We start from the raw sequence: 72,089 nt of genomic DNA on the forward strand, positions 1-72,089 counted from the left end.
CCCGTTCTTCGTGTTTTTTTGAAGCTTTGATTGTGTTTACAGTGTGCAATATAACGTGTTCATGTTTCGCGTGTAAAAAAACACAGTATTTTTCACACAATGTACTTATCTGTGTACCGCTGTTTCCACTGTCCTAAAAACGGCTGGTGAGTTCCTGTTCTATGAAGTCCCTCCTTCAGAAATACGTAACGAGTTCTGATTGTGCCAGCGGTTCCCGTGTTGTGATTCGACCGCAGTTTAGCGCACATGCCAGCGGTTCCTGTGTTGTGATTCGACAGCAGCTTAGCGCACGTTGGAAAGGTCACGCCTCTTAACGGAGAGATGTATGCGTTCAATAATCTCTACAGCGTCCCTGGGAAAGCCAAACAAAGGTGATTTGACTCCTGGATGAAAATAACAGCGTCTCGACGACATGGCGATAAACACACTCAACGCAACACTTCCTTTTCTCCACGCGACACTTCCTCTTCTCCACGTGGGACAGCAACAAGACCACGCCCCCTTTTTCGCGTTTCTTTGTGGGCGGAGGTTAGTCTGTTCTACTGTTCTACTGACGTCATTTATGAAGGAAGTACCAGGATGTAGTCCAAGCCAGCCGTTCGTTGTAGGCTTTGAAAGGGAACTTCTGTTAAATAAAATATCTCGCTTGGCATTGAACTTTGAGCTTTATAATTTTACAGGTATTATTTATGCTCTAACAGCAACGTTACACACTAACTAAAGTTTGAACAATGGGATCATGCGGAATGGGACCTTTAAAACACTCTAGTACGCCAAAAAAAAAATCAAGATTTCTTAAAAGGGCATAATAGGACTCCTTTAATTCGCCTTTGATCTTTTTCTGTATTTTTTCTTTTTCTTTTCTAGTTTTATGTTACCATAGTACTGTAAAAAGTAATGATTAAATCATATATTTAAGTGTTTTACATGCACAACTTATTCATTTTAGACTGTTTTGTGGATAAATTGTCCTGGTTTCATCGGTGGAAATGTCTTTGAGCAAAGGGATAAATTACCCTCAGATGATGCAGCAGGTGAGTGTCTCTCTTTTTCTTTAATATAAAATAAATAACACATGTACAATTAAATTTTTGTTATTTTACATGTTTCAGAACACAGGAGTGATGAGAGAGAGAGAGAATGATGGAGGTCTTCGGCTGCTGGTTATCGGTAAAACCGGATCTGGGAAAAGCGCCACAGGAAACACCATCTTCAATGAAACTGTGTTTGTGTCAGAAATGAGCTCTTCTTCAGTGACCAGAGTCTGTCAGACACACACTGGTGCTGTTAATAGCAGGAGCGTGACAGTGATCGATACTCCAGACTTCATCTTCTCCACTCACACTGACTTTGATTCAGACTCAGAGCTGAAGAACGCTCTTGAATTATGTTCAGCAGGAGCTCATGTGATCCTGCTTATTCTGTCTTTGAGCACTTTCACTGAGCAGGAGATGGACTTCATTCACTGGTTTGAGCTGAAGTTTGGAGCAGAAGCTCTCAGATTTACTCTAGTGCTCTTCACTCATGCAGGTCAGAGACACATGAGAACACTAGGAGAAATGATCAGCAGAAACTCTCAGTTATCTGATTTTATTAATCGATGTGGTCGGAGATATCATGAGTTTAACATTAAAGCTCCAGCAAACAGACAGCAGGTGAATGAACTCATGGAGAAGATCGACAGACTCGTGTCTGAGAACACAAACTCCTGCTACACACTAGACATGATGAAGGAGAACGAGAGGAGAAGAGAGGAGGAGATTAAAGCAGAGGAGCAGAGGAAAGAGAGAGAACATCAGAGGAGATTAGACAGAGTCAGAGAAGAGACTGAGGCACGTGTGAGGAGAGAATATGAACAGGAGATAATGGAGAAAGAGGAGAGAGAGGGGAGAATATGGAGCTGGGAAGAGAGAGAAACATCTGTTCTTTAAACTGATAAAGCTGAGATATCTCTGTGTGGTTGTGTTTTTTGCTGTAGTGACAGGAGGTGTGTTGATGTGGAGTAAAGACTCTTCTCATGGATGGATGTTCATGAGGGGTTTCTTTACAGGAGGATTAGCATCAGCTTTAGGAGTTTTAACTGGGATTCTCTGGAGATTGATGTGGAAGAGTCAGTTTGTCTGTTCATCTTCTCTTGAGCGTCCCAGCACTGGTAGACAGTTACTGCTGAAGACAGTGGGTGTTGTGTGTGGTTTATCAGCTGGAGCTGTGATTGGTCACTTTCTAGGAGGAGATGTGTTTCCTGTTACAGTGTTAGCAGGACTAGCTGGAGCTGCTGGAGCTTTTACTGCAATACAGTGAATCTGCTGAGGCTTTACAGCTTCTTGTCAAATAATAACAATTCATATTAAAGCTGCCGTATGTAACCTTTTTTGGTTAAAGGAACACGCCGACTTTTTGGGACTTTAGCTTATTCACTGTATCCCCCAGAGTTAGATAAGTCCATACATCCCATTCTCATCTCCGTGCCATAACTCTGTCTGACGCACCACCGCTAGCCTAGCTTAGCACAAAGACTGGAGGTAAATGGCTCCAGCTAGCCTACTGCTCAATAAGTGACAAAATAACGCCAACATTTTCCTATATACATGTTGTGATGTGTATAGTTACATTGTGTACTAAGCCTGACGTAAAATGAAAATTTGTGATTTTCCAGACTGATATGGCAGGAACTATAATCTCATATTTTGTCACTTATTGAGCAGTTGGTTAGCTGGAGCCGTGTACCTTCAGTCTTTGTGCTAAGCTCGGCTAGCTGGAGCCGTTTACCTCCAGTCTTTGTGCTAAGCTCGGCTAGCTGGAGCCGTTTACCTCCAGTCTTTGTGCTAAGCTCGACTAGCTGGAGCCATTTACCTCCAGTATTTGTGCTAAGCTAGGCTAGCGCTGGGAGCGTCACACAGAGTTCTGGCACGCACGGAGATGAGAATGGTATGCTTTTAATCAGTAAAGTTCTCAATGGCAATCGTCATTAACATCTGGAGGACCTGCTGTCAAAAATGAGAAACCTCAAACTGCAGAGAGTCTGCTGTCTTTATTTCATCAATCAGAACCATAGACTGTAAAAAAAATATGGGCGTAGTGTCCGTGACGTCACCCTGTCTCTAGTGGCCAGTCCATGAACTGCAGTTTAAGTCACTTCAGTATCGGCTTCAGGAGAAACTGCGGGAGGAGCCGCTTCGTCAGAAAGTCTCTATCTGCATGTTATTCAGCTGTAGCCATATCTGATGTCCGTTTAATACTTCTGTGAGTCTCACTTGTGGACTTTCTGAATGAGAGCGCCCTCTGGCTTCCTGTATGAATGTAATTACATGAGTGTTTAGCGCTCCATCCTGCCAACATTGCCTCATTTTGGGTAAAAATGGAAAAATAATACTAAAGTAATTTAGTGTGGTAACTTGAGGAGTTTTTCAGCAAACTACTTATTTACTTTTAATTTTTCTTTAGTACTCTTTCCACCACTGGCACTGCCCATGTAAAAAAAAAAAAAAATATATATATATATATATATATATATATATATATATATATATATATATATATATATATATATATATATATATATATATATATATATATATATTAATAACTCTGCAAGTAACTTTTTTTGCAAATTTACATTTTATATCAAACAGAGATGGTGATGTAGAGGCAACTCTGCAAAAAAGTTCAGCACTGCAGCTTTAATTACTAATTTGTTGTAATGTCAATTCATATTTCTGCTTATTCATTTATGGAGTTTAGTCTTTGATGTATTATGTAAGTCGCATGTTAACAAAATTGTTGTTTCAAGAGCAGTAAAGATACCATTGTCAAAGGCTCTTAGATAATTACAGAGTAGAACTATATAAACAATTAATCATACTTAAATATAAATACAATTTTTGTCAAAAAATAAACTGCATAAAATTCAATGATGCAAGTATTTTATAACAGATTTAACGTTGTTGTGGGAGCTTAGACTGTTTTATGTTTTCTTAGTAGAAGTGTCTTTGTTCAAAAAAAAAAACAACCCTGGAATTATTGCTATATGTAAAGTGTCTTGCGGTGTTGACAATATTTGGTGTTGCTTTGTGTTTTAGAGAATGACGATGATGATGATGATGATGATGATGAAGGTCTATATAATGCGTGTATGCCACAGATGCTGTATGAAAACACATACTTCTATATTACTGTGGATTGATGTGTTGACAGTATCTCAGTCATCTTAATAAAATGTATCTAATCTCTACACATGTCTCAGTGTTATATTTACAGTAAAGGTTTAGAGTCTAAAGAACAATCTTAAAGAAAACATTTGAACTCTTTTTTTATTACCCTCATTGGCACATGGCACACTGTTCACATAACAATTTCCTGGACAAACATCCTGACTGCACATAACTTCAAAAAGATCATCCTTAAAGGTGCAGTATGTAAGATTGACAGCTGGCAGTTGAAATGGGTACTGCAGTCAACATATCAGAGAGGGTTGTCCATTTTAAAGCATTTAAAGGTGGGGTAAGCGATATTTAAAAAAATGCTGTTTGAAATTTACTCGGACCGACACAACCAGACACAATAACAAACAGCCAATCAGCATTAGGGGGCGTATGACAGTGGAGGAGAAAGAACGAGCAAGAGGGAGATTTCAACTGTAGAAAGAGGGATGGCTGAGAGACATTACAAAAGAGAAAAGCTCATAAGAATATCACTGGGAGATGAAGGGTTATGATCAGGAAAGAGCTTTAGTATTTAGTATTAGAAAAGCTTTCCAGTCCTGGGGTCCGTTCTTCGTACCTCGCTTAATACATCTGAGATGATTTGACAGATCCCAGATCTTTTAATCCTGATAACTGATCTCTGGCTAATTTGGTTCTTCCAACGAATTTGCGGATTGGATTTAAATATCTGGATTAAATGATCTAAGATCACTGTGCGTTCTTGTGTTCCCTGAAGAGGGCAGATGCATCGATACTTGAAACCATGATCAGCAATGCAGCGATTGGCTGGCGTCAAGAGAGCAACGTAATGACATCATATAATTAAAAAGCCACCTGGCAAAAAACTTGGCAAATTACACACAAAAAAACCCACAAATATCTGGACCTTTATAAGGAAGCAGCTAAACGACCAAACCAACATAAAAGTTATAATAGATCAATGATAAATGTTTTTTTTTTTTTTTTTTTACATGATTACCAATCATTTATATTCACAATTTTATACAGGATTTGTACACCCTTTACATTTTTATTTCAATGTTGTAATTCAATTTTTAATTCAATTCGAAGCAGATTTGTAACGTGACAGTATTAAAGTTTCTTAAGGGTCAAGATCAAATTCTCTGCATCTCCTGCGCTGCATCAAGCCATCCCATAATATCCGTCATCACTTAAATTAATGCACGGCTCAGATTAACTGTACAACATGTGTGCAAACCTCCAATAAAATTATAAAGTAATTATTCCATCACAAATAAATCGCTCAATCAAGTGGCTGTGTCTATAGTATTATACACAACATTATAATATTATATACATTCTCATATACATATACAATTTAACATTTGTATATTATTATTATTTAAAATGATTATTATTGCCCCTGGTTCAGTAATGAACTCTTGTAATAAAGTAGCAGTGGCTGGGACAGATTTTAAGTATCACCTCAAGATGCAATCTAATCCTGTTTACATGAAATAAGCTGCTCATGAGCAGGTTTAAGCTCACGGACCTGTTGCTATGACAGCAAGTCCAGGATGTGCGTCGAAGAACCAAACAATCCAAGATCATGCCAAATCGTCAACAATCAAATCCAGCTAACTGAGTTAGCGAGGTACGAAGAACGGGCCCATGGAGAGAGCTAAGCGGGAAGACCTGAAAACAGACGTGGAGGTTGCTTTGATGGCCGAGTTCGACACAAAATTCTCAAAAATTGGGCTGTATGCAGACAGGGTATACTTTGGGCTTAACACTGGTTTTTGCGTGTGATTGCTTGTTTTGTCTGGAACTTCTTTGGGTTTCAAGACCGACTCGAGCAGGGCGGTTAGGATTGGATGGTGAGCTTTAGAAGCGGAGTAATGAAGAGAGGGGTGTGTTTGTTTGGGTTGATTTCAAATATCAACAGTTCCAGTGTTGCCAGATTGGGCGGGTTTATGGCCAATTGGTCGGTTTTGAATTTGATTGTGCGGGTAAAAACGGGCTTGGGCGGGTGGACAAAATTTGGGCTGGTTTGGGGTCAGTTTTAGCATGGCTAACACCAGACCTCGTCTCATTGAGACGTGGTCTGGGAACCACATGTTCATTTCCTTGTATTTGAGGCGTGGTTTATACGAATGCCTAGAGCCGTTTATTGGGCGCTATGAATGTCAAATGCGTCTGTTCATAGCTCAGCCAATCGTTTCAGTTATACCAGATGACATATGCAGAGCGACAGAAATTCCACGAGGAAGAAGAGATGAGTCAGAGATTGATGTGTACACGATGGCGTTCAGCGACTATTGCCTAAGGCTGCATCGAAAGGTAACTTCGTGTCTGCTGCCATGTTGGATCCATAGATATAAACAAACTGCTTCGGTGTGTCGCATAGACGTCGTCATCGTCTTGCTGCCCCCTCCCCATTTTGTGATTGGTCCCCTCGCTGAGGCGAAAATCTGGTCCATGGAATCCAGGCTGCCTAGCAGCATGAATAAATTTGCGCACAAGGCAGCATGAGGAAACCCAGGCTAGGTCAGTTTGGCGGTTTTCAAACATCTTAATTTCATAGTCTAATTGGTTAATAATAGGGGTGTAACGATTCATCTACTACATCGATGTATCGATTTATATTCCTATGATCTAACTAAATCGATCTGTGCTCGGCAAGTTGGCCTTCCGGACGACATTTATCGATCTAACATCGTTTTAAAAGGTAATCAATCGATTGTATCGATAATAGGAAATAATGCATTGGATTTAAGCACGTCAGACTTTATATGGATGTTTTTTCTTAGCACTTTTAATGATAAAGGCGTTAAACGTTACTCGATTCAGTCTGCCTATCTGTGACATCATCGCAACGCACGCACCAGCAGCAGCGCTAAGAAAACAAAACATAGCGGCGGATGGCAGAGGAGAATCCAATGAGCGAGAAATGATCAAGCCACCAGGAGAAAGAGCTACCTGTACTTTCAACCCTTGCTAAATGTTACCTGTGCATTCCTGACACCAGTGTGCCAGCAGAGCGAGTTTTTTGTACTGCTGGCGACATAGTGAACGCACAGAGAAGTGTTCTGCAGCCAGATCATGTTGATCAGTTGATATTTTTGAAAAAAAAAAAACAATATATAGAGTCATTGAAGAGTAGTTGGTTACATTTTATCTTTGGTTAAATATTGTTTGTTTATTAAACTGAGAGTAGTAGCAGGTTCAGCCAGTTTATTCAACCTGAAGAAATGTTGGTTGCACTTTATTTTTGATAATAATATTGTATTTGTATTATTTTAATGTTGAAAAACAACAGCAAAAGTAGCAGGTAAACCTACTATTAATTAAACCTGAAGAGAAGTTAGTTGCACTTTATTTTTGATATTAATATTGTAATATTTTTATGTTGGAAAACAAAAGCAGAAGTAGCAGGTTAACTTACTGTTGCACTTACTGTGCTTTTATTGAAAATGTATTGAATATTGAAATTGAGAGCAGAAAAGGTTAACTTCTTGTTAATTCAACCTAAACTGTTGGTTGCACTTAATTCAAATAAAATGTGAATGCATTTTCCATTAATTGTTGTTTACTTGTTTGTTTATATCCATAATTAATTGATATACCGGATTCCCTTACAAGAAACAACAGGAATCTTGGAAACTTCACCTGCACTGACCAGTATCCAGATATTTATTTCAGTCACACAATTTTTGGCTAAAAAGTTACTGAATCGATTTCAAGTCACTGAATCGTTTCGGATCGTATCGTTCTAAATGAACCAATATCGTCCTTGAATCGTATCGACAACCTCAAATCGTGATACGAATTGAATCGTTGTTAAAACGAATCGTTACACCCCTAGTTAATAACAAACTCAAGTGTGCATGTACTCCATAAAATCAGTCATCATGACACACACAGGCCCAGCGTAGAGTCAGCTGGCGTTGGTGTTGTTGACGTTGCCGACGAGCACGCACTTTCAGCCAATCAGCGATCGGCAAGGAGACGTGCTCGCTCTTTCATGACAGGTTTTCAGCGAAATTGTAGCTGGATAGCAAGTGATCGCTACGCCAAAGTGGCATAATATACAGTAAGTTATCTACAGTAATGAGTGGGAGAGTGAACCAACTCTCAAAATGTGTATTTCACCTGTGACTCGGAGACTCTTTATAAATTGAATGTTGAATGACTTGAATTGAAATTGAATGGGATTATGACTCGTGTCCATCATCATGTGCACACTGGCCTGATCAGGACATCTGCACCTTTTAACCCGTCCAGACTGCACTGTACTCCATTAATCCATTTTGACTGTGCTAAGGTCGGCATTATGTTCTACAAATGTACTTCACGAAAGACATAACGTTACTGTAGTTCTGTCTGAAGTTAAAGCACAACACAGAGATAAACACATTCTTGTTCATGTTTTGTTGTAGGATTATCGTACAGTAAGTATCAGTGAATGACACATTTTGGCTGTGGTCCCAGCAAACATTGGTCCGACGGCAACGTCGTGTCCCTGGCCAAAAATAGTCGCGGTAGGACGGCATAAATCGGTAAAAGTATGTAACACAGAACATTTCTTAAAAATGCACTCAGATACATTTGTACATGTCTACAGTTCTCTCCGGTTGCATGTATAATAGTTACTTTGACTTTTAGCTACGTGTAGTTCAATATATACCTGTTGTGAATCCGTCGTGAGAGGACGTCACTATGGTGACGTCTTTTACACGTGCATTTATAGTCCATCATGACCCTCTATGAAATCATTGTGAAATATGCAGAAGCTGCTTACTACTTGCATGGTTAATACTGCAATAATTAATTTAAGTGCCCCAAGTAGTTTTTAAGAGGTTGTGAATAGACGTCCACTGACGTCCTTTACACGTCTAGTCAAGGTTGTGTGAATAGACGTCCACTGACGTCCCGTACACGTCCAGTCAAGACCCATAAAAAAAACCTTTATGAAATACAAGATTTAGCCTATATTTAATTTACTTTTAATATAGGCTAAAATAGATTTAAAATCACAAAGTGCTCTGTGTGGTTAAGTGATTGTGAATGTGAACCCACTGCATTTGAGTCATTATTTCAACCCGTTTTATGTATTTGTTGTTATTATTTTTATGGAATGTATGCATATACATATGTAAAACAGTAATATATCCTATCACCATTAAGTCTGACTTGAACTGTGCTGCCAAGATGTAGTAACAAAAGATATTAATTAATCTAGCGATATTTCAAAATCTAGCGATATTTCAAAATCCCGCGATATTATAGATTATCTCGCGAGATAGCGTCCATGCGGTAGTTCTCCCGTTCCTTTCTACAACCACGAGGAGAAGAGGACTTGAGGAGAGAGTTTGATATATTATTAAAAATCTACTGTTGGGTAAGTACATTTTGTAGTATTTGATAAATTTACTTGAGTTTTACTTGTTTAACATGAAGGAACCGAAAGAAATGATGCCCACGTTGTCAACAGAGAATTACTTGAGTTTTGGCTAGAATTAGCTAGTAGGCTAAACGTTACTTTCAACTTAAATTATACAGTACAAGTTATTACTGTAACCTATTAATGTAGCCTTTTGAGAGTTTCTTTCAGAAAGTAATGCTTCCATCCCCCAATAACACCCATTTAGAGCAGAACATCTTTTATAGAGTAAAATAAAATGTAATGCATGTTGATTACATTTTTCTAATGTTTAACTCATTATTCATTCATCTTGTTCCATGTTTTTTTTTTATTATTGAGCTGTGAGATCATTTTTTTCAATACATTTTGAAAATAAGTGCATGTCATTTACCTCAAATTTTTCCTGTTATTTTAAAAATAAATATATTCTCTTCCCTCAGATGCTGTGAATAGGTGGACTCTGATTGAGATTGATGCAGCAATGGCAGAACACCTGAATCCCTCTCCAGGAAGAGCTGTTGGTGATGGAACAAAAAATTACAAACAATTTTTAAACTTTAATGTGTTTAAGGGATAGTTCTCCCAAAAATGAAAATTGTCGTCATTTACTCACCCTCGTGTTTCAAACCTGTATACCTTTCTATGTTCTGCTGAACATAAAGATGTTTAAAGGGTTAGTTCACCCTAGGCATGTGCCGGTATCCAATTTTCATGTTGCGGTTAATTGCTGAAGCTTTTATCGCGGTATACGGTATTATCACGATATTGAAATTCGTTGCAAAAAAAGTGTTGTCATACTATAACAGGTTTAAAAACGTTCTTATAACAAAAAGAACCAAACATTTAAATACAATAAAGCAATACACAAAAATGTATAAAGTAAACAAATATTTAAAACAGATTAAAGTGCTAAAGAATTATAAAGAACAATAGGTAACACTTTACAATAAGGTCTCACAAGTTAATGCATTAACATTAACAAAGAGCGGATAGCTACATTTTTACAGTTATTATTCTTTGATAATGTTAGTTAAAAAAAGCAACTGTTAGTGTTAGCTCAGGTCCATTAAATAATACAGTTACAACTTTTGATTTTAATAATGTATTATTATTTTGCTGAAATGTGCATTTAACTAAGATTAATAAATGATTTAGAAGTATTTTTCATTGTCAGTTTGTTAATGAATGAACCAATGTTAAATAATAGAGCCTTATTGTAAAGTGTGTGACTGAACAGCAATCAGAACATATTCAAACAATATCTAGGGCGCATTCCTTTTTGAGGTATTGTTCATTTTAAACGGTTGATGGGTAAAGTATTCTTAATATGCATTCTAAAAATCGGAATCATTTGTAAGAAATAATTATTCACGGTATTTTGAAGTGCCCACGATAACAATATTGTGCATGTTCATTATTGCGATATATCGTATTATCGTATACCGGCACATGTCTAGTTCACCCAAAAATGAAAATTCTGTCATTAATGACTTACCCTCATGTCGTTCGACACCCGTCAGACCTCCGTTCATCTTCAGAACACAAATGAAGATATTTTAGTTGAAATCTGATGGCTCTGAAAGGCCTCCATTGGCTCAATGCACTTTACACTCTCAAGACCCTTAAAAGGCACTAAAGACGTCGTTACAAAGTCCATCTCACTACAGTGGTTCTAAAATAACTTTATGGAGTGACGAGAATAGTTTTTGTGCGCAAAAAAACCCTAAATAACGACTTACATAGTGATGACGATTTCAAAACACGGCATCATGAAGCTTCGAAGCGTTATGAATCAGTGAGTCGATTCAGCAGTTTGAATCCCCAAATTTCAGCAGTTTGACACGCGATCCGAATCATGAATCGACTCACTGATTCATAACGCTTCAAAGCTTCATGAGGCCGTGTTTTGAAATCGTCATCACTATGTAAGTCGTTATTTAGGGTTTTTTTGCGCACAAAAACTATTCTCGCCGATTCATTAAGTTATTTTAGAACCACTGTAGTGAGATGGACTTTGTAACGACGTCTTTAGTACCTTTTAAGGGTCTTGAGAGTGTAAAGTGCCATTGTGCCAGTGGAGGCCTTTCAGAGCATCAGATTTCAACTAAAATATCTTCATTTGTGTCTGAAGATGAACGGAGGTCTGACGGGTGTCGAACGACATGAGGGTAAGTCATTAATGACAGAATTTTCATTTTTGGGTGAACTAACCCTTTAACCCTTGTTTAACCCTCTTCATTTGGGAATTACACTCAGGGTCTACACCCCAGGCAACAAAATGTAATTTTGTAACAAAATTGTAATTTTACTGTTTATTAATGTTTTTACTCAACATCTGTGCAGTTTTTGGAGAATTTATAATAATTGTTAAATTTATATAAATAAATTAAAACACAAAATCAGTTTATGTAAAATTCACTTTATAAAAGACCCAAATTTCTAACTTTCATTCGTGGGGATAACATGGATAATTTGACATTGTTTAGTGTAAGATTTTTGCCCATCCTTTGGAATATACTGTTTTATAATAATACAAAAAAAAAAGACTTTTACCAGTAAATGGCTGCAAAGCTCCACTATTTGCTTACTATTTGACTGACTGAAAGACATTTTTCACAAGTATTTTTCAGTTGGATTCATATCTAAATGTTATGAAATCACAATTATAACAATTAAAATTAATTAATTTTGTCAAAGTTTAGTATTTTTTTGTACTGAATTTTTTTTTTGCAATGTTACATTATGATTAGAATCAAACCAGAGTCTTTAGAATTTATCATTTTATTTCAAACATCTGATTTTCTTATAATTCTACAAATTGAATGTACACTTCAGTTACTAACTGTAACAGAACAAAAATTAACAGAAATTAAGTTATATTACATATTGAGTAAAAAATACACAACATGAACATCAAAATGCTATGAACTGAACAGCAATAACAAATTGAACAAATATTCCTGTATGTGTGTGTTTGAGCATGATCATTTTGCATTGTGGATGTTTTATGCATTGTTAGAAGTGTGCCACTTCATTTCTGTATGCATGTTCTGTGTTTTTGAGGATGAATTTTGTCCATTTTCTAAGCGGCCTGAGTGTGACTTTTTTTGTCACACGAACATAAAAACAGATATCAATCCAATTAATTGTTTTTATTTGTAGATTTAGAGTGTTGACAACCGTACAAAGTCTCATGCCATTTGCACAAAGGGAACATTTTCTTTTTATTTGAGCAAACGTCCCTTGGGGTCAGAAAAGACCCTAGAAGAATGTTTATAACCAAGCAGTTCTCACCTCCCATTAACTACCATAATCATTTTTCCCTACAATGGTAGTTAATGGGAGGCGGGACCTGCTTGGTTACAAAACTTTTTTTAAAACATCTTTGTGTTCAGCAGAACATAGAAATGTGGAATTCATAGTTTTGAAACTTGAGGGTGAGTAAATTAATTTTAATTTTTGGGTGAACTATCCCTTTATATAATGATAATTCAGTATTTTGTAATTGTTATTTTAGTTTGGTTAATGGATGTTAAACATTAATGAAAGAAAATCTGTGGCTGTTCAAAAACAATAAAATGTTTTGCTAAATCAGAACATGCTTCTTTTTGCTTGTGTCCACAAATGTGTTCTTGTTTGTGATGTACACGTGATTAAAACGTTTCATGGACGTTCAGGTCTGACTGGACCGATTTTGAACCTTTTTAGAACCTGTGAAAATGTGTAAACCAAGACATAATTGATTGCATTTCACGATGTTACACAATGGGTGTGTGATTATTTTATATGCAGGCTTATATATACACACTTAAATTATGCAGCAACACATTTAAACATCCAGAAGACGACACCTTTAAACATCCAGAAGACGACACCTTTAAACGTCCAGAAGACGACGCATTTAGACGTCCAGGGACGCGCAGAAAAGACGTAGTATTCACGGCCAGATGACGTCGAAGACGTCCGTTCAACTTTCATTTTGGAACTATTTTTCAACCATGACGGGACGTGTCAGAGGGACGTCTTTTCAACGGTCATTAAACGTCATTATGTTTGCTGGGGTGTGTCTGGTAATTATGCTGTTTATTGCGATCACTTATATTGGGCACTTTTTGACATATGAAAATGATGCATTTCGGTTAAAGTCATCGGTTAATTTCGTGATTTTGACAGTTTCCACTTGGACATGTTAGTCATGCATGACAGATTTGAATGTATTTTTGATCCGTTTTCATGGAAAATATATTTATTTTTATTTTATTTTGTCATTATTGTTTTGTTTTAAGCAGATAAAATGGTGCTAATCAGCCTTGATTGACATGGCAATAAAATTATATCACATTATTTTGGCAGTTCAAATTTTGGGGCGTTTTTTCCTTAAATAAGGCGGGTTTTAGTGAGCTTTTGGCCTGGAAATCGTCAACCCAATCTCAAGACTTTGAGAAATAACCAACCTTAACTTTAAGCTAATGAAAAAAAAATATCAGCAGGGGGATATTACACTACAATATAGTGTGCCTTCTCTATATTTAACCCCACCAGCCTCCACTGGTTTACAAAGGCGGTGTTACAGTAAAATATCAACTCTTTCAAATAAAGCTGAACATTTAAAATATTAAGAAAAAGAGGTAATTATCATACATCTTCCTGTGTCTTCTTACAGCGCACATAGTTCAGTGATGATAAATAACACAGGGTATGGGATCAGCTGTTGCCAGGCAGAATTCATACCGGGAAGTTGATACTCAGTATTTCCCCCCACATTTTTTTCTTTAAATCTAGGTTTATTCATATTGTCCTTTAGACTGATGCACGTTCATTTATCAAAAGCTTTTCATTTAAAGAGTCGGTTCATATTTTTATTTAATATGGTTCATTGGTGAGTTTAAGCTAATTACAATAAAAATCTAATGCTAAATCACTTTATTACTAAATATCATGTTAGATATTAAACTTAAAGCTTAAAAGTTAAAGCTTTTTTAAAGTTAGGCCTATAATGACATGTGAAAGTAATGTTGTTATTCCTTCAGGTTATTTCAGTCGTCACTGCTACATCTGATGGGATCACAGCGCCTCCTATTGGAGACAAACGGCGTCACGTGATCCAGTGAGGGCCACTGTTGAAAGTGAAAGTAACATTTCAACACGGACATTTTGTTGAAGCTCATTTCTCTAACGGAGGACATCTTACCTCGACTGTTTTGTGAGCGTCTCTGTAAGTTAATTTATATTAATATATATTAAACAAACTCAGTGTTGGCTACTGAAAGTATGTGAGTTCTTATATCCATAATACATGTTACAGAAATTTTTGTGTTTTAAGGCTTATGGGTGTACATATGCTTCTGGGTTTGGGTAAACACAACCCAAAACTAACCAGAACCTCATACTAGGCCTATTTGACCTATTTTTGTTAGATATAAGTTTGTGTCACTGTCTTTTTAAAGGAACCGGTTATTAACTAGTTTAATGCACCATAGGACGCGATTAACATGCCTGAATGCAAATACTGAACATCCAGAGCATATGATGAAACAGCTGTGCTAATAAATGAACTCGACAAACAAAGATGACCTAAAGTCACTGTACTGTAGCCTATATAGAGACTGACATGCTCATCTTTCAAATATTGACCTCAACAATAATCAGACATAGCGGGATTTTATTTTAAAAAGTGAATAATTGTATTTTATTGACAAAACGATTTTAGTTTATTATTTAATATTTGGTTTTATTATATCAGATAACATTTTAATCTGTCATATGCTCATGTTACCCCACCTATGGGGCATGTTGTCACATTTCACTTCCATTTTTTCGGGGTAAATCAAGAAAAAAGTACACACTGTATTAATGAAACACAACCACATAACTGTACTAGACATGTGTAAACATAATGTGAAATACTCTGAACCCCAAGAGGATTTACACAAACTGAGAAAGTCACAATCCTGCAATGTTTTTATTGTTGTTTAGTGTCCCCGATGCAAAGAAAGTATATTTCCCTATATATGAATGAACAATATATTAAACGATTTAACGGTATATTTGACAATATACAGAAGAATATATTGTGTTGCCACTTGTCATATATTAAAAAATATGTGACGATATATGTACTAATATATCTGTATGTTATTGTATATTCAGTAATACACTTCATAATATAAAGATGTGTGTATGTGATCAGAGCAGTGTTCATTTTGACAGCAAATTTTGATTTAGTTTTAGTCTTATTTTAGTCACCTGAATTGTTTTTAGTTTTAGTCTAAATATCATAAGATTTTAAATCTACAGTAGATTTATTCTCCTAAAATCTAATGAGTTTAGTTAAACTGTAATACATTAAGCATTTAAGCATTACATAACAACTGTCACTTGAACTGACAGTTTGACATCATTTTTGTTTTACATTAAAAATACACGAAAGAGCTCAATTCACTTTTTTGTTTGTTTTTTTTTAAAAACAAACGTTTTATAACTTTGTATTTCTGTTTTAGTTAGTAGGCCATATCAGGTTAAACTAAAGCTTCAAATAAGTTTGTTTGTTTATTTTTTTTAATTTCAGTTAACATTTATTTCATTTCAAGTAATTTCTTTTAATGGTTTTAGTGAACTATTATAACCCTGATACTTTATTGAATATGTGTCAAATACTGCTCTTTCCTCCTGACTATGAATTAAATGGGAATTAAATTAAATACAGTTTACATGTGTAAGCAAAAACGAATATATAATGCATGACTTTTAATGATAAACAAGCTGGAAATACACCGGGACTCTTGCAGTTGCAGGAGCTCATTCAAGTTCAGATGAGGCAGATCAAATATGCATCGTTACAACCATCTAAAACATATTACTATATAAACATCGTAAAGTAAACATTGTCATTATTCATCAGCATTAGTTCATAAACAATTGCCTGGCATTAATGTGCACTATCACTGATTGTGAGCCGCTCTGGAGCGCTGTATTGGGGATGTGTGAGCCTGTAGAGTCAACTTTCAAGTCAACTTTATTTATACAGCGCTTTTTACAATGCAGGTTGTTTCAAAGCAGCTTTACAAAGTTAAACAGGGAAATAATGCGACAGAATTTGATTGGGCTGTACAGCCGCTCTGGAGAAAACGGTAATGTCATCATCTCATTTCAATTATCATACAGTGACAATGTGGGCAGATCAGTAATGTAGTTTATATAGTTAATTTTAGTTTACTAACTAGATTCTTCTGATATTTAGATTGAACATTTTTAAATGTTGTGTCCCCAACTGAGCAAGCCAAGCCGAAGGCGACAGTGGAAATTAACCAAAACTCCATCAGGGCATAATGGAGAAAAATAAACCTTGGGCGAAACCAGGCTCAGTCAGGCTACCAGTTCTCCTCTGGCCAATTAACAAACAGCGTATGATTATTATTCTGGCATTATTCTTTACAGGTCAGAGGTCATATTAGATCGGAATTTTCGAAGGATCGGAGGCAACACGCCAGAGACGGGTTTATTGAGGATGCCGTTTCTGTGAGGCAGTTTCAGGGGGAGTCTAATTGACACGGTCTCTGCATACACTTCAGGGTCATGTGTTGGTCATGTCTGGGCGCAGGTCCACCATCTTGTCTGGATACGGCCCAGATCCGGCTGACTGTAGTAAACCTCAGGATAAACAGAGAGACTATCATTAGCGTAGACGCCATTCGTCTGATGATGTAACGAGTACATCAGGTTTTATGGGAAGTGTTCCCGGTTCCGCTGATCTAGTTAATGTAGCCTAACAATTTTTTAATTGAAAAGTGTTTTATGTGTATGCCACAGTAAAGAGATGTGTTTTTAGTTTTAGTCCCAAGGTTTATTTTTCTCCATTAGGTCACCTGATGGGGTTTTGGTTTCCTTGCCACTGTTGCCTCTGGCTTGGCGTGCTCAGTTGGGGACACTATATTTTTCAACTAAACATCGAAATAAATCTAATTAATAAACTAAATTAACCATATAAACTAAATTACTGATCTAATTATTGATCTAAAGCCCACACTGTCACCGTATGGAAATTGAAATGAACTGATGACATCACATGGCTATACAGCTTAATAAAATTTTGCTGCATTATTTTCCTGTTTAACTCTGTAAAGCTGCTTTGAAACAATCTACATTGTTAAAAGCGCTACATAAATAAAGTTGACTTGACTTGACTTGACTTGACTTGACTTGACTTAGTCTAGATTTAAACTGACAGAGTGTGTCTGCTTCCCAAACAATGCTAGGAAGACTGTTTCAGAGTTTAAGTGCTAAATAGGAAAAGGATCGACCGCCTGCAGTTGATTTGGATATTCTCGGTATGATCAACTGGCCAGAATTTAGAGACCGCAGTAGACGTGATGGAGTATAATATGTTAAGAGCTCACTCAAGTACTGGGGAGCTAAACCATTTAATGCATTGTAAGTAATAAGCGAGATTTTAAAATGTATGCAATATTTAATAGGAAGCCAGTGCAGTGTTGACAGAACTGGGCTAATATGGTCATACTTCCTGGTTCTAGTAAGAACTCGAGCTGCTGCGTTTTGGACCAGCTGGAGTTTATTTATTAAGCGAGCAGGGCAACCACCCAGTAGAGCATTACAATAATCTAGCCTTGAGGTCATGAACGCATGAACTAACTGTTCAGCATTTTGCATTGAGAGCATGTGCCGTAATTTAGATATTTTTTAAGATGGTAGAATGCAGTTTTACAGATGCTGGAAACATGGCTTTCAAACGAAAGATTGGTATCAAAGAGCACACCCAGGTTCCTCACTGACGACGAGGACTTGACAGAGCAGCCATCAAGCGTTAGACAGTATTCTAGGTTACTACTTGTGGAGCTTTTTTGTCCAATATTTAAGAATTCAGTTTTTTAAGTTTAAGTTTAAGTTTATTATTTATTTGACAGGGACCATGTGCAAGTACATTAATCTTACAAAAGAAAAGATGCTTTACACCAGATTTAGCCACAGCTAATTTCCATCCGCAGTCCCTGGGCAGATAAAACAATAAAATATATACATCTAAACATCAATAACTCACTATCTATTTACAACCTCATTTACATTTACACTTCAGCCTAAGCTAACCCTGTACATACTGTTTACAATCAACCTTTTAAAATTGCTATAGTCAATTATTACTAAACATTAACATAATCAGTGCTGACATAGTTGGTTTTCTAATAATACCTTTTTAACATTTTGAGAGAAGTCCCTCAGGTGAGAGGTTAATTTTAGACTATCTGGAAGCTTGTTCCATTCTTTAACAGCTTTGAATGAGAAGGCTGTCTGTGCAAAGGCAGAGCATCTTTTAGGTAATCTACAGTCATTTCGACTTGTGGACCTAGATGTCCTGGTAGTCTGTTCTGAGCAGAGCTGCACAAATCGCCTCAGTGGTGGAGGTGCATTATTATTAAGAATCTTAAAAATTAACCTAACATTTGAGTATACAATTAGATTTTCAAAATTTAATATATTTAACCGCCTAAAAATTTGGCAATGGTGATGTCTTAATGTTTTTTTATCTAATACTTTTACAGCCTGATTATAAAGTGATTTTAATGGTTTTAATGTTATTTGACTTGTTTGAGACCAACATGAGATACAATAGTTAACATGAGAAATAATCATTGCATCCAAATATATTTTTGCTGCATCATAAGTGAGCATATTTCGAATATGTTTAAAAACTGAGATATTGTATTTTAAAATATTAGACAATTTTTTAATATGTTTTTTAAAACCGAATGTTGGTTCTAAAATGACCCCTAAGTATTTGAAATCATCTACTACTTTAATCTTTTTTCCTTTTACAAAAACACATGGAAAAGTCATTGGTTTTCTAATTTTAGTGAAATACATTGACACCGTTTTATTTACGTTAAGTGTAAGAGAAGCAGAAGTGAGCCAATCTGCAATGTTATTCATGACCTCAGTTAATTTATTAGCCACACTAGTGGCGTCATTTCCATGTGCATAAATAATTGTATCATCCGCATACATTTGAACATCCACCTCACCACACACTGAAGGGAGATCATTAATATAGAGTGTAAACAGCAGTGGCCCAAGAACAGAGCCCTGGGGGACACCTGTGTCACAAGCCTTTGATGTAGACAGCATATTATTGACTCGCACACACTGTACACGGTCACTAAGATATGATTTTATCCACTGCAGTGCACTGTGAGACAGTTTGTAGTTTGTCAATTTCTTCAGCAGCACAGAGTGGTTGACCGTGTCAAATGCTTTTCGTAGGTCTAAGAACACAGTGCCCACGACCCCTCCCTTGTCCAATTTAGCTTTTACCCCTTCTATAAAATGGCAGCATGCAGTTTCAGTGGAGTGGTTTTTCCTATATCCAAATTGCATGGGATGCAGTAGATTATTTTTATTAAGGTGTTCTAATAACTGTTCTGCAATCACTTTTTCAATGACCTTTGAGACAACAGGAAGTATGCTGATGGGTCTATAATTGCATACTTCATTTCTGTTGCCGGTTTTAAAAACTGGCGTGATAGCTGCATTTTTAAAAGCAGCAGGGAACACATTTTCTTCGATTGATTTATTTGTCATGTGAGTAATAGGAGTCATAAAAATATCTTTATGTCTTTTTAGAATTGTACTATTAAATCCCCAAATGTCTTTACTTTTAGAGTTCATCATTGATTCCAAAATTTTGTTTATTTTAAATTCATTGGTCGTTTCGAACTTCATAAAACTTGGATTATTCTCAAAAATAGGGTCAGATGTTTGATTGGTGCAATTTGAATGTTTGCAAAGTTCCTTAACTGATTCTATAAAATAATTATTAAAATAATTTGCAACTATTAGTGGATCGTTTTCAAGATTTTCGTTTATATTAATTTCCATTTTCTGACGTTTAGAATGTTTTCGTCCAGTGACTTTATCAATGGCTTGCCAAAGTTTTTGAGTATTACCTTTTGCTTGTTCAATTAAATTAATATAAAAATTTGCTTTAGTCCTTCTCAACAACATTGTAACCTTATTTCTAAGCTCCTTATATAAAAGTCGATCAGTCATGTGGCCTGTTTTCAAGGACTTTTTAAGTGCTGCATCTCTTGACTTCATTAGATTCCATATGGACTCATTTATCCAAGGCAGAGTTTTTTTGGTTTTATTCTTTAAATGGGTTTGTTTAGAGTATTTGGATAGGAGTTCATTGAATGTTTTTAAAAAATCATTACATGCTGACTGACAATTTTTACCAGATGTTAATTGATTCCATTTAATTTTTTGTATTTCATTATGAAACAGTTCCATATCTTTTTTGGGAATATAAGAGGCCACTGAATTAAAGTCAACTGAATTAAATTTTTTATATCTCATTTTTGATAATTTCCTAACTATTAAAGTGAGGTTATGAATTGAGTTGGAAATTACTGGTCATCCAATGTTTTATATCAGCTATGCATTCCGTTAATCTTGTGAATTAGTAAGTTTCTTCAGGGCGTGGTAGCATGTACAGGGTAAAGACCAGCGGTCCTAGCACTGAGCCTTGCGGTTGTTACGGCAAAATTAAAATTAATTTGTTGACATCACTAATAAGAGACAAACCTTAGGAAAAATTCTCTTTATAAAGATTTATTTTTCTTGCAAGAAAGAGCCCACAGTCAACACAGTCATGTAGCCTGTCTCAAGTGTGAACTGCTAAAACAAAAGAAGGCACAAACTCTTATATCCGCCAATGTTTAAACAACCCCCTCAGTAATTTTCCATACATCTGTGGAAAACCACTGAAGGTTTTTTACTCAGAGTAAGAGGTGAGAAACAATACACAAATGGTCCCCTTTCTGTCTTGGAACTCATTTGAATTAAAAGCAAGAAACACAATGGTCCTTCCTCTGTCTTAGAACTAATTTAAATTATCCGACACCTTTGGTTCGGGAAAGCTCTCAATTTAGATATCCCACTGCTACCCCCATGGGTTTCCCCAGACATTGTGTCTGTTGAGCTTTAGTAAAGGTGTTTTGCATGGCCGAAACAGATGTTGACTTCTTGTGTGAACTCAGACATAAATCTTCTGTGATTAATTTTTTTTTTCCACAACACGGTACTCCATACTGAACTTGTGATCGGTGTGACATCTCTTCATTTACTGCTACAAACTGATAACGGTCACATAGGTATGATTTAATCCATGACAAAGCAATTCCACTAATACCTACATAATTTTCGAGTCTATTCAAAAGAATGTTGTGGTCGATGGCATCAAATGCAGCTCTAAGATCGAGTAACACTAATAGAGAGATACAGCCACGATCGGATGATAAGAGTAAATCATTTGTAACTCTGATGAGAGCAGTCTCAGTACTATGATACGGTCTAAATCCTGACTGGAAGTCCTCACAGATACCATTTCTTTCTAAAAAGGAACATAATTGTGAAGACACTGCCTTTTCAAGTATTTTTGACAGAAAGGGTAGATTTGAGATTGTTCTATAATTGACTAATTCTGTAGGATCAAGTTGTGATTTTTTAATATGTGGTTTAATAATAGCCAACTTAAAAGTTTTCGGTACATATCCTAATGACAAAGATGAATTAATGATATTAAGAAGAGGATCTATGACCTCTGGTAGCATCTCTTTTAATAGCCTAGTTGGTATAGGGTCGAGCATACATGTTGTCGATTTTGATGATTTAACGAGTTTAGCCAATTCTTCTTCTCCTATAGCAGTGAATGAGTTAAACATTTTTCCTCAGTGACACTACAATGCTCTGTCTGATGTGATGCTGTAGTAGACGGCTGCATGGATATAATTTTCTTCCTTATATTATCAATCTTACATGTAAAGCAGTTCATAAAGTCATTACTGCTGTGCTGCATACAAACATCGGAAGTTGAAGCTTTGTTTTTGGTTAATTTAGCTACTGTATCGAATAAATACCTTGGGTTGTTTTTGTTTTCTTCCAAGAGAGTCAAGAAATAAGCAGATCTAGCAGTTTTTACGGCCTTTCTGTATGCGATCATGCTCTCTTTCCACGAATTTCGAAAAACCTCTAGTTTTGTTTTCTTCCAGCTGCACTCCATTTTTCTGGCTGCTGTTTTAAGGGCCCGAGTGTGCTAACTCTGATAGAAAATCAGCAAATTCTTTGATAAAGTCTGTATTGCGCCCTGGTGGCCTGCATACAGTAGCCAACACAAATGTTAAACGGGATTTATCATTTACACTACATAATGTTACATATAGCACCAGGACTTCAACGGAATTATATTTGAAACTAGACTTCTGAGTAATAATGAAGATATTATTATAAATTGCAGCAACCCCCCCCCCCCCCCCCTTACCTTTCAGACGCGGCTCATGTTTATAACAATAATCTTGGGGAGTGGACTCATTTAAGGTAATGTAGTCGTCAGGTTTTAGCCAGGTTTCTGTCAAACACAGCACATCTAGATTATTATCTGTAATCATCATTAACAATAAGCACTTTTGGGGAGAGGGATCTAATATTCAGCAACCCAAGCTTTATCATTTGTTCATCTGTGTTATATCTGTTGTTTATTTGTTGGACATCAATTACATTTTTACTGTTGAATGGTTTTGATGTTTTTTTGTATTTGCTAATTCGGGGAACAGACACAGTCTATATGTGATAATATCTAGGTGAAAGAGCCTCTATGTGCTGGGATTTAGACGGTCGGTTTAGCCAGTTTGTCTGCTTCCTGACCTGGGCCCTAGTGAGTCAAGGTTTAGCTGTAGAGCTCAACAGTGCCATGTTTTCCCGCCGTTAGATCAGCACGTTCAGATCAAATGTGGCATCTGTTACACAGGACATCAGTTCTAACTGGATCTCTGCCCTAATCATCCCTCACTAACATTTTCCTCTCGTTATTATATGTTGACGAAAATGACAGTTGATTTTCCGTTTTTGTCATCCAACACTAGTTTTTATTTAGTTATCGTCTCGTTTTCTTCACTGAAAAAAGGTAGTTGACGAAAATGTACAAATTTTTCATCAACGAAATTAACACTGGATCAGATATGGTACCGCATGTGTAATAGATTGCAGATGTTTTTACTCATGTAGTATAAACACAAATATATAGAGAAATATAATGTAATATATTTTTATATTATATTTACATTAAAATATAATATTTTCATGTTCAAGCTACACATGGAATAACACTTACTTTTACATTTACTCTCCTTTAACAGTCAGAAGCAAAGCATGCTGGGAACTAGAAGTCTGTCGTAACCATTGATTGTAACTCATTCTGTGAATGTGTGTATGCATGTGTGTGCAATACATTGACATTTATATGGGAACATTTATGTGCAATATATGTACACAGTAAAGGATAAAACTTTATTAATATTTCACATAATTATATTTTTGACTTAATTTCTAAATATTATATATATATATATATATATATATATATATATATATATATATATATATATATATATATATATATATATATATATATATATATATATATATATATATATATATCATCAATATATAGCCATACATGGTCAAAGTATATATTGCAGTATATTTAAAAACATAAGCACTAGTTTCCCATGTATGGAAATGTATTATGTTATATATTGCATTATATATATTTTTTCTTTTTTTCTGTAAGGGCTTGGTGAATACATTTGGTGAAAGTGTCTTTAAAGAAGCAAAAAGGGACCATGAGCTATCAGGTATGTGACACTTTTACTAATTTAACAAGCATATCTACGGTATGTGTTTAGACTGATATTGATTGTATTGTTTTGTGTTTTTTAGACGTTTGAGAACACAGAGAGGAGAGGGGAAGGAGATGATAAAGATCTTCGGCTGCTGTTGATCGGTAAAACCGGATCCGGGAAAAGCGCCACAGGAAACACCATCTTCAATGAAACTGTGTTTGCGTCAGAAATGAGCTCTTCCTCAGTGACCAGAGTCTGTCGGACACACACTGGTGCTGTTAATAACAGGAGCGTGACAGTGATCGATACTCCAGACTTCAGATTCTCCACTCACACTGACTTTGATTCAGACTCAGAGCTGAAGAACGCTCTTGAATTATGTTCAGCAGGAGCTCATGTGATCCTGCTTATTCTGTCTTTGAGCACTTTCACTGAGCAGGAGATGGACTTCATTCACTGGTTTGAGCTGAAGTTTGGAGCAGAAGCTCTCAGATTTACTCTAGTGCTCTTCACTCATGCAGATCAGAGACACATGAGAACACTAGGAGAAATGATCAGCAGAAACTCTCAGTTATCTGATTTTATTAATCGATGTGGTCGGAGATATCATGAGTTTAACATTAAAGCTCCAGCAAACAGACAGCAGGTGAATGAACTCATGGAGAAGATCGACAGACTCGTGACTGAGAACACAAACTCCTGCTACACGCTAGACAAGATGAAGGAGAACGAGAGGAGAAGAGCGGAGGAGGAGAGGAGAGCAGAGGAGGAGAGAGAGAGAGAACGTCAGATGAGATTAGACAGAGTCAGAGAAGAGGAAGAGGCACGAGTGAGGAGAGAATATGAACAGGAGGTACTGGAGAAAGAGAGGAGAGAGGATGAGGAGAGGAAAGAGAGAATCAGAAGAGAGACAGAGATTCCTGTGAGAGAACAATGTGCAGAGGGAAGAGTCAGTCGATTCAAACACTTTGTAAAACAGAACAAATTCTTCATTCTGGCAGGCATATGTGTAGGTGCAGTGATCATATTAATTGTTCTTGCAGTAATATTTTTTTCCTGAACTCAGTTTTAACAGAATGTAGACATATCTGGTGTTTCCACTCATCTGCTCCATTCACAGTATTTTTTACTAAGACTTAAGAATACATTTCATACCTGCTTTTGATTATTGACGTTCCACTGTTTACTATCTTGAAAATGTAATTGTTGAAATATAATTTATATTATTTTGTTGATGCTAAAATGGTATATTTAATCAGTATGATGAAATAAGTATTGATATATGGAGTAAAGTTTGTTCGTATGGGAAGAAGGAGGCGGGAACCGGCGAACATTCGACAAGTTTAATACAAAATAAAATGGCGGCGGCAGCCCCTCACGGCCGACTGCCGCCTACATACAAAAACAAAACGTAAATAAAACAACACAAAATCCAGGCCTTGTCCTCTCTCGTCCTTCACTGTCGTCGCTCCTCCTTTATACTCCCTCACTCCTCCGTGAGCCACGAGACCGCTACAGCGCGCAGCTGGCGCCCATCTCCCCTGATGAGCGCGGCCTCGTCCCGTCCTCACAGTCCCTCAGCCTCGCTGCCCGCCACAATATATTTATCTTATATTAAAACAATAAATGATACTGAACATTATTTCCTAGATGTATTTTCATTCTATTACAGATGCACATAATAGATTCTTGTGAAATGTACGCCATTATTTTTCCCCTCAGCAACCATTCTACAGGTCTTCCATATGTCTAATTTAGCTTGTCCAACAACACAATTTGGCAAGGCACACTGTTCTATCCTGGTCTTACCAGACTCTCGTTCATTTCATTTGTACACAGAGTCTGGCCGCTCTCCATTGACAAGCGTTTACGTCCTTGAAGGCGGGAACTCTGTTGAAGTTTAAAACTATTGGATCTGCCCAGAGCCACTCTGGATCTGCCATAACTAGTCGCTAATGTTTGGTCGTGACGTTTGTCATGCGCCGTTCGCCTCTGTTTCTCACATGGAAGTCTGTAAAAATAAATGTGCAGATTGTGCAGCCACCTCAGTGATAAAACTTAAAACTCGTGCATTCGGATGGTGATTTATTCACGGTGGAGGGGAGCTTAGATACGTATACATATCTATGGAGGGGAGAGTTTTGTGATCGGGAACGCACTGCTCATGTGGTCTGTAACATGATTGTGTGCTGTAAATAAAATGTCATATGCTTGGTATGATAAGAATAAATGCTGCCGTAGATAACGGCCCAATTCAAATGTTTACGTGCTTCTTGTTATTTTTTGAGCGGTGATGAAATATATTGCTCTTGTAAATACTCGCCAGTATTTAAAGAAATCTAAAGTCTAGAAATGCATCCAAATTACAGCAAAGCACAGCTGTACGGTGCTCTGCAGGGGTCAAAAAGGATATAAACAGTGAATTTTTAAGTGATATAGTCTTGAAAACTCAGAGATGTTGATTCGGACAGTAATTCAATTACCACACGACCTTGGTGTTTGTCTAAAGCAATAGGTAATTCAGCCTGGGATTTTTACACGGGTGGTGGGAGACGGACGGCAATAAAATCACCACTGTAAATGATGACAATACCTTCTGACCCCACGAGAAATAATTACCATCAGAATATTTAATATATAGGTACAGAATAGGTAGGACATAACACTAAACTTAAGTATTAAGTATTTATCTGAAAAAGAGGCAGGTTTTATTTTAGAAATGCATAGAAAAACTAAAAGCTCACAGGAAAAAAGCAAACATTTGCAATCAGTTATTAATATTTAGTGTTCATAATTTCTTTGTATGCCAAAAATTATGTCAAACAAGTTGGCATTATTATCACAAATAAAACAATCGACTCCAAACACAACTATGCAATATGCTTACGAAAGCTTTCGGTAAAAAACATGTTTACAACAACATTATATTAAATAAGTTACTCAAAATATTAAGTAAAGTACCAAACATAGATTTATTTGTTGAAAATATAGAATTTATTTTTGTTACAATTACAACCCCATAGAGTCATTTTTCCCAGTGTATGTACAGTAGGCTATATACATATGAATTGATACTGAATCAAGTTCGAAAGCGATATTTGTGCCAATCACCAACCCCAAATACCCCCAACACCCACCCCCCCCATCCTCACCCACCCCGCCACAATCTGCCCGCCACCACAAATTGTATGAAATTGTATGATAATTGTATGATAGTCATGATACATCCTTTAACGGGATAATTAAAAGTAAGAAAAAGTAAACATGAGTGAAAAGATTAAAAGTAACACTTCATAAGCAATAAAACAAAGGTTTATTTAAACTAATGTAATTCAGCTATGATCACATTTGTGATGTCCTTTATATTCATGCTAGAGACATTCTGCAATACACAGCCATAACACTCATTAGTGTTATCAGCAGTGAGGGCTGAGCCCCCCTAAGGGTTAAATCCTAGAACCGCTCCTGCGTCATGTGATTTCAAGGAACACATAAATACCAGCAGGGGAATTTCACTTGCCAACTGAAGTTCAGGAGACAGAGTGACACTCAGGTTTGACTTTACTGTGCACAATGATCAATGTATCTGTTTGTTTTTAATTATTTGGCGTCTTGATTTAAGTCAGAATCAGAATTACTTAATTTGCCAAAGCATGAATAAGGCATAATTTGCCTTGATTGTCAAACTATTATTACTGTACAGAGATAGATCACAACAACTTATGGTAAAACAACATTTTACAAGAAAAAAAGGGGTACACAGTAACAGGTGTGTAGCATAACATGGGGTATTACATTACAGATTTGACAGAAATCTGGCATGCAAAGAAAAAGCCAGCTTTGTGCATATCGGCTGCAGGGGAACAAAAAGTCTTGTGATGGCAAACACAATGTATAGTAATATATTTTGATGGTAGTGTCATGTCCAATAAAACATTGTGAAAGTTGGATGTAGGTTAGATTTCATAGGACATTTTATTGACTAAATAAACATAAACAAAGTATAACCGCAATTACTCATTGACATATAATTAAAGTTGTAGGTGATCTTGCAATAATAGTCCATTCAGCTGAAACCTGTACTAAAATTTGACTAGGTATAATAAGGTACAGAAAAGCATATTTTGAAAGGTTATGTCCCTGTTACACATTGCACTGCAAAACTGTTCAATGTAGATTTGCAAGCAGGAGGTTCACCTGCAAAATGCTGTATCTTTGTAAAAAAAAAATTCTTTGATTTAGAATTACTGTGTTTGTAAAAAATTGGCATGTTAACTAACAATAAACAATACAGTCCTTTACCTAATTTACATGTTACTGTAATGGACTAAATTAAAGATACATTTAGTTTTTTCATTTCACTTGCAGAAATTTGGACAAGGGATGGTCATTGCAAATACTGTCATGAAAATCAGCTGAGGGTGGGCACCGATGATGGAGAATTGAATGAATGTTACTACATCTTAGCCTATTCGTTTTTTTAATAAAAGTTTAATATACGCACGTTTTTTATTGTACTATTTTATTGTTGTTGTATTTGAATTAAAAATAGAATTAGATCTACTGTTTTAATGATTTCAGATGCAGCCTGTGTCCCTTACAGATAATGATGTCAAACATGAATGTTACTATCGGGGTGTCACAATTCGATACATATCACAAATCGAACTCGAGTCACAATACGATATTATTGCGATAGTCCAAGACATGGTAAAAAGTTAACAAAAAAACGTTGATTAAAAAGCTAGTTGGTATTAAATTGGGGGTCGAAATGAATAGGCGTGGACTTGGTGCTGGTAACACAATGCACAAGACAATGGTGACACCAGAATACAAATATTCATGAGTCTGAAGCTGAAAATACAGAATTATTTTAGACTAATATGCTTGCGCTCTGTCACTGACTAGATAGCTATAGGTCACTTTTTACTAGTAACATAAGATATTTTTGTATTATCAGGACCCACATATATTCACCCATTGTATTATAATAGCCTACATTGAATAGTCTGATATTTGCTCACAAAATCTTTCTTACAAAAACCTCAGTAGCATGTAGTGTTGCGTAACGTGGGAAAACTGGGAGCGAGGACTCAATTGCAGGAGTAAAGTAAAGATTTATTAAATTAAATGAAATCAAAAACAAACACCCACGAGGGGGAAAACCAAATAAAACTAAACATAATACCAGGGTCAGGAAACATGGAACAGGACAGGGAAACAGGAAACATCAAACAATGATCCAGCACAGGACTGCATACCCAAGGGGATTATAAAGGGCACAAACAAGGCAGGAAATTAGGGAGCACAGGTGGGGCAAATGAACATGACTAGAATAGACAAAAACACCACATGTGCTACACAAGACAAGACAGACATGTGACATGAAGCCAACATTAAGAATAGGGATATACCGATGAGGACATTTTCCCACTGATTAATTAACTTGTGACAACACCAGTGAGTGTTATTCATTAATCCTGTACAGTTATCAAGAAAAGATATATTTTTCATTAGCCAAGTTTCCATCCACTTTTTCCACTGTTTTGTTGATAAAGTGAAAATGCATTAAAAAAAAATACCCTGCACAATTTGCCTTCTACCGCCTGTTCCCTTTCAGACGGTCACGTTCGATGTACGTCGGAACTGACCGACGAATTGGGATCTGTTTTCAGAGACCAATCTACTTCGAGTGTATAGAAACGAGCCAATGAGCATTGGCATGCGGTGTAAATGATTGCTAATTTGAGGGAATTTATAAGGTCTATATCGATTTATGTTTAGTTATTTTGAAGGACTTTTATTATGATACAGACTTAAACGTGCATCAACACGTGCATAAAGCACGCTGTGTTTCCGCCTTGTGTATGTGCGCACACTTTTGTGAAGGACGCAGCTTGATGCATGATGGTTTCCCCCCCCCATGCCCCCCCCCCCCCCCATTTGAGGGTTATAAGGTAAACTAAGTGTAATGTTTATCATTTTTGTAACTGTATCGTTTTATTGTGTTGTTGGTTAATGTGTTGGAGTGACAGTGTTTGTTTGTTTTTATTGTTTGTGTTTTTACGGTTAGCTCTTACGGTGTCTACATGAGTGTCACGAATAAAACGCTAATGGAAACATCAGTTTAAGGAGTAATTTGACCATCAGTCAAGTGGGGTAGCTACATGCGGTTCACGCATTCCACGCGCCGCCCGCTGCCCCGCCGCCCCTCCGCCCCTCTTTGTAACAGTAATAACCAATGCCAGCTGCAGTGCTTAGTCCAACACCTATTGCAACACCAGCTCCAACACCAGCCAGAGCAACAAGTCCAACAACAACCAATCCCGCTACAACTGCGACTAATAAAATACGACCCCAGTACTTGGACAGAAATTGACCAAATCCGTCCGTTGATTCATCAGCTCTCTTCTCTGCTGCAATTCTCTCTCTCTCTTGTTTTCTCTCCTCTTCCTCTCTCTGTTTCTCTGCTTTAAATCTTTCTAGTTCAGCTTCCATCTCTCCTCTGACTTTCTTGTCTGTGATCTTTTTCACTCTCTCAATCTCCTCTTGTATTTGTTTCTCCACTTGTAGTTTTCTCTCCTCTTCCTCTCTCTGTCTCTCCTCTTCCTCTCTCTGTCTCCTCTCTTCTTCCTCTCGTCTGAGTCTCTGAGCATCTTCAAACATCTGATTACTGTAGTGTCCTCCTCCATTCTGCTCTATCATTGAGTCAATCTTCTGCAGTAGATCATTCACCTGCTCTCTGTTATTCTGAGCGTTGTTGTTGAAGACGTGAAATCTGCCTCCACACTGCTGAACTAGATCTCTTAATTTACAGTTCTCCTTAATGAGTTCCTCAATGGGCTTTTCTTCTATCTGATCTCCACGAGTGAAGAGAATGATGGAGTATTTTAACGCTTCCTCACCAAACATCATCTCAATCTGCTGAGGAATCTGCTGCTCATGTTCAGTGAATCTGTCATCTACTCTGAACACAATGAGGAAAGCGTGCGGTCCTGGACTGGATATATAAACACTTCTGGCTATCTCCATCGCTAACTCTTCAGGTTTCATCTGTGTGTCGAAGAATCCAGGAGTATCAACTACAGACACAGATCTGCCTGAAACAGTGGCCTGAGCAACTGAACATTTAGGGGTTACTGAACTCATACTCAACACAGAGTTAAACTCTTTCTGTCCCAGGATTGTGTTTCCAGCTGCACTCTTCCCAGCACCAGTTTTACCCAGAAGAACAATCCGTCTGGATGAAGGACCGGAGACAGGAGCGGCTGGTTCAGAATCTGTCAGAATTTTTCTTTTCAGTGGATTCAGTATCTCTGCTCCTTCTCCTGCATGAAAGGAAACAAAATAAGTGAATACTATTTTTAACAGTCACCTAACACTAAAAATTATAATTAAAAAGTGAATATTTATTTAATATTGTTATAAAAAACTCACCCTGTATATCAAAATATGGCTTAAGTATTTTTGTAAGCAGGCCTTGAACTTGATCACTGGGTTCTTTCTTCTTGTTGTTGAACACGTGGTATCTCTGCTCATATTTCTGAACGAGTCTCTTCAGAGGTTCAGTGTCATCGATGAACTCTTTTATAGTCATGTTATCATCCTCCAGTTCGTCTCCTCTGGTGAAGAGAATCCAGGTTTTCTTCAGCCGTTTCTCTCCCAGCAGCTTCTCAAGCTTCTCCACAGTTTCTCTCTCTTCTTCACTGAATCTGTCAGCTTTGATGGCCAGCAGAAAAACACAGCGACCAGATTCACATTTCTGAAGAACCTCTTGATATTTCTGCTGAATCTCATCATCTTTCAGCTCTGAGTGACAGAATCCTGGTGTGTCGTAAACAGTGACTGTAATGCCACCAACAGTTCCAGATTCAACAGCAACATCTTGAGTAACAGATTTGGGGCTTTTCTTTGAGATGAAAGCTGGTCGTCCCAGGATTGTGTTTGCTGATGCACTTATCCCAGTCCTGGTTTTTCCCAGCAGGACCACATTCAAACAGAATTTTTTTTCTGTATTTTCTTCCTCCATTTTCAGTGTGTAGCCTAAAACTAAATAACACAACTTCTTGTGAGATAGAATCAAGTATTATACAACTTTTCTAATATTCATTATTAGCTACCAGAGGTGTAAAGTCCAGGGGGTCAGAAAGTAAAAGTCCTGCCATATGTTTATTCCACTCATGAACTCAGTTCAGCTGATTTCACTCATTAATTTTACCTCCTGCTGAAAAACTGAGCTACTGAGCAAATCCAGGTGTTTGGAAAAAAATACAGAGCAGGACTTTTTATCTTCTGAACCTGGACTTTCCACCTCTGTTCACATTTCAAAGTCTCTGCTGCCCTGTGGTGGACAACCATCCCCCAGGATTGTTTAGTTCTCAAATAATTCACCGTTTTTGAACGGTCGATTTGAACGAATTAGTTGAATGATTCTAGAATCCATTATGCCGCCAACTATACTGGCAGTTTTATAGTTTCATATAGGCCTGGAATAATTACTTTTTTCCACACATTTCATATTTCTTTAATTTAAATATTATATTTAGAACATAAATCTAAAAATCTCATTACAATATTTAGGCAATTGTAATTACAGGATTTTGTTGATACTGATTTCATTTAAATCTTATAACAGCCATATATTGTATTAGTGTGGTAATTAGTGTAATTACTTAAAAAGATGGTCAACAATATGCAACTTTACTTTATAAGAGGTGTGTCCTAAAAAGTGAGCATGCACATTTAAGAACACCATGGAAAGAGCACGTTCTTTTGTCTGTTTGAATACTTCAAACACAAGTTTGCACTGCCTGTTTGGTTTACCTGTTAATAACGTGCGTTTTGTCCGACTCAAAGCGCGTGTCCTTGACGCGTGATTTACCATATAAATGCGTGTTCATAAAGGGTTAGTTCACTCAAAAATTAAAATGATGTCATTAATTACTCTCCCTCATGTCGTTCGACACCCGTAAGACATTCGTTCATCTTCGGAACACAAATGAAGATATTTTAGTTGAAAGCTGATGGCTGAGAAAGGCCTCAGATAGGCCTCCATTGACATTCAGTACATTTACACTCACAAGACCCATAAAAGGCACTAAAAACGTTGTTACAATGTCCATCTCACTACAGTGGATCTACAATAATTTTACGAAGCGACGATAATAGTTTTTGTGCGAAAAAAAAATCTAAATAACGACTTTATTGCACAAGTTCTTGTTTTCCGTGTATGCCTCGGACGTGAACTCACGAAGCACCACGACGCATGCTCGAGAATATGACACAGATCTGGCGTTCGGACACATGACCCAGAAGCGAGGAGGAGATTTGTTTTCAAGCAGAGAAATATACGCCGTATCTAGGCTGTTGAATTCTACATTGATCGTGCTTTAGGTCTCGGCGTAGTGCTCAAAATGGGGCTAAAGTGTGCATTTCATGGATTCCCGAACGCCGGTGCTACGTCATATTCTCGCGCATGCGTCGTGGTGCTTCGTGAGTTCACGGCAAAGGCCAAAACGGAAAACAAGAACTTGAGGAATAAAGTCGTTATTTCGATTTTTTTTGCGCACAAAAACTATTGTTGTCGCTTCGTAAAATTATTGTAGAGTCACTGTGGTGAGATGGACATTGTAACAACGTTTTTAGTGCCTTTTATGGGTCTTGTGAGTGTAAATGTACTGAATGTCAATGGAGGCCTATCTGAGGCCTTTCTCAGCCTTCAGCTTTCAACTAAAATATCTTCATTTGTGTTCCGAAGATGAACGGAGGTCTTACGGATGTCCAACGACATGAGGGTGAGTAATTCATTACATAATTTACATTTTTGGGTGAACTAACCCTTTAACGTGCGCTCTGGAGTCAAAGAAAACTATGGCAAGCCAAAAAAGTCAGAATTAGGCTATAGATTAATTGCGTTTACAGTCAAACCTCTGTTACGCCGTAAAATAAAAATCGTGCGAAATACTATTTAATACGTATTTGACAGCGTTTTAGTGTGCCTGAAAAAGTGCCGCTTTTTACACTGTTCAGCTTGCCATATGATGGTGTAAAAAAAAGTATCTGTGTAATAAGTTGAATATGTATGTAGGATAATTGCTGAACTTGAAATCTTAACAATTACATTAAAGTAGGCTATGATAAAGAGGTGAGATCTTTAATTAATATGGTTAGTAGAGATGAAAATATCCAAAAAGCATAGGCTATTGTAGATAAACATACCCTACCAGTTCATAGGCACTCCTTTGACTTAATGATCCGTGCTGAATTTGTCTGGTCTGACTCAGTTCATCATTGATTGGGTGAGAACAGTTCAAACTTACTGGCTGTGGAAATCAGTGGAAGTGGCTCATTTTACTATAAGGAAAATGCCTTCCTTCTTGTGATGAGTATTACGCCAAAAGGCGCAAATACTGTTTAAAACGTCGTATTTTACGCCATTTGACTGTAAACGCGATTAATCTATAGCGTAATTCTGAGCCTTTTGGCTTGCCATAGAAAATGCACGTCGGAAATGCGTGTTTTCAAAATAGCAAATCACTCGTCGAGGATGTGCGCTTTGATATAAAAACGTCGGAAATTCTTTGATAGTGAGTGTGGCGAGCAGCGAGGCCGAGGGACCGTGAGGGCGGGACGAGGCGGCGCTCATCAGGGAGGATGAGCGCCAGCTGCACGCCGCAGCGATCTCGGCTCTCGCGGAGGAGTGAGGGAGTATAAAGCAGGAGCGACGACAGTGAGGGACGAGAGAGGACCAGGCCTGGATTTTATGTTGAGTTTTATTTAAGTTCTGTTATGTGTACGCTGCAGTCGTCCGTGAGGGGCTGCAGCTTTTATTTTCATTTTGTGTTTATTTGTTTTTGTATGTAGGCGGCAGTCGGCCGCGAGGGGCTGCCGCCGCCATTATTATTTTGTATTTGTTTGATTAAACGTTTTGAGTGTTCGCCGGTTCCCGCCTCCTTCTTCCCACACAAACCAACATTACTACAGTGAGAAACCCCCCTAAAACGTCTATCATACAAAATAATATATTCCTAAGATTATATTCATAATAATAAAATAGTGTACTTAAATGCAGTGAGAGTGATAGAGAATGTGTTACACTCATAGCTCAACAGCGGCTGGTTGGACTATACGCGGCCAGCCAAGCGGCATTAAGCACCCAGTCGTGATCACATTCATTTGACTGCTTTAACAGTGAGAAACCCCCATAAAACATCAATCATACAAAATAACAGATTCCTATTATATTCATAATAATAAAATAATGTATTTCCATGCAGCGAGAGGGAAAGAGAACACGTTATACTCGTAGCTGAACAGCGGCTGAGACTAGTAGCCGTCAGCCCGCCCAGAATCCGACTGCCAGTTGCCACCGGCCAGCCACTGGCAGATCACATGACCACACAGAATCCGACTGCCAGCTGCCAACACCCACTGACGGGTCACATGATCTCCCAGTGGCGGTTCCTCCCAGCCAGCTGAAGATTGAACCCCTTCTCGAATCTCTTCTCTGTGAACCGTAAAGCTGCAAGATGCACGATGAAACAATAGATGGCGGTAACGCGTGATTTTAGTATGTGATCAAATGAGAAGAAAACACTGTGCTGCTTAATGCATTGCAGGCTTGTCAAAACACAAAACCAAATGTAGCTTTTGGTCACGCTACACCGCTACTTGCTGGAAAAAGTAGTTTTAAAAGCAACTGAGCTACTGACAAGCCACTGAAAAATGTAGTTAAGTTAAGTTAAGCTAGTAGCTTAGCTACTTGTAGTTAACTACTCCCCAACACTGCTAATGCTCTACGAAGGCATCATTTATGTTGTTTGGGATGCAGTAGACTTATATATAAAAATACATAAAAAATATATAAACATAAATATATAACATATATAAACATATTAAGAGCACATAAGAGCACAAATTTAGTAGATAAAGTGGCCGTTTCGTTGGCTGATTGTAAAAAAAATTTTTTTTTTCCAACATCGCGTTTTAACATTGCGTCATATTACGTCACGAGTCGTTCGCTGGGCTCTGCTTTGGCTCAGTGCAGAATAGGTTGGTATACGAGTTCCCTTTCAGTCGGTCACGTTCGACGAACGTACCGACGAATTGGGATCACTTCTGGGAGCCCCTATCAGCTTCGAGCTATTTAGAACCGGCCAATGAACAATTGGCGTGCGAGATTTGCATCTCGCGCTCCGCCCCGCGCCGCGGGTATAAACAGGAAGCGAGAGCGAATGCACGCTGTCATTCACTTCGGAGCCGAACGGCATATGAAGAGGACTAGAGAACTCATCATTGAGTATTCAGCTGCTATCAAAGAGCAAGTGTTATTGAGAAGACCGGAGATCGGGGATCAACGCGTGTTGGAGAGACGGCACACTTCAGCGGGATCGTGGTACTCACTGCTCCTCTGGAAAAGAGAAAAACTGCTGTTTTCACAGCAACCTGTCGGTTCGTGAGGGCGTTTTTCCTTGAGTACAGGCACGGGCTGCACTTAACCCTGTGCGCTGTCGCGGTTTCTCCCTAAGTGCTTCAGCACAAGAGCGTTTCCTCACAAAAAGAGTATACGGGTGACGCTGCGTCTTTTTCAAGATGTCATTCCACCCGTGCGTTTCTGGATGCGGTCGTTCCCTGGCGCCTGCTGACGGTCACAATCGGTGTCTCACGTGTTTGGGCAATCTAAGATCGAGACTCACCTACCTTCGGGAAGGCGGGGTTCCCTTACCCATCCCACGATCTAGTGCTATTCCTAACCAGAATAGACCTACTTCTTCGGATGGCCAGGGTGATCTGAGGATTACGTTTAGGGCACACCCGCCGAGTCAATCTCCGCAGGCCCCTATTCCCTCAGTTCCGCAACCGGTAGAGCTCCCGGGAGAAGTCGCTGGTCCCTCCCACGGGCGGCCAGTGGTGACTTTCGGAGCTCCGGCAGACGAGCAGATGTCGATCGCTGCATCAAGGGAGTTTCAATCCTTGGAGGATGAGGGTTCGGCTGGGCTACCTCCCTCTGGGAGAGTCGCTTCGGCCTTACCGGACCCCGAGATGACTACTATGCTTGCCCGGGCCGCCGAAAGGGTAGGGCTCGTGTGGAACCCTCCACCATGTCCCAAACCCTCTAGGTTGGACGATTGGTTCCTCGGGGAGGGTCGCACTGATTCTCAGCATCCCGCCCCGACACCATTCTTCCCAGGGAGTTAAATGAGGAGCTCACGAGGTCGTGGACGGCACCTTTTTCTGCCAGAAACCGGCCGAGTGACTCCTCCCCCCAGCCAAGGGGTACGCGGGGATCCCGCCAGTGGAGCGCGCCGTCGCGATGCCACTGTGTCCAGCGACCGCCTCTAACTGGCGTGGTGACCCGCGTCTCCCGTCCCGAGCCTGTAAGTTCTCCTCCGGTCTGACTGGGAAGGCTTACAAGGCTTGTGGACAGGCTGCGTCTGCCTTGCATGCCATGGCGATGCTTCAGGTCCACCAGGCCCAGGCACTCATGGACATGCACGAGGGTAGGCCTGACCCAGAGCTCCTCCGGGAGCTCCGGACGGCGACGGACCTCGCCCTCCGGGTGACGAAAGTCACCGCCCATTCCATCGGTCAGTCGATGTCCACGCTTGTGGTCCAGGAGCGTCATCTCTGGCTCAACCTGGCCGACATGAGGGAGACCGACAAGTATCGGTTCCTGGTCTCCCCCATTTCGTTGGCCGGGTTGTTTGGCGACGCGGTCGAGAGCTTTGCCTAGCAGTTCTCTGCCGCCCAGAAGCAGACGGAGGCCATCAAACACATCCTGCCTTGGCGGCCTGCTGCTGCCTCCACCCAGCCGCCGGTGGCGCCGCCTCCGTCTGCTCATCGTCCGCCCGCCGCCGCCGCCTCCGCCCCCACCAAGGCACCGCAGCAGCCTTCCACCAGCCGACGGCATGGGGCCGGCCGTGGGAAGGATGTCCAGCCGGCTCAGGCCGCTGCCAAGCCAGGTGGCAAGCGTTGTCACAAGCGACCCTGAGACGGGCCGCCCAGAGATGGAGGAAACTGCTCTTCGGGAGATGGCTGCAGCACCACTCCCTCCCCCGGAGGAGGGCTGGGGGAGAATCTTTTGTCCAGTTTGATTTCTGTTCCGCCGCTGGCCCCAGCGCCAGCGGTACCCAAGTTCAGGGGCGTTCACTTCACGACAGTAGTGGAGGCGAATGCCCCCGTGCTCAGGGCGGAGATCGCAGTCCTACTGGCGAAGGACGTGATATAGCCGGTCCCTCCAGCCGATATGAGGTCCGGGTTCTACAGCCCGTACTTCATTGTACCCAAGAAAGGCGGCGTTCCGCTCAGAGGCAAGCACATTTTGGTCCGTAAGGACAACACTGCGGCCATAGCGTACATCAACAAACAGGGTGGTCTACGCTCCCGTCGCATGTCACAACTCGCCCGCCATCTCCTCTTATGGAGTCAGAAGCATCTGAGGTCGCTTCATGCCATTCACATTCCGGGCCTGCTCAATCGTGCAGCCGACGAGCTCTCACGACAGCCAGTGCCGACTCCATCCCCAGGTGGTCCAGCTGATCTGGAGTAATTTCGGGGCCGCACAGGTAGACCTGTTTGCCTCCCCAGAGACGACCCATTGCCAGTGGTTCTATTCCTTGACCGAGGGGACCCTCGGGTAGGATGCCCTGGCACACAGCTGGCCCCGGGGCCAACGCAAATATGCGTTTCCCCCAGTGAGCCTTCTTGCACAAACACTGTGCAAGGTCAGGGAGGACGAGGAGCAAGTCCTGTTGGTCGCTCCGTATTGGCCCAACCGGACTTGATTCCCGGAACTACTGCTCCTCGTGACAGCACCTCCTTGGCCCATTCCTCTGAGGAAGGACCTCCTGACTCAGAGACGGGGCACCCTATGGCACCCGCGTCCGGACCTCTGGAAACTCCATGTCTGGTCCCTGGACGGGACGCTGAGTTTTTAGGTGACCTACCGCAAGCGGTAGTTGACACCATCGCTTACGCTAGAGCCCCCTCTACGAGGTGCCTCTATGCGTTGAAGTGGAACCTGTTCGTCGACTGGTGCTCTTCTCGCCGAGAAGACCCCCGAAGATGTTCGATCAGGTCTGTGCTTTCCTTTCTACAAGATGGGTTGGAGCGAAGGCTGTCTCCCTCCACCCTCAAAGTCTATGTTGCCGCTATCGCCGCTAATCATGATCTAGTAGATGGAAAATCTTTAGGTAAGCACGATCTGATCGTCAGGTTCCTGAGGGGGGCGAGGAGACTAAATCCGCCTCGCCCTCCCTCTATACCCTCTTGGGACTTGGCACTGCAGAGAGCGCCCTTTGAGCCTTTGCAGTCAGCAGAGTTAAAAATCTTGTCATTAAAGACAATACTACTGACTGCGTTGGCCTCCATCAAGAGGGTAGGGGACCTGCAGGCATTTTCGGTCGACGAATCGTGCCTGGAATTCAGGCCCGGTAACTCTCATGTGATCATGAGACCCCGGCCTGGATATGTGCCCAAGGTTCCCACTACTCCCTTCCGGGACCAAGTGGTGAGCCTGCAAGCACTGCCTTCGGAGGAGCCAGACCCAGCCCTAGCTTTTCTCTGTCCCGTCCGTGCTCTCCGGACTTACGTGGACAGAACGCAAAGCTTCAGGACCTCAGAGCAGCTCTTCATCTGTTACGGAGGACAGCAGAAAGGCTGTCTCCAAGCAGAGGATGGCCCACTGGATAGTGGATGCCATCGTCTTGGCGTATGAATCCCAAGACATGCCTTGCCTGCTCGGGTTAAAAGCCCACTCCATTAGGGGTGTTGCTTCTTCCTGGGCGCTGGCTCGCGGCGCCTCGCTGACAGATATTTGTAGAGCTGCGGGCCGGGCGACACCTAACACGTTTGCTAGATTTTATAGCCTCCGTGTAGATCCGGTATCTTCCTGTGTGCTCACTTCCCATAGTCAGTAACACCGAAGTGCCCGTTCTAGTGTCGGCTTGCTGCGCCACTCCCTCCCTCATGGTATGGATACGTGCGCTTATCTGCTCCAGTCGAGTTCCCCAGAACGGCGAACCCTGTTGAGTCCTCCGCAACCCGTGGCAGTCGGACGTGGCGGAGCATTCGACGCCAGGTCTAACACTCGTATGCAGTGGTGGAATTTGTGTTAGGCTGGGTTCCATATGTTGTGTATTCTTCCATGGTTCGGCTCCCTACGGCGAGCCCGTGTCTTTCCCTCGGCAGAGTCTCCTCTGCCGTCTCAGGAAGGTGTTGTCCCCCTCCTCTAATTGGCTGGGGCCACCCCTGGGACTTCCGTATGTTGTGCTGCCCACGGCCAGCCCATACGTGTATTTTCCACATGTTAACTCCCTCTGGGCATGATGTGGCTTCCGCAGCGGCCTTCACAGGCACGCTTTCCCAGCGTTATCCAATACAGTCAGCTGAGTGGGTCTTGCGGAATAGCAGCTTTGACTCTCCCTGCGTGAATTTCCCTGCCCGCATCAGATCGGGGTCTGAGGGGCTCATCGCTGGAAGTGGTAGTAACTATGGCGTTTTCCAAAGGGATACCAATTCGTCGGTACGTCCGACGTACGTCGAACATGACCGACTGAAAGGGAATGTCTCAGTTACGTATGGTAACCCTCGTTCCCTGAAGGAGGGAACGGAGACGTACGTCCCGTTGCCAAAGTTGCTGTACCATCACTGCAGGGCCGAGCCACTCAGTTCGGCTCCTCAGTGAAAAACAGCGTGCATTCGCTCTCGCTTCCTGTTTATACCCGCGGTGCGGGGCGGAGCGCGAGATGCAAATCTCGCACGCCAATTGTTCATTGGCTGGTTCTAAATAGCTCGAAGCTGATAGGGGCTCCCAGAAGTGATCCCAATTCGTCGGTATGTCCGACGTACATCTCCGTTCCCTCCTTCAGGGAATGAGGGTTACCATACGTAACCGAGACGTTTCTATTTCAATTAATCATTGTCATGGTAAATTATTGTGTCCAGCCAGTCAGGACATCAAGTCCACAGGTTTCCTAAAAAAAAGGTTAGAAAAACCTGCATGGTGGCGTTTTGTGCAGGTGAAGAGACGGGACTTCACTTCTGCTTCAGGGGTGCGTTTCCCGTACAACGATGTAACTCACTGCTCAACTACCATAGTACGATGCATCGTTGAAGAAATCAACTAGCTAGTCACAACTGTTTCCCAAAACCATATTGTCGCAAATCTGTCTTTCAACCACGTTGGTTAATGATGTCACGCAGGTGGTGGAGTATTAACTTATTATATTTAATTAGTGTGAGATTAAATTAATGCTAGACTTTTTGCTATAAATTACAGACATGGCATCTGAAGATTAATTCTTATTTTTCTCAGTTATTTTGCTTTATTTTCAGATTCAATCACAAGCTCGATTTTACATACTAGTGCACGTCCGCACATGCGCACTCTTCAAAAACGGTGCTTTAAATCTCTTGACAAACTAAACGACATAATTGACATTTGTATGTATTCTAAATAAAAGATATAGGTTGTACTGAGTGTCAGCTTGCTAATTTTGTTCAAGGTAAGGATTTATTAAGTCCACGTCATGCAAACAAGAAACTATGCTTCTAACCACAGGTCGAGAGCTGTCGTTCCAACCACGCAAGTTTGCGACGCCGTTTGCGAAAGTTCGTTGGAACGATGGTTTCGGGAATCACCGACTGGTTGAACTATGTTGATAACGACGGAACTTGTGACCTTAGTTGGCTAACGATGCTTTTGGGAAACGCACCCCTGGTGCGTTCAAGTCCTCCTGGGATGTTGGTATTTACAAGGTGAGACGCCGTGGTCAGAACAAGATGGCGGTGTACCTTCTTTTAATGAATTTCACGAAAATACAGCAAGGTTTGTTAACTCTGCTTATAAAAAAATTAAGAACAAAGAATGCGCATCAGGTGAGTTATAATATTTTACGGTTTTAATTAATCTATGAAGCCATGGTAAACGGCATTGTTATATATTACGGTAGGCTAGTTGTTATTTATTTATTCATCCTTTATTTAACCAGGAGATATTAAATGAATAAACGTCCACACGCGATGCTTCTTTGCCGTTTTTACGTGAATCAATTTCAACATTGATGAATACAAAGTATGTACATTAACACAAATGCATACAGTCTCTAATTTTTCAAAAAAAGTTTGGAATTATGTGATGTAAATATTTTATTCATGCCGTGTCAAGTTCACTCAAATACATACTCATAACGTCATATGCATCCTCACACTATTAGTCAGGGTTTTTCCTGGGTCAAAAATGGTCTTCGGTGGTGTCTGACAGACATGGTCATCCACACACAGTAAAGTACTCTACCTACGTGATCTGTGAGCGCAACACTGACAATACATTTAAAATAAATGCAAAGAAACCGTTTGTAATTTTTGCTTATCTTATTTTGACATCTGATATTATGTATGATCTCTACCTTGATGTTTGTTTCTTTTGATCCTCATTTTTTACAATATTTACTGATAATTGTTTTGGTATAATCATATCAATATTAAAAAGTAGCATAAAAAATTAACAAATAGCCTAATTTTCTACCATATACAATTTTGTAAAATTATCAGCTAGCTAACAACTTTGTTCTGGTCTCACCTCACTCCAGTCTACACTAAATTATATTTCACTGCACATTGTCAACATAAATAAGCTGAATGACTGTGGATGATTAAACTAATTCTTACTATCCACTCTTGCTAAATTGGGTAAGCAGACTTGTGTTCTCATCTCAGATGTGTTCTGAGTAAATTAATAAACTGATTCGTTCGTTCAGTGTTGGACGGATCAGTTGTTCTAACCAGTCGCTAAAATGATTTGATTCAAAGGAGTCATTGGTTCGCGAATCGGACATTAGCAGACGCGTTGTGTGCGAATCCCGTCTGTTAGAACATCGCAAAAGATTTGTCAATACAGAATACACTTCATAACAGAATATAATGTTTTCCCGTTTATTGAAACTTATGTTTATGTCAGCTGGTCAGAGAAGAGTCGATGTTTTTTGAGCGCAGTTCACACCCAGCGGGAATTCAAGGAAAAAAATATCCGAATGCGGCACGTGCAACATGGATTCGGTCTTCCGACCTTTTGATTTTGATTAATATGTGAAATATGAGCCAATATGTGAAATATGAGAAGACATCGAAAGAAAGAGAGAGCGGTCGCGCGGGGGAGGAGCTCTCTGCTCGTTCTCTGTCACTCAGTTAACACGGCCGTATCACAAGTGCAAAAGTCATCTATTCTACACTCATAAATCACAATAACTCATCAAATAAGGCTTTGGCGGGCCAAAAAATTGTCTTGGCGGCCGCCAAAAAAATTTCAATGCAGGAAAAACCCTGTTAGTGAATCGGCACTAAATAAACCCATAACACAGAATGAATGAATAAAGGATACACACAATAGCACTATAGTGTCTGTGGATCGGCCGCCGGTGGGAGATGTGATGGTGAAGGATCCGTCAGAGATGCAGCTTGAAGAAAACGTGAACTGTGCACCGCAAGACTTTTTGCTATCTTTTTGCTTTTTTTATACATTTGCTATCTACCAAATCAGCCGTCATGAGAAACCGTTATAACGTTATATCACACAACGTTTAGTGTGGACAGATATTAACACAGAGTGTGACTTACTGGTTTCTGTTATTGGTACTCCTAGATGACCAATACCAGCTTTGCTAAGTATGATAATAATCTGTACAGTATTGTAATCTGAGCACAGTGTTCCTTTATCTAATTATTGTGATAATTTTGCGATCATAATTGTATGGCCATGGTCTGTCATATGAGTATTAATAAACATTTATAATTTCCTCAGCGTTTAAGCTGTCATTAAGATCCATTGTTTTCCTGTCGCTGAAATTTCGCACTCCCTCATGTTACGTCACATCCGGTTTTGGCATTTTTAGGTGCAGAAGTAAGATTTTCTCACAAAAATTACTCCAAAAGCCTTAATAGCATATTTATATATATAAGTAAATAAAATAAAAAAATGTAGTTTCTACATATTGTTTCTATACCAGCATTACTCAAAGTGTGGGGCGCGCCCCACTGGTGGGAATAGAGACAGACATGACAAGTGGGGCGCGACAAACGGGAGGAAATATGGTAATAATTGAGCACATCTCTATTACCCTTTTGAGCGGTCCCATATGTGGGATTTTTATTCCGGTGCACCTGAGATGAGATGAGATGTGCTGCGCTGGTGGAAACAACATGAGACCATAATGCCTCGACTGTCAAGACGGCTCGCATAGTGTTTAGAGTGGTGCGGGGCTGACGCTATACAACGCAACGCCACAAATGAGTAAAGCTAGCCAACACGCAAACTGCCAAGTGAAACTGAAAATAGGCTACGTCTTAGATGCTCAAAAACACAATCATCTTCATTAAAACGAATGAGACTAAATGCTCTTACCAGTGCTTAGGTCACTCTCTCATATTGCAGTCTTTGATCTTGAAATGTGCCGATGAATCAAATGCAGCTCATATCGGTTGCTTACGTTGACGTGAACTCCGTTAAATGTGCATATACCTCGGGCCGGGAATTGAAGATCGGATTTATATTAATTTTGTAGAGAGGTGTAAGTTAAGACAAACAGCATGTTTTTTGTGTGTTTTTTTTGTCGATTAGCCCATTTTGTTCGTGAGCGCCATTGCGAGCAGCCTGCCTCATAAAAAATGCCTTTTTTAGGCTAAACGTTTAAATTAACATTGTGATGCTTGAAATGTTTTATATCTATGTATTTTATTATAAGCAAGACAAGTCCAGTGTTGATTTGAGAGGCTAAATTGATCAAACATGCGGTTAACTCACTGTCAGCCGCTGCCCGCTTGGTCGTTAGCCTACTTTAAAAAACAAAAACTTTAATTTAACGAACAAAAAAAGGCTTCTAAATTAACTTAATAAAGAAACGAAACGAAATATAACTACTTTGACATTAAAAACAAAACTGAACTATTTTAATGGCTGCAACAATGTGTAATAGGGAGAATAAAAAATAGAAAAAAAACACGGACTTCAGTCGGACTCAGGCCGAAAATTTTGATAAGCTGTCGGACACGGGCCGGGCTAAGGCCTCAGGGCTTGATAATAAAAGCACTCACTCGGTGCTTGATAATAATTGTCTGAAAGCCTATTTGTTCAGCGCTGAGGTTTTCTAAGTGCGTTTGAACGCTCCATCACGTGAACTGCGCCTGGACAGGAAATACAGCGCGCTGCTCAGACGGTTTGTGTTCAGGGATGATGAGAGAAGATTCAGAGACCCTTTTCTTTAATTAGTGTGCGTTCTATGAAAAGCAAGTAAGTTCCTACTACTGTTGCATGTTTGTACTGCGTTGTGATGAATATTGTGAAATGTATGGATGTTCACGCGAACTAGTTTTATTTGTTGAACTGCGTGACTAATTAGTGGTCATGATGTCAGATCGTGTTGTTGATCACGCAACATGTTTGCTGTATGCAATAATTAGCCCTCTATATGTCGATTTAGACCTTATTCATGTTAGTTATTTAGAAATATGCTTCTGTGTTCGAGTACAGTGCATTTACTGTTTATTTTGTGCTACCTGCATCGAGTGTTATAGTGATACAGTGTCAGTCTGCATAGCCACTTAAAGGTGCAGCAGTACAGATATGCATATAGTGACATATTTTGTTGCACTGTATTAACGTAAATTATTAGTTTATGTACTGTACTGTTGTGAGTGATGACAATGAGCATAGTATAGTATTCCTTTATTTGTTTATTAATCAGTTATTATTACCATTGCATTATTTCTTTTTCTTTCTCCCTGTTTAGACCACACATACACTTGACCTTGTATATTGGCATCCTGATCTTGAAATAAAGCTGATAAAGGATTCTCTGGCCGGAATCTTTCTGTAGTGCTCCCATCCTAAACGAACCCCTATTCCATACTTTACATTGGTCCTTCAAGCCGGATTAGGGTTCACCCGACACTATGGAGTCAGCAACTGATGGTCAGCAGCAGGAGTCATCGGACCGACCCAAGAGAGACCCTCGTCCACCTGCACATTTAGCCCAGTACGAAGTCACTCTTCTGCCCTCTCAACAGCCTGTGGCCCAAGCCTCCTCTATTCCTGTAGGACAACCAGACCAGGCTCAGTTAACCAGAGCTCGGAGTTTGACAAGTTACCGGTCAGCTGCATATTCACAGCGGTCTTCTCAGTCATCTTACGGACTCCATCTGTTCCGAAGTACGTCTGATATGCAAGCAGCTGCATTAGAGGAGGAGATCAAAGGATTGGAGCTAGCTGACCTACAGCAGGAAATAGAAGAGGAAAGGAAAGCTGACTTAGAAGCTGCAGTATTAGATGCACAAGCCAGAGAAGGACAGCGGCTACAAGAGGAAGCACATCTGGCTAAAGAGAGAATGGCTAGAGAGATGGGAAGACGTAGGCGCTTGAAGAAGCTCGAGAAGGAGGTACAAATTGCCAGTCTTGTAAAGACCTACCTGACAGGGACGAACGACGATTCCTTGTCTACGTCGTCAGCTCCCGCTACGTTTTCGAAGCTACCTCTGACGTCACAATTGGCTCAACAGCCACCTCTGGTGCCATCGGTTCCTGTGCAGCATCCACTTGTGCAACAGCCAAATCCAGCGCCAGTTCAGGCAGCACCTTTCTCCACTGTTTCTACTCAGATATTAGCAACACCTGCTAATCCCGTCACGAGTGCCCAGATAAGTGTTCCTGTCAGCGCTGCACCGATTGCAGTACCAGTCTCTGTACTTCCATCTGTACCTGTCTCATTCGTTCCCGTCCTGTCCACGGTACAGGCAGGTGGAGCGTCACCAATGGCAAGGTCTTCTGTCACAAAAAGTCTACCATCTCAGTACCTAGGGGCTCCAGCTACCAGTAAAAGCTTCACAATGCCACCACGAGCAGTTACAGTGGCACCGACACCTCCCGCAGTGCAGTATGCTCACTGCAGTATACCAGCTGCAACATCAGTTCAGGCGGCACCACCCTGGACCTACCCGGGTATGGAGACCCTGATTGCTACGTCTTATGGTATTCCTAAACCGAAACTTCCCTTCTTCGAGAGTGGCAAAGACAGTGATTTCGCACTTTTGAAGATGGCGCTCGACAACTTGATGAATAGTCACCCTCATCTCAGCGAGCATTATAAATATCAAGTGCTCCTGAGTCAGCTTAAGCTTCGGAGTGCTCTGCAGTTGGCCAAATCATATATGTATGACACCGCACCGTATACAGCTGCATTGGGAGCTCTGCAAGACAAATATGGCCAGCCAAGGCAACTGGTTCAAAGTGAACTAGCGGCAATACTCAACTCCCCAGCCATTAAGTCAGGAGACGCAGAGGCATTCGACTCCTTCGCTCTCTCAGTCCAGTCGCTGGTCGGTATGCTACGCATTTTGGAGGGACCTGTTGGGTACGAGCTCAGATGTGGTTCCCATGTTGATCGTCTCTTAAGCAAAATGTCTCCTTCCCACAGAGATGGATTTGTGGAATATTGTCTCGTTCGCGGCATCCTGCAGCCAGGTTCAGAGCTCACCTACTCCTTGCCCGACCTCGCTGCGTGGCTCCAGATGAAGGCTCAAGCCAAGCGTCTCGCCAGTCAAGCTACTCTTCTCTACAACTCTACAGGGCCTACCCTTCCAAAGAGAGATCTACGTAGTTCAAAGCCCAAAGATAAGACAGCATCAGTCTTCCTCTGCTCTGGGGAGACAGCCGACAAGGAGACCTTTCAGTCGAAGTTCCAAGCTTTTAAACTCAGTCCTTATTGCCCATTCTGCAACAATAAGGAGCACTACCTTAACTCTTGCCATGACTTCAAGACACTTTCTACTGCTGAGATTAAGAAGTGGATCCAGGAAGGCGACAGATGTTGGAAATGCGGCCGCGGCCACAAAGCTACAGCCTGCACGCTTAAGCGCCCATGTAAGATTTGCAAAGAGAAACACCTTACAGTCCTGCATGACGCCATCCAAGAGTCATCCCAGCGAGTGCTGATGGTCACTAATCCGAAGCCCATTGTCTACATTGAGCAGCCCAGAAGCCCTCAGAGAGTGTTGCTGAAGGTTGTCAAAGTGCTTCTGCATCATGGAGATCGCATTCTTGAGACATTTGCAGTGCTTGATGATGGTTCGGAGAGAACGATTATCCTCCCACAAGCTGTAGAGCAACTACAACTCTCTCAGCATCCAGAGACACTTCATCTGAGGACAGTCCAGCAAGAGGTGAAGGAACTGAAAGGTTCCTCAGTTAGTTTTCATGTATCCCCCATCTTCAAGCCAAACAAGAAGTTTTGGATTCAACATGCGTTCACTGCAAGTAGTCTGAGTTTATCTGAGCACACGTACCCAGTAGCAGCTCTCCAGAAGCGCTATGAGCATCTCAAAGGACTTCCTTTAATGCCTATCCACAGAGCCCAACCTCTGCTCCTCATCGGCTCTGATATGCCTCAGCTTCTCACTCCTACACAGCCAGTCAGAGCAGGTCCATCTGGTGGTCCTATAGCCATCTGCACAAGGCTAGGCTTGTCTTTGCAAGGTCCTTCTGACATTATGCCAGTTTCATTGCACCAGTCTTCTTGTCTGCACATCGCCACTGAGTCTTCATATTCTGAACTCCTCAGGAATGTGGAACGCCTTTGGCACATTGACACAGTCCCCTATGTCAGTGAGAAGACTGCAACGCGTTCCAAGCAAGACCAGCAGGGACTCATCCTTTTACAGACAGCCTCCGAACGTGTATCTGTCGACGGTACCCAGCGTTACGCTACTCCACTGTTGCGTCGTCAGCCAGTCATCCAACTCTGTGCTCAGCAAGATGCCGCGATGCCTAACCTACGCAGCACTGAGTGCCGGTTGGCCAAGGACACCGTTCGAGCAGCCTCATATTGCAAGGAGATGGATAAACTTGTTCAGTCTGGTTATGTTGCGGAAATCTCTACAGAAGAGGCAGCAAAGTCCACAGAGTCATGGTATGTACCTCATCATATGGTGCACCACAATGGAAAGGATAGAGTAGTCTTTAACTGTTCCTTCTCTTTTAACGGCCTGTCCCTGAATGACCAACTCCTGCCGGGACCAACGCTCGGTCCGACCATGATTGGAGTCCTGATGCGGTTTCGATGTCATGCTGTGGCCATCAGCGGAGATATTAAATCAATGTTCCACCAGATCCGCTTGTTGCCCAGTGATAAACCACTTCTACGATTCCTGTGGCGTGACATGCAGAGGACATCTGAACCACGCATATTCCAATGGGAGGTGTTACCATTCGGAACAACGTGCAGCCCCTGTTGTGCGGTCTTTGCCCTGCAACAGCATGTCAGAGACCACGAACCACCAGACTCTCCTCTCATGCATGGGATAGAGCACTCATTCTATGTCGACAATTGCCTCCACAGTGTGAGTAAAGCTGAGTATGCCAAGGTTCTAGTTGATGATCTGCGAGCACTTCTGAATAAGGGAGGTTTCGAGATTTGGCAATGGGCTAGTAACATGCCTGAAGTTGTAGCACATCTACCTCCTGAAGCTCAGTCGGCTAGCAGTGAGCTATGGCTATCCAAGGCCAGTGACAACCTCCAAGAGCCCACGCTTGGACTCTGCTGGGATTGTTTGAACGACACCCTGAATTACAAACGTCGCCATACTGAATCTTCAGATGCTACTCTTCGTAACGTCTACAGTGTCCTTGCCAAGCTTTACGACCCATTGGGCTACATTGTGCCATTCACGACAAGATGTAAAGTGCTGGTTCAGGACATGTGGAAGGCCAACATTGGCTGGGACGACAAGATCCAACCCGCTGAACTTCTGGAGAAATGGTCGAGTTGGGTGCAAGAAATTCCCACTTTGCAACATCTCAAGCTGCCTCGTCCCTATGCACCAGCCACTGCCGATACTGCCAACGCAACCCGTCACATCCACATTTTCTGTGATGCATCGGAGCGCGCCTATGGAGCAGTAGCCTACATGCAGACGACAGATGACAGTCAACAAGTCTATGTCTCCTTTGTGTTTGCCAGATCGAGAGTCGCGCCCCGTAAGCAGCTGTCTATTCCGCGTCTCGAGCTTAGTGCCGCGCTTACAGGCGCACAGCTGGCTAGAGTGATCGAGACAGAGCTTGTAGTACCACCTGAGCACATCACTCTTTGGTCTGACTCCACAACTGTGCTGCACTGGATCAAATCAGAATCATGCCGTTATAAAGTGTTCGTGGGAACACGCGTTGCAGAAATCCAGAACCTGACTAACCCTGTTCAATGGCGGTTGTTGACACTCTAAGCAATCCGGCTGATGATATAACCCGCGGACTCACTCTGCAAGAGATGGTACAGGATCATCGCTGGAACAAAGGTCCACCTTTCCTTTATTTGTCTGAGAGGGAGTGGTCCAACATGCCCTCATCTGAGGCAGAACCAGACACCACAGAGTTAAGGAAGTCTGCCTTCGTGGGAACTGTGTCCAGCAGCTTGCCCACACAACTTCCGAACCCCAATAAGTTCTCCAACTGGAAAGAGCTTCTTAAGGAAACTGCTAGCTCCTTTCACGGGGCGGCTGATGCTAATACTACAGTGCACTTTCCCGCTGCCGATTTTCTGCAAGCAGAGAAGCTGATGTTACAAAAGGCTCAAGAGGACGGCTTTGCTGAAGAATTGAGAGCTCTCAAAGCTGGACGTACTCTTCCTTCAGACAGTCGTCTCGCATCTCTGTCACCAGAATATGAAAGATCCACAGAGCTACTCAAAGTCGGTGGCAGGTTAAGGCATGCTGAAGGACTAGACCTGGATACTATCCACCCAGTTATCCTGGATCCAAGCCATCCCGTGACGAAGCTTATCATCAAGGATTTCGATGAGTCACTACTGCACCCTGGGCCAGAACGAGTTCTTGCCGAGATCAGACGTAGGTTCTGGATTATCCGTGGTAGAGAGGCCATTCGAAAGCATCAGCATTCATGTCTGGAGTGCCGACGATGGAGAGCAAAACCCGACGTACCGAAGATAGCAGATTACCCACCAGCTCGGCTACGACTCCATAAGCCACCGTTCTATTCAACCGGAGTTGATTGCTTTGGACCTTTCCAAGTGAGGATTGGTCACCGCACCGAAAAAAGGTGGGGCATTGTCTACAAATGCATGACAACTCGCTCGGTGCATCTGGATCTATTAGAAAGCCTCGATACAGATGCTTTCCTGCTGTCACTGAGAAGATTCATCTCTCGACGTGGTAGACCGTTCGAACTCCTCATGGACAATGGTACCAACTTTGTCGGTGGAGAGAGAGAGTTGCGTGAAGCCGTTGCTGCCATGGCACCTCAGTGGAGAGAGCAACTTGCTGAACAGCAGATATCCTTCCGATTCAATCCTCCAAGTGCGCCGCACTTTGGTGGCACATGGGAGAGGGAAGTGAAGTCTATCAAGACTGCACTTCGCGTTGTCCTTAAAGACCAGACTGTTCCTGAACCTGTCCTGATGACAATCTTAGTGGAGGTCGAGGGCATAATGAATGCGAAACCTTTAGGCTACTTGTCATCAGATGCCTCTGATCCAGATCCGGTCACGCCTAACCTCCTCCTCATGGGCCGTCACGACTCGTCGCTTCCTCAAGCAGTTTACGACCCCAGTGACCTCGGGAGAAGACGTTGGAGGCATAGCCAAGCCATCGCCGATCGTTTCTGGTCATCCTTCATCAGTCACTACCTACCAGGGTTGCAAGAGCGCAGTAAGTGGAGGAAAGACGGTAAGGCACTCTCCATAGGCGACGTTGTTTTAATCGTGGATCCCCAACTTCCCCGAGCGTCATGGCCCGTAGGACGGATTACCCAGACTCATCCAGGAGCAGATGGACGCGTACGGACTATCAGTGTTCAAGTGAAGGACCGCACCTACATTCGTCCAGTAGCCCGACTCATTCTGCTCCCAGCTCTTGAGGACAAAGAAGAAGAAGAGACCACCAAATAGACTTTCTCCTACTCTTTCAACTGCCATTCGGACAGTTGGGGGCGGCCTTGTCTGAAAGCCTATTTGTTCAGCGCTGAGGTTTTCTAAGTGCGTTTGAACGCTCCATCACGTGAACTGCGCCTGGACAGGAAATACAGCGCGCTGCTCAGACGGTTTGTGTTCAGGGATGATGAGAGAAGATTCAGAGACCCTTTTCTTTAATTAGTGTGCGTTCTATGAAAAGCAAGTAAGTTCCTACTACTGTTGCATGTTTGTACTGCGTTGTGATGAATATTGTGAAATGTATGGATGTTCACGCGAACTAGTTTTATTTGTTGAACTGCGTGACTAATTAGTGGTCATGATGTCAGATCGTGTTGTTGATCGCGCAACATGTTTGCTGTATGCAATAATTAGCCCTCTATATGTCGATTTAGACCTTATTCATGTTAGTTATTTAGAAATATGCTTCTGTGTTCGAGTACAGTGCATTTACTGTTTATTTTGTGCTACCTGCATCGAGTGTTATAGTGATACAGTGTCAGTCTGCATAGCCACTTAAAGGTGCAGCAGTACAGATATTAAAGGGCATATAGTGACATATTTTGTTGCACTGTATTAACGTAAATTATTAGTTTATGTACTGTACTGTTGTGAGTGATGACAATGAGCATAGTATAGTATTCCTTTATTTGTTTATTAATCAGTTATTATTACCATTGCATTATTTCTTTTTCTTTCTCCCTGTTTAGACCACACATACACTTGACCTTGGATATTGGCATCCTGATCTTGAAATAAAGCTGATAAAGGATTCTCTGGCCGGAATCTTTCTGTAGTGCTCCCATCCTAAACGAACCCCTATTCCATACTTTACAATAATAATAAAAAAACCTACTTTAGCTTTTCTTCTAAAACTAAATGTATTTCCTATTATCACTATAGAGCAGCTTTGAAGCAATCCGTGTTGTAAAAAGCGCTATATGAAGGTGACTTGACTTATCATGCATTGTTTTCAACCACATACTGTTTATTTTAGGTTTCAAACATTTAAATACACATAAGTACTAGTAAAACAATACATGTAGAGTTCGTAAAATACACACTGGTGTCACTGGAATCAGCAATAACAATCCATTCAAAAATAATTTGCCGACGTTTCATTCATATCAGATAGCCTACAGATAGTGTAAGTAACTATAAAGTTTACTCTATTCTTCTCCCAGTTCACCGGTCACTTACTTGCATGTAGGCCTATTTCGGGAGAAACTGATCAATTCATGCGAGGTAAATCCGAGTGACAGGACTCTCTGAACTGCGATGCAAACAAACATGGCGGCGCTCATCTCACGTTATAGATCAAAATCAAGATAATTTATGAAGATTTTTAAATGGCAAAACACACTCACTTACAAATATTTGAGAATTGGATTATTAGATTTGATGACATGGTAAACAAGTTTGTCAAGTTCATTCGAAATATCGGACGATATATATATATATATATATATATATATATATATATATATATATATATATATATATATATATATGAAGAGTTTGGTTGCAAAACGCGATAAACGCCATTTTTTGACATTTGCATTTTATTATTGGAAATCAATGTTCAGATGTACCTTAATCTATGTGTGACTTGCTGCCATTAATAAGATTTAAAAATGTACATTTTAAGCCTACTACAAAATGTATTTTTTCACAAAACGCGATATCCGCCAGCCCAGTTTCTTTACAAAGTGCGATATAACGGTTAGGCTATAGAACGTTCTGGATGCTGCGCGTCGTGCGCAAGCTCAGGATGTCACGCGAGGAGAGAGTCACCGCCGGTGAAGTGCTCCGAGTTTGCTCAGTGATTTAACGATAATATCAAAACAAATAACATACTTTTAAAAAGAGGATTCAATAGGCTAACTAAAAAACGTTTATCATTTAATTGTTTATACTGTAGGCGAGCTGTCAGTCACGTAGGTTACGTCACTGATCAACAGCTGTCTGTCAGTCAGAGAATCAAAGCTACAATCACGCTTTGGCTGTGACCAGTGATGTCCACAGGGGGGAAGAGTAGACTAAAAGGCACACACTGGCATCTGAAGCCCATGTAACACTCAAGAAAACACACACACACACACACACACACACACACACACACACACACACACACACACACACACACACACACACACACACACACACACACACACACACACAAACAAAACATTGATTCACTAGCTTTTCACTAGCTTTTCATGTTGTGTATGTTCTGGCCAAAACTAACTCAGAATCTTATTATTATTAATCAATCTTTGTATATACTATTCCATATATTTATGATGTATTGTTTTTTTAACCAATTTAAGATGTTTGACAATGTTAAGATAAATATGTTGCATTTTGGCATGGTTTTTGACTTATTTATGAACTATTTATGGACATAAAATTAAATAAAAAATATCCTGGATTTGAAGAATATTGTGTCCCTGGCCTTCACTGAGCTCAAGTAATAGTTTAATGTACAAAAAAAATATATATATATTACATATATATATATATATATATATAAATATATATATACAAGTTTATTTTTAAACTGTATTATCACAACAGAAAAGAGGAACATAAAAATATATTAAAGTTCTGATAAATAAAATGTATAAAAACTATGAAACGCCAACACTCATAATGTGGTTGAGCGGTGTTTCGTCCATTTTTATATATTTTTTAAAATATTAATTTATCGGCCATCATAAATGCCAACACCGACAGTTTGGAAAATGCCTAATATCGGCCGATAATATCGGCTCTAATGGAAACATTAAGGGGAAACGTTCTAAAATAACGGTCGCCTTAAAAAAAAAAAACTCACTCTGCGGGAGGGGGGTTCAGTTAGAATATTTTAAACATACGCATGAAAAGATTAAAAATGTGATGTTAATAAAATAAATGTTAACAGGTAAACTTAAAGCCTAATTACCATTTTGTTGGAGTGATTGGGGACAGGTGGGGCTCGGAACCCGTCCCTACCTCCAAAGTGGGAAATGGCAGAAAAAGTTTGAGAAAAACTGTTCTATACATTGACTCACTGGGGTCTCTAACCCCTTTATGCCTCTAAGCCCTTTAAGGGATTAAACAGACAGAACAACCTTTATGTTTCAAGAAGTTTGTGACAAAACTTAGATCTCACGAAGCAAAGGTTACTATCAAGTTCTGGTGTCATTTACCCAAACCCGAAAACACTCACCACGCCTTAAAACACTTACTTTACTTTAAGTCCCATCTATTATGGGTTGATAAGAATTTACAGAGTGAATTGAAGTACTTTCAGTAAAATGTGAGTTCCATCTCTACATTAATATGAATTTACTTACTGAGACGCACACAAGACAGTCGAGGTCAGATGTCTTCCGTCAGCAGAGAGCACAACAAAATGTCCGTGTATTGGCATTTTACTTTCACTTTCATGTGAAGCTGTTTGTCTCCAATAGGAGGCGCGTTCCGTTATGAAGCAGCGAGGAATTAAATTGCATAAGAGATTTATATATTTGTGTTCATATGTCATATCAGAAAAAAACGTTATGCTTTGTCTGAGGGATTCACATCTTAACCTTAAGTATGGTATGAATGAATTCTGCCTGGCAACATCTGATGTCACAGCTTGCCGTATGTGCTTTTCATATCGCATCAGATCATGATACACGAATCAATATAAAAATAAATAAATAAATGAAGCCATTTTTTTTCTTCAGAACTATTTTTATTAGGTGTGTCATACTTAAATGTAAAGCTTACACAACCTAGCGTTTTTTGACTTTCTCAGTTTGTGTAAATTCACTTGGGGTTCAGAGTATTTATTTTTTCCCACATTAAATTCACATGTCTATACAATTGTGTGGTTTCGTTTCATTAATACAGTGTATACTGTTTTCTTGATACCCCGAAAGAATGGAAGTGAAATGTGACAACATGCCCCATAGGAGGGGTACATTGTAACACGTGAGGGGCACATTTTGTCAATATTATACAATTATTAACTTTTTAAAATAAAATAATGGCATTTTGTAATTTTTAAAATATACTAATTTTTGAGTTTGACAACAAACACATCGCTAAATACAGCTATACAGCATATTTAAAAACATACTACTAATGAATAATTTCTGAACATTGACTCTCAGTCATTATTCACACTTTTTCTCATGGTTTCTCAAAAGAATTCGTAAAATTATAGAATATAATGGCATATTTCTAATAGGGGCTCATTGTAACTCAGTGTTACAACACACCCCATCTGGGATTTAAACTGCAGCTTGTGTCTGTGACTGTTAGATCAGCATTAAAGAACTATATAAACGGTTAAATAACAGATACAAGATTAAAATAAGATCACATTTGTCTTATTTTAAATAAACCCAAAAAACAGAGATGAAAAATAAACATATATTTATATATATATATCCTATATATCCTATTTCCGCGTGAAAAATATGCGGGGCTAGCATGATTTCATAATCCCCGCATTTTCGTTGCAAAAAAGTCACATATATATTAGCAGAAAGTTGAAAAATGTTTGTTTACTTCACACCGCCATTTCCCCCTGTTGCCATGGGAACGTTTTGAAGTGACGTAATTACCTGATGTGAACGTCATCGAAAAGCTGCAAGCCCTGTGGTGAAACCATAGATATCAGAGAAACCATGATGAAGCGCAAACTCCCATTGGCCAACAAAAATAACAGCAAAAGAGCAAAGCAGTTTCCCAGTGACCGATTTCACAACACAGCATCATGAAGCTTCAGAGCGTTATGAGTCAGTGAGTCGATTCAGCGGTTTGAAGCGTTATGAATCAGTGAGTCGATTCAGCGGTTTGAAGCGTTATGAATCAGTGAGTCGATTCAGCGGTTTGAAGCGTTATGAATCAGTGAGTCGATTCAGCGGTCTGAAGCGTTATGAATCAGTGATTCGATTCAGCGGTTTGAAGCGTTATGAATCAGTGAGTCGATTCAGCGGTTTGGAGCGTTATGAATCAGTGAGTCGATTCAGCGGTCTGAAGCGTTATGAATCAGTGAGTCGATTCAGCGGTCTGAAGCGTTATGAATCAGTGATTCGATTCAGCGGTTTGAAGCGTTATGAATCAGTGAGTCGATTCAGCGGTTTGGAGCGTTATGAATCAGTGAGTCGATTCAATGGTTTGAAGCGTTATGAATCAGTGAGTCGATTCAGCGGTTTGAAGCGTTATGAATCAGTGAGTCGATTCAGCGGTTTGAAGCGTTATGAATCAGTGAGTCGATTCAGCGGTTTGGAGCGTTATGAATCAGTGAGTCGATTCAGCCGTTTGGAGCGTTATGAATCAGTGAGTCGATTCAGTGGTTTGGAGCGTTATGAATCAGTGAGTCGATTCAGTGGTTTGAAGCGTTATGAATCAGTGATTCGATTCAGTGGTTTGAAGCGTTATGAATCAGTGAGTCGATTCTGCAGTTTGGAGCGTTATGAATCAGTGAGTCGATTCAGTGGTTTGAAGCGTTATGAATCAGTGAGTCGATTCAGCGGTTTGAAGCGTTATGAATCAGTGAGTCGATTCAGCGGTCTGAAGCGTTATGAATCAGTGATTCGATTCAGCGGTTTGAAGCGTTATGAATCAGTGAGTCGATTCAGCGGTTTGGAGCGTTATGAATCAGTGAGTCGATTCAGCGGTCTGAAGCGTTATGAATCAGTGATTCGATTCAGCGGTTTGAAGCGTTATGAATCAGTGAGTCGATTCAGCGGTTTGGAGCGTTATGAATCAGTGAGTCGATTCAATGGTTTGAAGCGTTATGAATCAGTGAGTCGATTCAGCGGTTTGAAGCGTTATGAATCAGTGAGTCGATTCAGCGGTTTGAAGCGTTATGAATCAGTGAGTCGATTCAGCGGTTTGGAGCGTTATGAATCAGTGAGTCGATTCAGCCGTTTGGAGCGTTATGAATCAGTGAGTCGATTCAGTGGTTTGGAGCGTTATGAATCAGTGAGTCGATTCAGTGGTTTGAAGCGTTATGAATCAGTGATTCGATTCAGTGGTTTGAAGCGTTATGAATCAGTGAGTCGATTCTGCAGTTTGGAGCGTTATGAATCAGTGAGTCGATTCAGTGGTTTGAAGCGTTATGAATCAGTGAGTCGATTCAGCGGTTTGAAGCGTTATGAATCAGTGAGTCGATTCAGCGGTTTGAAGCGTTATGAATCAGTGATTCGATTCAGCGGTTTGAAGCGTTATGAATCAGTTAGTCGATTCAGCGGTTTGGAGCGTTATGAATCAGTGAGTCGATTCAGTGGTTTGAAGCGTTTTGAATCAATGAGTCGATTCAGCGGTTTGAAGCGTTATGAATCAGTGAGTCGATTCAGCGGTTTGGAGCGTTATGAATCAGTGAGTCGATTCAGCGGTTTGAAGCGTTATGAATCAGTGAGTCGATTTAGCGGTTTGGAGCGTTATGAATCAGTGAGTCGATTCAGCGGTTTGGAGCGTTATGAATCAGTGAGTCGATTCAGCGGTTTGGAGCGTTATGAATCAGTAAGTCGATTCAGCGGTTTGAAGCGTTATGAATCAGTGAGTCGATTCAGCGGTTTGGAGCGTAATGAATCAGTGAGTTGATTCAGCGGTTTGGAGCGTAATGAATCAGTAAGTCGATTCAGTGGTTTGAAGCGTTATGAATCAGTAAGTCGATTCAGCGGTTTGGAGCGTAATGAATCAGTGAGTTGATTCAGCGGTTTGGAGCGTAATGAATCAGTGAGTTGATTCAGCGGTTTGGAGCGTAATGAATCAGTAAGTCGATTCAGTGGTTTGAAGCGTTATGAATCAGTAAGTCGATTCAGCGGTTTGAAGCGTTATGAATCAGTGAGTCGATTCAGCGGTTTGGATCGCCAAAGTCACGTATTTCAGCAGTTTTACACACGATCTGAATCATGAATCGACTCACTGATTCATAACGATTCGAAGCTTCATGATGCATTGTTTTGAAATCGGTCCAAATTGAGCCGTGTGTTTATTAAGGTCTTCAATAAAACAAGATGAGAACTTAAATATTCATTTAAAAATATTAGCTTTTTTCTCTTTTTCATCAAACCGCAGTTTTTGCATAAAATTCCATAAATATCCCGCATTTTCCATCGCATTTTTTAAGAAAACGTGCCGCATAATCAAGGATTTTTGCCCGCAACAATCACAAAAAAAAAGCTGCATTTTTCTGGAAGGACTGATATATGATTATCATGCAGTGTTTCATTCACTGATTGTATTTAGAGTCTATTATTTGTTTGGATGTAATATTATTCATTTCTCATTATTGATTGTCCAGCAGTGTTCCCCCAATCTGAGGGAAATTTTCACCAGAAAGTTTTAAAGATACACACAGACATTAAAGAAACAGCGTATGAATCTCAATAACAGTAACAGGCTTGATGCTTCAATGCATTCTGGGTGCATCATACAAAACCACTTGATGGCTCCCAGAATGCATTGTGGCATGAAGCACGTCACCATTGTTGAGATTTTGAGAGTCTGAGTGAGTCTGATAAATGCTGGAGATCAAAATGTTTAGTGGACAATGTAGAATTACAGGCTTGCTGTAATTAATAACATAAAATGATAATTTGTCAAAATATTATATTCTGGATGGCATCAGTGAAATAGACCACTATATGACGATCATAACTTTATCATCAAGTAAGACAACATCATCTGATCACATTTTATCTTGCTTTTCTTCCCATAACAAACACAGTTACAGCAGCCAGAGAAAAAATCATGTTAAAAAGTCAAGTCAAACGACCCAACTAAAGCAAACACTGATCGCCATGGTTATTTTCAATAAATCATCAACATCAAAACCTCTGCTGATTCTCAATAAGAGCTTCTGTAGACATCTGACAGAAATAAAGTCAGTCTGGTTAGTAATGTGTGAAGCTGGTAATGCTGTTTAATCCTCCTGATGAGATCTTCAGAGATTTAATGTGCTGCCATACAGTTCACTTTTTTTAACGATTTATTAATTTTTTTACATTGCGGTGCTTATTCCAACCAAAATTCAATGTCTGTCTGACATTGGAGCTTGACGTCAAAGCTTTGATGTCAACCTGATTTTCATTTTCAACCAAAATATGACGTCTGACTGATGTTGGATTAGTTGGAGTCCAATGTCTTTCTGACGTCAATTGACGTACAGTGCCTGCTGGGTTAAAGCTGCAATCCATAACTTTTTTTGGTTAAAAATTATCTAAAATAAATTTTTGAGCAACCATGACCAGCCAGTGTTCAGTGCCCGATTCACACTGGTAAGCTTGTAATAATGTGTTACAATTTGAGTGGAACTGGTGGATTTCCATGGGTAATTCGAGCATGTATTTGTGTCATTACGTCACGTCTGTATACATAAAGGAGTCCGGCTAGTAGGCTAGCATGTGTGGAGCGGATCGCATGTTCCTCACAGCAGCGGGAATAATTCAATGTATCATTTTTTTTCCGTAATAATATTTTTATTACACACAACAATGTACATCACATGTCTGTAACAACACATATGTACACAAACAGCATATCACAAGAAAAGTGCAACAGCACAAACTAGTGGGTAATACAATATGTACTTTGGGAGCCAGAGTAACAACAATCCATACCGATGAATTCAAATTCTAATCAGATTTTCTATATGAAGTGTATAAGAATTTGAATAAAATAACCTGAAATGAAAGTGCACATTTCAAGACGTGCATTGTGCATCACATATTGAGAATCAGTGGTTTAATCAAATTAAAACTCCAGTTCTCGGCTCGTAAAGTTGGTGCTAATGTAGAGCTTCTGGAATCACTCACTACTGAGGGTTTATCAACGGCAGGGTCAGAGAGACAGATCCAAACGGATGATTATGAATCATAATGATGTGCCATTGTAAGGGTATATGAACAGACAGGGATCTCACAGAGAGCTCACCTCCCTGTGACTCCTTAATTCATCTCATCAGCAAGTCATGAAACTCTGCCTAGAGCCAAACTATTCCACCCAAACGTCCGGGTGTCCAGATGCCCGGCTTATCTCAAACCCAATTCACAAGGAGACGTTAAACAACAGACAGACATTCCTTTGTTCCACAAACAATGATTACTTGTGGATTACCCGGGAAGAACCAGACTCATAGTCGGCACAAGTTATCATCCCGGCATAAAGTAACGAAATTACCAGGACCCAATAGAGTGCTAAACGCTTCCTGAATGGGCCATTAGCAAGCATTCAGGAGATCCCAAAAACATGGGCTTAAACACCCCCCCTCCTTTGACAATGACCACTTCTCAAAGCCCCTTTGAACTTTGAATCAATTAACATGATTTCATGAACTGATCCCAAATCGAGATTTGGATTAACTATATGAACGTTTTCCAGGGTCAAACAATTCTATTGCAGCCGGTTTTTGCATGTTCTCCTTTTTAAATATATGTTTAAGTACCGGGGAAATCACTAAGAAATCTCCTGACAACGTGTAACAATGTTTTGTGTATGTCTCATACTGTCACAAACTGTGCAGGCAGGAACAGGCAGGAAGGCAACGACAGGTAAAGGTAGTTCTTCAAGTTTAATATAGTATTCTCAAGGAAGTCAGACAGGTGATCGCACAACACACATAACATAACTGAGATCGGACCGAGACTGAAAGAATGGGAGGAACTTATATAGTGAACACCAAGAGGGTAATGACAACACACAGCTGACACAGATGAACTAATAATGATGAAAACCAGGGAGACAGACAAGAGGCGGGAAACTTAACAAAGGAATATGTGATAACAGAAAACCAAAACAAACAGACCATGACTGTGACATAACGCCCCCCCTCCCGGTAGGCGCCCTCCCGGTAGGCGCGACAAGGAGGATGAGGGGATGGCCGAGACAGGCAGAGGGACGTTCTGGAGGTGGACGGACGACCAGGAGGAGGTTAAACAAAAATGTCCAAGGAGGAGAAGAAGGTGGGAGGATCCATGGGATGGCCTTGAACAGGGATGTGCGGATGGCCCCAGCCAGGAATGTGCTCCAAGGTGGCGTCGCAGGAGGGAGGAGCCATGGTGGAGTGATGTACAACGTCACCTTGGGGACGACTGGAGGCGATGACGATGGTGTAGGTGACGCCTACCGAAGACCTTGGCAGCCGCGACGGAGCCACAACGACGACCCCCTGAGGTGGAAGCGGGGATCTGGAGGACAGAGGAGGAGCTGGAGCGATCGAGGGTGGAGGCAAAGCCTGAGGGAAGGCGAAGCTTGCCGAAGCCGAAGCGGTGGAGGTCTGGAGAGTAGCGAACGGCCCGCAAGTTCGCAGCGAGGCATGGCGATGTCTGACCCAGGTGGAGCCGACGTACCGAGGGAGTCCTGCGATGCCGAATGGCTGAAGGTCCATGCTGGAGCCGAGGGAGGAAGGAGTGAAGGTGTAGGAGCCAGGGTGACAGGTCGAGGTGGAGCGGAGCACTCAGAGGCTGGAGGCGGAGCCACGGGCTTCAGACATCCAGGTATCGATGACTCCCAGCGGGTCCGAAGGGTAGCCGCGCCACTGAGAGGAGGCTGAGGTGAAGCTGAGGGACTGATGGGATGTAGCGATGACTGGATTGTAGGAGTGGCTGAGGACTGAAGGGGAGACTGACGAACACAGAGACTGGTGACAGGAATTTGGTCGATGATGGCAGTTAGGAGAGGTGGTGGGAGAGAGAGGCTGGGTGGGGTTAACAAGACTGAAGAAGATTCAGGTTCTGACGAGATGAGGGGGCACAGGAAATTGGTCTCTCCACACACACTGTCCAAAATGTCCATAATGTCCAGGTAGTACTCACTCTCAGTGGCGGGAGGGTGGGCGGCGCTCGCTACCATTCCCTCAAACTCCACGAGGACTCCCTTGGCGATGGAAGAGTCAGTCGGCTCGCACATCGCTCCTTCTGGTGCGGGCTCTGACACCGTGGCCGAGGTCTTCTCTCCAACTGCGGTGGGCACATTCTGCCATTCCTCGCAGAGAGGTGGTTCTGGGCTGGGTCCTGGATCGGGAGTGAGGCTGGCGGCATCAACGACGGTGAACGGTGAGTTGCAGGATGCCAGCACCCACTCCACATATGTAGAAAAGCTCCCTCGAGGACCCTCACCAGACAACTGTGCACGTGTGGCGGCGTTGAGTCCGACATGCAGGAACGAGCACAGGCAGTTGTCTGGGAAGGTGGTCTGATGGGCGAGATCCAAAAACTCTTCTAAATGTCTCTCGAGGGAGCTTTCTCCCTGCTCAAGGCACATGAGTCTGACTGCTGGAAAGGCCATGATGCACGCAGGGGTGAAAACGGAAAACAAAACACTGAACACGAAAACAGAAAAGAAACTCCAACAAACACAACACTATACGTTGTTTTCTTAAAAAAAAAAAGATCCCTATCACACACACACACCTCCCCGGACCCCTAGCTCACACCTTCCTGGTGCAGAGTGGCCGAGAACTGACCCACACACACACAGGCAGCCTGTGACATGTTGCCTGAACTATTATAATTGAACTATCCCAGAAATATATGTGAGGACCCTTGTGTTATATGTATGTTGACCACAAAGTATATATTTGTATGTGTATGATGTTAATCTTAAATGCTCAAAATGGCTCTGTAAAAGGATACACTGTCTTTCATGCATTTAAACTCAGGCATGTTTGATGTGTATAAGTTCCTTTTTCTCTGCCTTAGTCAATGATGCAACATATATGATTATGAGACGTACCGTCAGTATGTTTAGCCCCTTTTGGAGCGAAACCTTACTCGTCTGGCTGCCAGCGAGAACATTCCAGTGAGTGATAAAAGTCAGAGCAAAGGAACTTTCCCGCCTCAAATTCACCTCAAGGATTGGTCATCTCAGAGAAGATGGGCGGAGGCTAGTGGACTTTAAAGGACAGTAACTCAAGCACATCGGGGCTCAGTCAACTTGCAAGGACTCCGACGAGACAAAACATCCCTTCCATCACGCCAGCGCGGCTCGCGGGGCTCCGGCCCGAGCCCGCGCGGCCAGGCCAAGCTGATCGTTCCCTTTGAAGATGACGCGATCCGCAACACCGGCGCGCTACCTCAGAGCGCGCACATCACTGCGCGATCCGTCTCAGCGTGGACGAGACGAACTTTCCCTTCCAAGACAATCGCCACTGCACACCGCTAAATCTCCCGCGAACCGACCACTCTCCGGAAGGACCAAACGGAGAGAAAGAGAGCTTCAGCGCACGAACGCTCGGAGAAACGCAACGCACGCATCTTGCTTTACACAACACAAAGAAACCATGCAAGTATCAATTCTATTGAAATTTAGATGCGTTTGAAGATAATTACTCCCTGCTGGCTCTAGCGGTTCTGGTTGGGCAATGTCTGACCGGACCATTCCCTTCTTACCTTCCTTGTCTTCCTCCCCTCTCTCCTCATCCTCCCTCTTTACCTTCCTTTATTCTGTATATACATGTATCCTTTATGTAGTCGTATGTAATCGTAGTAGCTATCACTATTAAAACCATTGCATCCACGTTTTAATTGTCATTGTTGTTGCTCACAAAACATGAGTCCCTTTAATGTCAGATCTTAGCTACGAGCTCTAATAAGTATCATTGAATGCTTTAATTAATACCATAACTCGGAAAGTTTGTCCTTTGTGGCCAGAGGGATAAACTTCCCGAAAATTGGGTGAAAGTCGTGAAAGTCGATAAGGATTAAAAATGATAAGGATTGTACTGCTCGTTCGTTAAACCGAACGGAGTAGAGGAATTCTGAATCAATTCCTTAGAGGCTATTCTGTGATGAATTAATATAGATATATATCCAGAGTTGATTGCAATAAATTGTTGTTAACCATATATATATATATATATATATATATATATATATATATATATATATATATATATACATAAATACCTGTTAGGTATTCCCTTTTTGGGTGATTTTGGAGATTTGTTATTCAATTATAACCCGTTGTGATTAATCATAAATCCCTAAATATTAATACCCATAATCCCCTAGTGAGCTAACTTTAATTTAATAATATATGTAACCCTAAAACGTTACACTGCCGACAGTCTACGGCAACACACACAAGAGCAACTGGATGCCAACATGTCAGAAACCATGGCGCAAGATCCAAACCACAGCTACAACCACAAAGAGCTAGCAAAGATCACTGGCTCCCTGTGCCACACGCTGATAGCCACACTCAAACTGAGTGGCAAGAAAGAAACCAACCTCCAGAAGGAGCTGACCCGTGCGAAACGACGCATAGACCAGTTAGAACTGGAAGCACAGGACCAACGGAAAGAGTCCGACGAGACGGAGCAGAACACCCAAGAAGAGATTAGAAAGCTCCAAGAAACAGTAGCAAACACAACCAAAGAATTAGAACAATCAAAGACTGTTCAAGATGAACTGGCCAATAAGCTACAGTATGCAGAAGAGCTACTGGGAAAAGCCAAAGCCGATTTCGCAGACAAGAACGGCCGCATAAGGGCCCTTGAAAATCATCTTGAAGGGACACGCGACGAGATCCGCCGCCTGAATCAACGGCTCAACGATGAAAAGGAAGAGTCTGACTCAATCAAAGAGGAACTTAAGCATGCTTACGTGCTGCACTCTAAAGCACAGCACAGCAGAGATGCATCCCCCATCCGGGGACTGCCATACCACAAGAAAAGTGAAGAAGGCACCAATAAAACCCTTTCCAGCTCTCTCGTAGGAGCGCCACCACGCTGCGACAAGCAGGGGGCCCCCCAGAATAGACCATGAAACAGTAGGTTGCCTGGACCCAAAAGACCTTGACAAACTAGCTAGAAATATCAGCAGATTCACCCCGAACGTGGCAGGAAGTCAAGATGTCCTAGCCTACCTACAAGACATTGACTTTCATCTGGAGATGAGAGCGAATGCGACAGACAGAGATAGACTGTATTTACTCCGGGCTACATCTAGCCCCGAAGTGCGAAGTTTCTTGGGTAGACAGCCTGCACACACCAATTCGCAGACCCAGAGTCAGACCAAGGACTGGTAGCAGCCCTGGAAACCAAACAAGGCAGGCACGAGACGTCACAAGCCTATTACATCCGACTCAGACGAGCGTACTTCGGGTCACTCACTGAGCCTGACATGGAAGAGGATATCATCACCTAGGCGTCCTGGCCTGTCCGCGCACAATTACCACGCAACAGTTGAGCTGGCACACAAAGCTTATGGCAAACAGAAGATGAATTCAGAAAAGGGTACAAAGCCACCAGCAGTCTGTGAGTTCAACACTCAACATCAAAGTCTGGCCCTAAAGGGCACACAGCATCATTACAGCTCCAAGCTGCCCAATAAAGAAAGAAGAGAACCTTCTGCCAGTAGCAGAACATGGAACCAGCCACGGCCATATGGTAATTCAAGAGGAAAAGGTTCATGGGAAGCTGATTACACGCCAAGAGGAAAGCGTTAAACGCACCCAGGAACAACAAGCCCTAGGGGTCGATGACGGAACCTACAAAGACAGCAATCAGCCCCGGTCTACACTGGGCCCACACCAGAACCAAAAACGACACAAGGCGTCGATTCGCAAGAACTTATGCAAATGTTCATGAGAGAATTCTTCAGACACAATGAAGAGGACAGGAAATGGGAAAAGACAAGTCAGATGTGGCGTGACTAGCACCAAAGAAATAGAACAGCAAACATATGGTACTGAAGGAATTGAAAATAATCAAAGATATTTGATATTTGAAATCCAACAAAGAGATTTAACTGATTTAACGTTACTGTTGTCACCCCCCCCCCCCCTCCATTTGCTTATCATAAGGGCCATCTGGAAGACAACAGAGAGGCCTGTAGGCCACATGGGCTCACACCTTTACAGTGGGGGAAGTTTGGTCTGATTGGTCAGTTTGAATGTCATGTTTGAGTTACAAGAATACATTTGGTTTCAGTCACATGGTCAAGGAATAGATAAAAGAAGATTGAACTATTGCTCTTTCTCTTTTTTCCTCTGGGGCTCTTACTCTCTGGCTCTTGAGGTCATTGGGGCTTCTATTCTTTGCTCTCTTCCTATCTCTCTCCCCCACTCTCCCTCTCTTGTTCTCTCTCTCTTTCAATCTCTCTCTCTCTCTCTCTCTCTCTCTCTCTCTCTCTCTCTCTCTCTCTCTCTCTCTCTCTCTGGTAACATTTTATTCATGCTGTGTACGATTAATGGTATAAGTTTATCATCTCATACATCCATTTTGAAACTATTTTAAGTGTAACCATAACCAGATTTTGTCATTAAATCCTTTCTATTACGAATACTGTGCTAACTAGTTTTGATTTGGTATTGACTTTGAAGTGCTCCCTATTGCAATACAATATAGTCACATTATATCAACGCTCTCCCACATGTTTTGCTATTGTAACTGCACTTATCTCCGTTGTTGGTATAAGTTGCAGTGGGTGGAAATAGACGAGAAATGTACAGTTTTCTTCCATCTTTCTGATAACGTTTCTTTAGTCTTCTGGCAACCCTGCAGATTGAACCATCTGCAGGAATCCACTCTTACAGATGGTGCCGAAACCCGTGATCCCTTGCAGTGAATTGTCTGAAATTTACTTTGATCTGTGTAAGAATGAGGACATTTTTTCACAGTTGATCTTGTGAATGGATTAAAGCTGACCTTCTTTGGGTAAGGCTGTTTTCATTGTTTAATGGTTGAAGGAATTGCATGAAACAGAACTTAGAAGGTTTTAAATAGCTTCAATAGTCCCATTACTGTACAATCCGTGAATATTCAGATAATCTCCTCGGGATGGAAGGGAAATTTTATAGTGACGTATTGTTTGCTTAATGGAGTGAAAAAGTTGAGCCTACCTTGTCCAAACTCAAGAAAGAGTATATTGGAATTAAAAGTTCAGATGATGAAATGTTCAAATATTGGGAATTAAATGGCAAACACCAAAAGAAATCAAAACATGGTGAAATAATTGAGGCTTTAAACTTCATAAGTTGTAAAAGGCTACGTGATGTGACAACACATCTATTTTCAAGTATAGATGCGAAATGTAAAGAAGTGGATTCTAAAAATGAAGAAGTAGAAAAGGCTTAGGCAAAGATTCAATATCTTCAAACACAGCTAGATAAATTACTAGCTGCGCAGTTAGCGTTCAGTTCAGAAAATGCACAAGAAAGTGTGCCTATTTCAGTTCTTAAGGTGATGCAGCACCGGAATAGCGCCGAGTCATGTACCAGTACGCATGGTGTGCAAGCATTAGAGAGTCATGAATATCCTCAAACTCCAGGAGAACATAGCAGACAACCCAATGGCAAAGAGAACAGGCCTTGCAGTTCCTGTCAGAAAATAGGCCATTCAGAGGAAAAATGCTGGTCGCTGGGAAGGGGTCGAGCTCCACCTTATTTTCAGAAAAATAGGAAATTACTTTCTAAGGGCAAAGATCAGCGCTCATTTGCAGGTAAAACTCTCAGTGAGTTGACTGCATTGTTCATGCAAGGCCTTCAGCTATTAACTTCACTTGCGAGCGGGCTATAGATCCCACACACCTTCTACCCAGTTTTAGTTTATAATCTCAGGCTAGGTAAAGCAGGTCGAATCCTTAACTAGATAATAAATATATACATTTATACTTACTGTACGAAAGACTGTCTTAGGAACCAAAGTTGTTGTCACACGGATAGATTAGAGTGTTACACGCAGGAAGTCAATGTGGTGAATGTTCATCTCTTCACGCTTGTTTAAGCTTCTGTTTAATGCGTTTATGCCTTGATGTAAGTACATCTGCTTATGTATGTTTATTGGATATGTTATTGATGTCCCGCGATCATTCTGTGGTTATCATCGGTGAGTTTTGAGCGCCGTAGCGGCCGTAATTTGCCGCGAGAGAAAGACGCTAATCAGTATTAGCATTGTCAGTATTCTAAACTGCTTCACCAATGTGTTTATACTAATAATTCATCATTGCTCGGTTTATTATGACTATTTGCATTGATAATACTGTCATTACTGTTAGAGATGCAGACCTGAGTGTTTAATCCTTGTTTATTGTATTTGTTTGTCTATAATGCCAGTGCGTAAATTATTATCAGAATAATATTGTAATTATATTTCTTTATTGTTCCTTTAGACCATTAATACAGATGGCAAACCAAAGACTGTTAATAAATACATCTTTGTGAGGAATCTATTCTCCGACTCTTGATTCTCTGACCGGAATCGTGTCCATATTTGGCCGCCTCAATCAGCATATTATAAAGTAGCACGCCTTCGCTACAAAAGTGGTCCTTCGAGCCGGATTGAGAGCAAGATCGAACCAATATGGACAAAGCGGAAAGTGACCTATCAGAGACAATGTCCAGATCTCGACGCAAGATTAATCTGCCTACACATCTGGATGATTACGAGGTTGGCTACCATCCTGCTGGTGACCCTTCTCCAAAAGCTTCCTCTCAATGTCCTAGTCATCCCCAAAGCAGCTCGAGGAAAACGTCACGCAGTGGTGCCAGCTCTCAATCCAAGACAAGTAGGCGTTCCGTTACATCCGATGGCGTTTACATCCCACCAGAGCTTTCTAGCGTCCAGACTGCTATGTTGGAGGAGAAGATCAAACAAAGACAGTATGACAGTCTACGACAGCAGGTAGAAGAGGACTCATTGATTGATCTGGAATATCAGAGACTGCAGACACAAGCTAAAGAGGCTCAGCGAATGCAAGAGGAAGCGATAGCCGCGAAGGAGGCTCTGTTTAGGAAACTAGAATTACAGCGCAAGCTTCAAGATGCAGAGTCTGAACTCGAAGTAGCTAAGCTTGTATCCTCTATGCTTTCTGAAGACTCTAGAGCAACCACTCCAGTTCCTACAGACTCTGGTTCTCCAAACGCTCCACAGCTTGCAGCACGGAGCCAGGCTTGTTCACCACAGCTCATGCCTTCCGAACCTCAGCAGCCCTCCTTCCAGTCACCCGCTGTGACATCAACGCTTTTGCCCTGTCTTACGGCACTGCCTGATCCTGAGGTCACTGCAGCGTCACCTAGACCACCACAAGCATTCTTACCGTCAGTCCCTAATGTAGCACCAAGGGCTTCTACTGCGGTTCCAGTACACCGTGTGTCATTAGCATCGAATGTGGCCTCTCAGTCGGCAGTAGAGTTCACCATCCCGACCTCCGCTGCTTACTCCATGAGCAGCAACATGCAGCGTGTGACACAGCAGCCTGTTACTGCCACATTACCTACCCTTCGCTACAGGCTACAACAAACAGCCACAACGCCGGTGACCACACTTCCAGGTCTGTCGCAGTTCCCTGTCTTCAGTCACCAAGCATCAACGACAACACGTCATGCTCCTGATTACGTTAAAGTATCTGAGCCTTCCCCCTCAATTGCCTACTCACCTCAACTGAGTCCAGAGATTCTGCTCGCATCAGCATATGGCATTCCACGACCCATGTTACCAGTCTTTGCGAGTGGTGCTGAGAGTGACTTTGCTTTGTTTAAGTTAGCATTGGACAATTTGTTGAGTAAGCACCATCATATCAGTGAACAGTATAAATATCATGTTCTCTTGAGTCATTTGGAACTTCCTAGTGCTCATCAGCTCGCTAAATCCTTCATGTATCATCCCCAGCCTTACACTGCTGCTCTGCATGCACTTCAGGATAAGTATGGACAACCAAGACAGCTTGTTCAGTCTGAGTTGGGTGCCATCTTGAGTACCCCACCTCTTAAGCTGGGTGATGCCAATGCCTTTGACTCATTCGCCTTGTCAGTACAGTCTTTAGTGGGTATGCTGAGTACACTTGAAGGTCAGAATGGGTACGAGCTTTTGTGTGGCTCACATGTAGACCGTCTCTTGAGTAAACTGCCACCAGCTTATCGCGACAGTTTTGTCGAATACTGCCTAAATCGGGGTATTCTCCAGACTGGCACCGACAAGACTTACACACTACCTGATTTCGCAGACTGGCTCCAGATTAAATCCCAAGCAAAACGAATTTCGAGCAGAGCTGCAGCTATGTTCCAAAGTGAGGCTCTGAAGCCCCCTGGTAGAGCTAGAATACCACCTCATCCAAGACAGCCAAGGCCAGTTCTTCTGACACGTGAGAGTGTAGCTAGGACTTCTGAGCCGACATCCCCTAAATCCAGCTCCAAGCCCAAGCCATACTGTCCACATTGTGACAACCGGGATCACTACCTTAACGCTTGTGAGGCGTTTAAGAAGTTGACTACCTCTCGGATCGTATCTTGGATTAAGGATGGTAAACGATGTTGGAGATGTGGAAGGTCACATGCTGTAGAGTCTTGTAACCTCAAACGTCCATGTAGAATCTGTAAAGAGCTACATCTTACAGTTCTACACGATTCTATCAAAGACACCACCAGTGCTGTCCTCACTGTTAGCCTCCCATCGACCCGAGTTTACTTGGACAGACCGAACCGTACACCCAGAGTCATGCTGAAGGTCGTCAAGGTCCTCCTGCACAATGGACATCACACGATGGAGGCATATGCGGTTCTTGATGATGGATCAGAGAGAACACTCGTGCTTTCCCCAGTCGTGCAGCAGCTCAAGCTTTTCTGTACTCCAGAGTTACTTCATTTACAGACTGTTCAGCAATCTCATGCAGAACTTAACGGTTCGTCCGTTTCCTTTGAGGTTTCAGCGGTCACCAAACCCATGCAGAGGTTCACTATTTCCAATGCCTTTACTGCGCCCGGTTTGAGTCTTGCAGATCATAACTACCCAGTGGCTGCACTCCAACGAGCTTATCGTCATCTGAGAGATCTTCCTCTTCTTCCTGTTGACAGAGTCAAACCACTACTCCTCATTGGTTCTGACATGCCGCACCTCTTAACGCCGATACAGCCTGTATGCAGAGGA

At 41.2% G+C, this 72,089-nt stretch overlaps 2 protein-coding genes and 1 pseudogene across 4 annotated transcripts in view; 2 read left to right on the plus strand and 1 right to left on the minus strand.

Moving 5' to 3' along the window:
• Positions 1 to 3,472, plus strand: part of LOC307125594 (GTPase IMAP family member 4-like) — a 14,916-nt pseudogene extending 11,444 nt beyond the window's left edge. Inside the window, exons 2-3 of the transcript XR_013818699.1 lie at positions 950 to 1,034; positions 1,113 to 3,472. The product of XR_013818699.1 is annotated as a GTPase IMAP family member 4-like (transcript). The remainder of the gene's footprint in view (positions 1 to 949; positions 1,035 to 1,112) is intronic.
• Positions 3,473 to 13,543: 10,071 nt separating this feature from the next.
• On the plus strand, positions 13,544 to 30,443 carry LOC307125613 (GTPase IMAP family member 9-like). Of its 2 annotated transcripts, none has more exons than XM_079815611.1 (4): positions 13,544 to 13,658; positions 14,619 to 14,803; positions 24,224 to 24,287; positions 24,373 to 30,443. In XM_079815611.1, the coding sequence occupies exons 3-4, from the start codon at positions 24,276 to 24,278 to the stop codon at positions 25,333 to 25,335; spliced, it is 975 nt and encodes a 324-aa protein (XP_079671737.1). In that variant the 5' UTR covers positions 13,544 to 13,658; positions 14,619 to 14,803; positions 24,224 to 24,275; the 3' UTR covers positions 25,336 to 30,443. The 2 variants fall into 2 exon arrangements, with proteins under 2 accessions (XP_079671737.1, XP_079671738.1); XM_079815612.1 differs by having other exon boundaries at positions 13,565 to 13,649.
• On the minus strand, positions 28,507 to 55,686 carry LOC307125525 (GTPase IMAP family member 8-like). Its single transcript, XM_079815412.1, has 3 exons — positions 55,576 to 55,686; positions 31,713 to 32,324; positions 28,507 to 31,603 (listed from the first exon to the last, which is right to left on the minus strand). Exons 2-3 carry the CDS (start codon positions 32,302 to 32,304, stop codon positions 30,450 to 30,452), a joined length of 1,746 nt encoding a protein of 581 aa, XP_079671538.1. The 5' UTR covers positions 32,305 to 32,324; positions 55,576 to 55,686; the 3' UTR covers positions 28,507 to 30,449.
• Between the last annotated feature and the right edge of the window lie 16,403 nt (positions 55,687 to 72,089).

The sequence above is a fragment of the Gobio gobio genome, assembly GCF_949357685.1.
Source record: "Gobio gobio genome assembly, chromosome: 1".
NCBI lineage: Eukaryota > Metazoa > Chordata > Actinopteri > Cypriniformes > Gobionidae > Gobio > Gobio gobio.

What these genes read in the sequence shown, in the direction of transcription:
- LOC307125525 (XM_079815412.1), bottom strand. Translation starts at nt 32,304, where the DNA reads ATGGAGGAAGAAAATACAGAAAAAAAATTCTGTTTGAATGTGGTCCTG. An exon ending in GCCATATTTTGATATACAGG is followed by an intron (nt 31,604 to 31,712) that starts GTGAGTTTTTTA and finishes CCTTTCATGCAG; the next exon opens with GAGAAGGAGCAGAGATACTG.